This window comes from Chiloscyllium punctatum, chromosome 36 (assembly GCF_047496795.1).
Source record: "Chiloscyllium punctatum isolate Juve2018m chromosome 36, sChiPun1.3, whole genome shotgun sequence".
Classification (NCBI taxonomy): Eukaryota; Metazoa; Chordata; class Chondrichthyes; order Orectolobiformes; family Hemiscylliidae; genus Chiloscyllium; species Chiloscyllium punctatum.
Window position 1 is genome coordinate 57,431,617 of NC_092774.1, and position 72,089 is coordinate 57,503,705.

Genomic DNA, 72,089 nt, shown 5'->3' on the forward strand with positions numbered 1-72,089 from the left:
CCTGGGTGCAACAGTTATTCTACCCCTATTCATTTCCCCCAGCCTCCCCCTCCCATGACCTCACGGATGCCCAAACCGATTCCCATGGCTGTACCACGGCCCTACTTAATATTGCTGATAAATCTGCATTAATATAATTTAGAAACGGCCACAATGTCTTGTAAAGCTGATCTGCTTTGTGGTGCACCAAATTCGTGTGGTAATCTTGGGGGAGATGCTCCATCGCCAGCCTACGCCACCCCATAAAACCTAGGGGGTTTTCCAATGTCCAATTCATTAAAATATTCTTCCTTGCACAGTGGGTAAGAAGGTTACAGAGTCTCCTCCCGTGTTCCCCAGAGAGGGCAACCCCAGAAGAAGAAATGCCGGATCCAGTTTAACTTCAATCCCCAGGATGTCTTTCAGCTCCCTTACTATAGCACTCCGGTATGTCTGGATCTTGCAACATGACCAACAGCAGTGTGTGAGAGTGCTTATACTAATTTTATATTTGGGACACCCTGGTGACACTCCTCTCTTGAACCTAGCCTCTCTGGCGCCATGAGTCCTCTGTGAAATTTTCAATTGCATGTTTTGCTACATATTGTAATTTTCCTTACATTTTCCCATATGTCTTCCCGTACTTCCAACAAAATATCCTCTCCTAGCTCCCGATTCCAGAGGAGCCATGCTTGTGGGGACAATTAATGGGGGTGCCTGATCTGAAGGATGGAACGCAGTTCCCTTCACTTTCCCCAAGGCACATCACTTCTCTAAATGATACAAAGTACGAACTGGAAGAGCACCCATACACTGGAATACACTTTTCTCCATGTATGACCTGTAAAGTTGAGCCAGGAGCATTGACTTGCTCTGTACGTAATCCCTTATCTGAAAGTACTGGAAAAGGTTCCTATTATACAATCCATATTTCTGACCTAGCTGGCTAAACGACATCAAGACCTCCCCCTCGAATAATTCTCCCAGACAAGAGATTCCCTTACTCTCCCATGACTTAAAGCCGGAGTCCATTGCCCCAGGTTTAAATCCTTGGGCTCGCACCAATGAAGTAAATGGCAAGGTCTTAAGCCAATTGCCCTCATTATGCCTCATTGTCCTCCGGGCTTTCATTGTATTTAAAATGATTGGACTCTTACGCTGCTCGGTCATGGATTTCATCTTATCCATGAATAATAGATTGACTAGGGGACATCTCGACTGAGAGGCTTAAGCGTCAAGTCAAGTTGACCCTGTATTCCCCCGTGCCCAGTAACCCACATATGCCAAGAAAGCACTTACTTGATATCTCTTCATGTCTGAAAGATCCTTCCCACCCCCTCACCCTGGGAGAGCTGCAATTTAGTAAACTTAATTAGGACACCAAATAAAAGAACCTAGCCAACCATTGAGCCTCCGTAATACTCATCTGGGTAGCAACAACAATGGGGTTCAACAGGCAAGGAAGAACATGCATTTTAATCAGGGCTATTTGGCCTAACCATGATAACTGTAATCCCTCGCACTCCTGCAAATCCTGTTTTATCCTCCCCAGTAATTGTACACAGTTAGCTTTATACAGCTGGTGGAAGGCAGGAGTAATAAACATTCCCAAATAGAAAAAATCCTTTTGAAAACCATTTAAACAGGAACTGCATTCCATCCTTCAGATCAGGCGCCTCCACTAATCCCCCTACCGGCACAGCTTCTGATTTTGTAAATTGATCCTGTAGTCCGGAAAACTACCAAATAAATTAATTGTTTGAATCAATCGAGGACCGGACTCCTCCTGATTGGCAAAGAACAAAAGGACTTCATCAGCATATAGGGTGATCATATTCTCCCCCATTCCCACTCCTGGCCCCAGTATTTCAGGATCCCTCCTGATAGCCTCAGCTAATGGCTCAATTGCCAAGGTAAATAGCAGCGGTGAATATTAAAGTTAACTGACTTAGTGCCATTTGTGATGATTGCTGTCTTCGGATCATTATACAACACCACCACCCATCTCGCAAAGGATCCCACCAAACCAAAATGCTCGAGGACCACAAACAGGTACGGCCATTCTATCAAATGCCTTTTCTGCGTCTAGGGAGGCCACCAAACCCGGGACCAATCTTTGCTGGCATACCTGCACTATGTTCAGTACCCTCCTGATGTTGTTGGAGGAGCTACGGCCCTTAACAAAACCCATCTGATCTTCTTTGATAATATAGGGCAACACCTTTTCCAACCTCAGGGCCAGCATCTTGGATAGAATTTTAAAATCTACATTCAACAATGAAATGGGTATGTATGAAGCACATTCTTCGGGCTCTTTTCCCTTCTTTAAAATGAAGGAGATATTAGCCTCCCTAAGAGAGGGCAGAAGACAATCGTGTATATGAATAGTAATACATCCCCAGAGGTGGTTCCACCAACACATTTATGAATTCCTTATGGGATTCACTTGGGAATCCATCTGACCCCAGTGCTTTGCTACCCTGGAGATGCTTTATTGCTTCCTGCACCTCCTGTATCTTCATAGGCACATTTAACGTGGAAACAAGTGCTGCGTTTATATTGGGGAGGGGCAGATTCTGCAAAATTCAAACAATCTTTGTTTGGCAAAGGAGACCCTTTTTTTGCCACCTGTGTGTGCAATGAGTCGAGAGCAGCTCGGAGAGCTGCAGCTTGACCAGTGAAGGCCTATTATAATATACTTCCTCAGCTATCTGCAGCCGGGTTTCCAGCATCCGTTGTTGCTCCTCCCTCTGCCTGTTTCTAGTCATAGAGATGTTCATCACGGAAACAGACCCTTCGGTCCAACTCGTCCATGCCGACCAGATATCCCAAGCCAATCTAGTCCCACCTGCCAGAACCAAGCCCATATCCCTCCAAACCCTTCCCATTCATACAACCATAATGCATTATCTGAGCTGTCACCTTTTGTTTTAAAACCTTAAGTTATCTCCAAGAAGGTGACTTCTCTGCTCAGATAATGCATGTTAATGATACGTGCAACCCATTCTAAATAGCGAAAGACTAAACAATCCAGGTTGTTCAATATATCATTTCAACGGCATGATACTGTGTAACGTTTTGTTGTAAATTCTGTATCCTATGATCTTATACTCCACAACCACCTGATGAAGGAGCAGTCCTTCCGAAAGCTAGTGCTTCCAAATAAACCTGTTGGATTGTAGCCTGGTGTTGTGTGATTTTTAACTTTCTCCAGGTTAGGGTGGATTGGCCATGATAAATTACCCATAAGCGTTCAGGGTTGTGCAGATTAGGTGCATTCGTCTGAGGTAAATGTAAAATAATAAGAGTTGGGGAATGGGTGTGGGTGGGTTAGTCTTTGGAGGGTTGGTGTAGTCTCGTTGGGCCGAGTGGCCTGTTTCCACACTGTAGCGATTCTATGAAGTTCTGCTGTAGAGCAGTGCAGACGCACTGCAGGTCAACCGGAGCAGACGCAGTGAGGGGGACAGCTGTTGACGTTGTTCCGCCCCAGACCCATTGTGACGTCACAACGCGGAAGTGGCTCTGTTGGTTTCAGAGTAAAACTCCCTGCATCTGGGCAACTCCACATTCTGGGAGGGAGAGAGATTAGATTTCAGAATCCTTACAGTGTGGAAACAGGCCCTTCGGCCCAACAAGTCCACACTGACCCTCTGAAGAATAACCTACCCAGACCCATTTCCCCCTCTCTCTAATGCACCTAACAATGTGCAATTTAACATGGCCTATTCACATGACCTGTACATCTTTGGACTGCGGGAGGAAACCGGAGCACTCGGTGGAAACCTTGGCAGACACGTGGAGAATGTGCAAATTCCACACAGACAGGGATGGAAGAATAGAGATTGGGAAAGGGGAAGGGTAGATATCTTGTTTGTTTTTATTTTTAAAATTCACTTGATTCCCACAAATAAATGGAACAGGTACAAGTACAGCACACGCAGTATTCCTCATTGCAACTTCAAGGTTTTGCGTCCTCTTCTTCTGCGTTGGTTCCAGCACATTTGGCTTCCTTGTCCTCTCCCAACTCCCACCCTGAGCCGTTGGTGGTTCGATTGTTTATAAAATCAAGAGAGACATGGATATGGTAAATAGACAAAGTCACTTCTCTGGGAGTACAGAACTAGAGAGTAATAGGTTTAGGGTGAGGTGGGGGTGGAGGGGGTGTGTGTCTAGAGATTTAAAAGGAACCTAAGGGGCAATTCATGCAGAACATGGTACGTGTAAGGAGAGAGCTACCAAAGGAAGTAGTGGATGCTGGTATAATTATGATATACCCATTCAGATGTCCTTTAAATGTATGAATAGGAAGGGTTTAGAGGGATAAGGGCCAAATGCTGGCAAATGAGACTAAATTCGTTGAGGATATCTGGTCGGCATAGACCACTTGGACCAAAGGACCTGTTTCTGTGCTGTATATCTAAATGACTCTGGTTTGCCAAGTCAGTATGTTCAGTTTCTCTCTGGTGTCATTGCCTTGATGTCTCATTCCAAACTTCACCCGCACCCACATGGGGGCACATTAACCAGTTTGTGTTTGGTTGTTTGTCAAGAAGTTACATTGCAGGATAATCCTGAATTTACACACTATATTTTTGCTTCCCAAAATCAGACCTGCTCACTCTCGGCAGTTTCCCAATGTCATGGAAGATATTAAATTTCAGATGGAGGTGTCCAAAATTCAGAGAGATGTCAGTTGTGACTGTTTTGCTGTTCAGTCCCTGTCAGATCCTGAATCAGCACCTTCAGGAGAATTAGTTAGAATGGAGTGAGCTGGCAGCAAACACAGCAATGAACATTGGAGACTCTGAGCCAGCTGAAACTTGCTCAGTGTGAAGTACATTCCACATTGCTGCAAGAATTGCAAGCAGCAAAGCCTTTCCAGAACATCTGCTTGTCATTCTGTCCCCGGGGGGCTGATGTTTGTCTCATCCCCAGGAACTGGACTATCTCCACTGGCGGATAATTAAACCATTTTATTTCTACTTGCACGTTGTTCTGGGGGTAGGGTTGGGAGAGGGTAAGAGTCCATTCGCTCTTCTGCTCTCTCTCCCTCTTTCTCTCTCTCTCTCTCTCTCTCTCTGAAACTCTTGGGGTGAGCAGTGTCAGTTACATTCATGCAGGGAATATGAACAACTCTCTCCACTGGCATATAATTCAACCATTTTGTTTTGACACTTTTCTCTGACACACGAGCGGCCCGTGATAAGCATTGCCCTCCTCAACATCGGATACAGGGAACAGGAGAAGACCACGCGTGTGAAACAGGGAATTCTCATCCATTGTTTCAGGTTGCACAAATAGGAAAATATTGTTTCTGACGGAAGCTTACAATCCTGGTGGCTTTTGTGAGAAATGCCAAGAGGTTTTTGGACATTGTCAGAGTTTGGTTGCCAACTGAGGTTTCCAGGGTCAGAGCCACACAACAGGTGGCAGGATGGAGAAGGGAATGTGGACTTGGGTTACATCCCTATGATAGAGTCATAGAGCTCGACAACACAGAAACAGACCTTTCAATTCCAACATGTCCATGCCGATCAGATATCCCAAATTGGTCAGGCCGCTTGTGGAATACTGTGTTCAGTTCGGGTCTCCCTGATTTAGGAAGGGTTTTAAACTTAAAACGACTCAGAAAAGATTCACAAGGATCTTGTCAGGGTTGGAGTGTTTGAGTTATGGAGAGAGGCGGAATGGGCTGGGGCTGCTTTTCTGGAGTATCAGGGGCTGAAGGGTGACCTAATAGAGGTTTATAAAATCATGAGTCTCATGGGTAGGGTAATTAGACAAGGTATTTTCCCAGAGTGGGGTGTCCAAAACTGTCCAAGGGCAGAAGTTTCAGGTGAGAGGGAAAAGATTTAAAAGGGGCATAAAGAGGTAACCTTTTCACACAGAGGGTGGTGTGTGCTGCCAGTGGATTTGCTAAATGCTAGTAAAATTACTACACTTAAAAGACGTCTGGATGGGAACATTAATTGGAAGGGTTTAGAGGGATATGGGTCAAATGCTGACAAATGGGACTAGGTTTGTCCAGGATAGCTGCTGGGCATGAATGTGTTGGACTGAATGTGTTGGACTATTTCCGTGCTGTACATCTTTGTGACTCTCCGTCCAATGCTCACTTACTGTCCCCTTCAATAACAGTATAATTGGAAGTATATTGACATATCTAAAACACAATATCACAACAAATAATTATCATCTAATCTTAGAGAACCACGAATAGTGCATTAAATGCTTCAGTAACACCAGACAGATCTGTGTCCCTTTTTACGTTCCAATACTGATAAGTGCCATGAGGATCTGAAAGCCTGGAGAGAGAGAATGTGAAATTCCTACCCTTGGATTCACAGCCTCGGCCTCCAGTTGCTACAAGTGAACAATGGTTTTTCGCCCCCCCCCCCCACCCCGCCACCTTTCTTTCCCTCCCAGGATGAGGAATGGGAAGGGAGAAACGTTGTTTTTCTCCCCGATGTCGCGCAGAGTTACGGAGTTTCACTCTGAAACTGATAGGGCTGCTTCTGCGTTGTGACGTCCATAATCATGGCAGAGACTTCTTGGAGGAGCCAATCAGAGCCGCAGTGTTGAGAGTGTGGTCCTGATAAAGCACAGCAGGTCAGGCAGCATCTGAGGAGCAGGAGAATTGGCGTTTCAGGAATGAGGCTTGTGAGCCAAGTGGGTAGAGAAATAAATGAGAGGAGGGTGGAGATGGGGGTGGGTGGGGGAAGGTGGCTGAGAGTGTGACAGGTAGCGAAGGTGGGGTAATGGCGATAGGTCAGAGAGGTGTTTGGAGCGGATAAGTGGGAAGGAAGATGGACAGGTCATGAGGGCGGTGCTGAGTTAGAAGGTTGGGTCTGGGATAAGGTGGGGGAGGGCAAATGAAGAAACAGGTGAAATCCACACCAATCCTGTCTGGTTGGAGGGTCCCAAGGTGGAAGATGAGGCGTTCTTCCTCCAGGCATCGGGTGGTTAGGTTTTGACGATTGAGGTGTCCCAGGACCTGCATGTCCTTTGGGAAATGGGAGGAGGAGTTAAAGCATTCAGGCACTGGGCAGTGGGGTTGCTTTGTGCATCTGTCCTGAAGATGTTCTCTGAAGTGTTCTGCAAGTAGTTGTCCTGTCTCCCCAAGGTAGTGGAGACCGCATCAGCAGCAAGGGATACAGTAAATGATGTGGGGGGAAGTGCAGGTGAATCTATGATGGACGTAGAAGGCTCCTTTAGGGCATTGGACAGAAGCAAGAGGGGAGCTGTGGGCGCAGGTTTTCCAATTCTTGCAGTGGTGAGGGAAGGTGCCAAGATTGGAGAGTGGGTTGGGTTGGGAAGCGGATTGGATGCGCTTGGAGGCCATCATCGACCATATTGGAGTGGAAATTGTGGTCTTTGAAGAAAGAGGCCATCTGGTGTGTTCTGTGGTGGAACTGGTCCTCCTGGGAGCAGATGTGGTGGAGGCAGAAGAATTGGGAATCAGGGATAGCGTTTTTACACGAGGCAGGGTGGGAGAAGCTGTAGTCCAGGTAGCTGTGGGAGTCGGTGGGTTTGCAGAAGATGTCCGTGTTGCATCGGTCACTGTTAGAGGGAGAGGTCCAGGAAAGGGAGGGAAGTGGCTGAAATGGTCCAGGTGAACTAAAGGTCAAGGTGTAATGTGTTGGTGAAATTGATGAAGAGTTCAACCTCTTCGTGGGAGCACAAGGTGGCACCGATACAGCCATCAATGTAACGGAGGAAAAGGTGGGGAATGGCCCCGGTGTAGCTGCGGAAGACTGACTTTTCTATGTACCTGATGAAGAGACAGGCATAGCTGGTGCCCACGCCTGTGCCCATGGCTACCCCTGTGGTCTGGCAGAAGTGGGAGGATTCAAAGGAGAAATTATTGAGGGTGAGAACCAGTTCAGCCAAATGAATGAGTGTGTCATTGGAGGGGTACCAGTGGGGACCACAGGAGAGGAAGAAATTTGAAGGCCTTGGAGCCGCAGTGCCAGCCAGTGATTTCCATGTGTTTTAAACTGCCTGTCTCGCATTGGTCAACTGCCCTTGCATGTGCCTGGAGATTGACCAATTGGAATTCCTGGAGAACCGGAAGGCTGATAGGTCTTCCTGTCAATCAGAACCCCCTATGTCTGATTGCATTAATTTGTGTAATGCTTCCCCACAGAGAATAATGGATTCTGGCCCATGGAATGTCTTCAAGGCTGAATTGAACATAATTTTGAGTGACAGGTATTTGAAAGGTTATAGACAGCAGGCAGGAAATGGAGTTAAGGCCACAGCAGCACAGACATGATCTTGTGGAATTGCAGAACAAGCTCCATGAGCTGAATGGCCCACTCCTGGCCCAGTCTCTTACAGCCTATGTCCAGGACGGGAGAAGGCGAGCATAGATCTGTCAGTCAACATTTGTCAGCATTTTTAGGAGAACGGGAATGAGGGTGATAATAGCTACAGCAGAGTAAGTTTGGAGGGAGACTGTAGCATTAAGATTCACATTTTTGAGGGAAGGAGAAAAGAAAGAATGTTCCACAGAAACCAGAATTGTCTGTTGTGAATTTCTATACTGTCTAGACAGCAATGTCTTCTGTAATCTCCTTTTACAGGATACGAGAAAGGGAGGATTTACAGCCAGAAATCTCAAAACAAGATCTGATAGAGACAATCAATTCATTGACACGGGATTATCATCAACCTTTGAATCTAGAAGATTTTTTTTAAATTCTCTCCTTTCCTGTCTGCTTCACAAGGTTTCAAACATCAGTGAGACTGAGGTGTGCATATCTGAGTGAGAGTGTTCCAATGAACTGACTGTGGGATGAGCTTTAAGCGGGTACACAGCCTGAAATAGCAACACCCCATTCGCAGCAGCAATAGATGGAACACGTTCCGTACATGAGTGGTCTTTCAACCGATTGTCAAAGCTGGAGAGAGACAAGGATTCCCACATCATGGTGAAATCGTGGGAGCAAAGCAATATCTTCGCCCTTTCCATTCCTCATCCTGGGAGGGAGAGAGAGAGGGAGGAAACACTATTCACTTGGAGCAACTGAAGTGAATCGAGGGGGGGAGCAGATTCTGCAAAGGTGTCAGACGCTCTCTGTTCTTCTTAACGGTATATTAATTTTTTTTCACCTCAGTTTGACACGTTTATTTAAACACAATTTGCATTGTGGAAAAAGATCGCTTCCTTCCTCGTGTTCAGAATTAAAAGGGTAGTTAATTGTGGGACAGAGCAGAATCTAAGGGATTGGCACGTTGATATAAAATGTGGACCTATGTTGCTTCATATGGTGTATATCTGATATTATTCGCTGTTATAAAAGCTTTGTGGCTATTATTTTTCACATTTTAATCTAGCACTGAAGTTATATTCTGTATTTCTTGTCATCTTTTTTATTGAATAGGACAGCAGAAAGTCATTCAGCAACTTTACTGGTTTGTTTTTCTCAAGGAGCCTTGATATTTCATTTTCATTGTCCTTGATTCAGCTCCATTTCCAGCGCCTTTGTAGGCAGCTTGTTCCAGGTTATTGTCACCGAAATGAAGATTTCCTCCATAAACACTTAAGGCTATCTGGCTGCATGAGGGTTTTCGGGTTTCTGTGTCCTGGATAATATGCTATCAGGCATCTGATAAACTGCAAGAATTGTCACCTATGTTATGTTCATTTTACAGTACTGTCTGTGATCACGTATTTTGTGAATTTATTTTTGCAGGAAGACATGTCGAAAGAAATCTGAAAGCAAATTATACATCAACTTCTGACAGAGCCAATTGATTCATTGGGACTTGAATATCAGCAACCGGTCCAATTGAGAAGAAATGTTTGCTTTTCGCTGCTTGAGAGATTTTGGACACTTTGTCAGGAAGAATACGGAGACACCCGAGTGAGGGAGATTCAGTGCACAGACTGTGAAAAGTGCTTGAAACCAGTTACTCAGTTTGGGGAATCAAAGTCTCACCCCTCACGGTGGAGAGAAACTGTGTACCCATTTTGTTGGTAATTTCAAACCCAAAGCGACACAAGGAAAGCTCTCCCCATGGGGAAACTGTGGAAATGTGGGGACTGTGGGAAAGGGTTCCCTTCCCCGTCAGTGCTGGAGACTCATTGAAGCATTCACACAGAAACGACGCCATTCTCCTGCTCTGTGTGTGTGGGAAGGGATTCAGTTGGTTGTGCAACCAGCTGATGCACTGGCATGTTCACACCGGGGAGAAGCCATTCACTTGCTCCAAGTACAGGAATACATTCGTCAATTCTCCTGGCCTGCTGAAACATTCTTGGGTCCTCACTGGGGAGAGGCCGTTCACCTACTGTCACTGCAGGTAGGGTTCATGAGTTCATCCACCTTGCAGACATGCCAGTGGGTCCACACTGGGATAGGCTGTTCTCCTGCCCTGAGTGCAGGAAGGGATTTGGTTGTTTGGACAACTTCCGAAGGCAGTAGTGAGTTCATGTGCCATCACTGGGATTGAAGGAGCAATGATCAAGTGGTATTGTCAACTGACTTACCGACTCAATTCTGGGAGCTCCCGGGTTTGAATCCCGCCATGGCAGGTTGGAAATTAGTCAGAAATTTGGAGTTCAGAATCTAATGATAAAACGATTTCCAGGGGGAAAACATCCTCATCTGATTCAGTCATGGTTTTTTTAGGGAAGGAAATTGCTGTTGTGGGAAAGGATTCACTCAGTCGTCCCAGATGCATCCTTTCCCCGGTCTGGCCTCCACATGACTCCAGACTCTCTGCAATATGGTAGACTTTAAACCTCTGTCCCCACCCCTGCCCCTGGAAAATGAGTGGGGAGAAATTTACTTGGATGCAGTATATGGGTTGAAATTGCTGAGTGAGGCATTACTTCCTCTGGATTAAGACTGTACCAAGGATTCAGTTACAAAAGGACACCTCAGTGCTTACCAATAGTAAAGCAACTGGGGTGGCAGGGGAGGTCAGGGGTGTGTGTGTGTGTGCTTTGAGCTTCAGCTGTTGAAGAAAAGGAAAGCTACTTTTTGTAATTTTTTTGCTGGGGAGATCATGAAGCTGTAACAAAGTTGGGTCGCAATAAAGGTTGCCTAAATTCGGACTCAGACATTGAAAGATTTAAAATCGAACAGGCTTCTGTTTTAAAGCTGCTCATTCAGCTCCCAGCACTAAGTTGCCAAAGTCTTGAATCAGAAGAAGTAGTGAATCAGTAGCAAGTATCGTTAGAAACTGTTAAGATCTCTGCAGGTACTGCATCGTTTCATCAACATCGTAATGTTTACTGGCACCAGCAGGAAGTGTTGTGGCTGTGTTCATGAGAAACAATGTTAAAAATCACATAACACCAGAATATAGTCCAACAGGTTCATTTGGAAGCACTAGCTTTCGAACCGCTGCTCCTTCTTCTGGTAGCTGTGGAGCAGGATCATACGACACAGAATTTATAGCAAAAGATCAGTGTCATGCAACTGAAATGATATATTGAACAAACCAAGATTGCTGTTAAGTCTTACATCTTTTAGAATGGGTTGCAGGTTTCAGTTCATTAATATGTAAATCCTAGAACTTCTTTTAAGTCAGATCCTCGAGATAACTTAAGGTAATTAGGATAGTGAAGAAGGCATTTGGTATGCTTTCCTTTATTGGTCAGAGTATTGAGTACAGGAGTTGGGAGGTCATGTTGCAGCTGTTCAGGAGATTGGTTTGGCCACTGTTGGTACATTGCGTGCAATTCTGGTCTCCTTCCTATCGGAAAGATGTTGTGAAACTTGAAAGAGTTCATAACAGATTTACAAGGATGTTGCCAGGGTTGGAGGATTTGAGCTATAGGGCGAGGCTGAACAGGCTGGGGCTATTTTGCCTGGAGCGTTGGAGGCTGAGGTGTGACCTTATAGACGTTTACAAAACTATGAGGGGCATGGATAGGATAAATAGACAAAGTATTTTTCCTGGGATCGGGGAGTCCATAACTAGAGGGCATTCCTTTTGGGTGAGAGGGAAAGATATAAAAGAGACCTAAGGGGCAACTTTTTCACACAGAGGGTGATACGTGTATGGAATGAGCTGCCAGGGGATGTGGTGGAGGCTGGTACAATTGTAACATTTAAGAGGCATTTGGATGGGTATATGAATAGGAAGGGTTTGGAGGGATATGGGCTGGGTGTTAGGAAGTGGGATTAGATTGGGTTGGGATGTCTGGTCAGCGTAGACAGATTGGACTGTAGGGTCTGTTTCCATGCTTTACATCTCTATGACTCTATTTTATAAAAAGAAGTGATAGCTCAGACAATGCATGGAAGGTGTGAGGTTCAAGTCTGTCAGTATCCCAATCTTGAGTCAGACTGGTTCTATTTCCAAAGTAGGAATTTACAAAATATTCCATGCATTGACTGCCTGCAGATTGTGCACTTTTTGAGCAAAGTACAATGTATTTGCAAATAAAATTCCGCAAATTCACCCTATTTACTTACGTGCATGTGTGTGTGTATGAGTGTGTGTGTGTGTGTGTGTGAGAGAGAGAGAGACTGTATAGTGTAGTGGAGTCACATGTAGTGCGACATCAACCCAACGTCCATTTGAAACCATCCTCATGGCTATTGATACCCAAGTTTGGAATCCAAGTTGAACTGAGCCTCTGCTCGGCCACCAGAAATGATTAAGCAGTTACACAACACACGTTGGAGAGTGTAAGGTGGGACTTGTCTTTTGAGTTGCAGAAGGTGGGAGGCTCTGGATGCTGTGATTCAGGGCAAACACATGCTGGTGGACATTCGGCTCAGAGAGAGGGAGCTGAAAGCCAGGCTGCAGACCTTTGATGAAAAAGATAACCAGACATTTTATTCCAGGAGTTGGTCATTCATCTCTGGACAGACCCTTCTGATTGAGTCAGTGGACAGGGTCAGGAGGTGTGAGTGTGGATCAGGCAGGTAAAGGGGATCTGAGAGAGGGCTGCAAGGGAGTGGAGGAGCGAACTGGCTGGGTGCTGGGAGTACGAACAACATTGGGGAGGTGGTGGTAAGGGACAGAATAGTGCCATGGATTGTCTCCGGTCTCCGCAGTTGGTAGCAGGAGGCCAGATGACATCGGTGTATATATGGTGCCAGAATTCGGGAACCAATGTGCTCAGAGCTGAAGATGTGGGAAAGGGAGGTTACAGCAGGTGTGGTCCACAAATGTCAGGAGAGAGCCTCTGCTGAGGGTGCGTGAAAAGTTAGAAGCTAACTCTGGACGGCACAGTGGCTCAGTGGGTAGTACCGCTGCCTCACAGTGCCAGGGATCCATGTTTGATTCCATCCTTGGGCAACTGTCTGTTTGGACTTTAGCACATCCTCCTCCTTGTGTCTGTGTAGGTTACCTGCGAGTGCTCTGGTTTCCTCCCACAGTCCAAAGATCTGCAGTTTAGGGTGGATTGGCCATGCTTAAGTGTGCAATTAAAATGGGTTAGCCATGAGGACCAGCAGGGCTGTAGGGTCAGCAGATGGGTCTGAATGGGATGCTATTTGGAATGTCAGTGTGAATTTGATGGGCCGAATTGCCTGTCAGAATTATGATTTTACTGCTTTCGCCACGTATATATTGAGAAATGATTGACACAAGTCTGCTGTGGGAGGAGTGGGTTCCAGTTCGTGAGATATCAACACCAGTCCTGGGGAAGGTGGGATTTGGGCAGTTTCTCCCTCCCACCCTCTTACCCATTTCCAATCTCTCCCCATCCATTCTCTCTCAACCCCCACCCTTCTGCCCTGCATTCTCTTCCTCCCCACCTCTGCCCACCAGTGTTTCCCTTTTGCCTCACCGTCAGTCCCCACAATCTTCTCCATTCCCATCACCCTCTGTTCCCCCCCAGTGTTCTCATCCCCCCACTCTCTGTCCCCATGTCAATTATCTCTCTCACCCCCTGACACTCTGCCCCTCCGTCCATTCTCTCTCCTTCTCTTCCACCCACTCCCTGTACTTGCAGATGCCTCAAACCCGCTTCGATCGTTGTATCAAACCCTTCTAGGAAGAGAGAAAGAGAATGGATGTTGATGACTCTACCTGGTAGACACAGCTGCACGAGAAATGACTGATCTTTAAAATTGAGAATAGCTAAACTGATATATTCAGAAATATCATGGAAGCATGTTCAACTTTATCGAAAAGCTGCAGACATCTTTCTGAAACTTGCATTCAAATATGTCCAGTTAGTTCACAGTTGAGGACAGGGTGTAAGTTGTGGATGTTCTATTCCTTCTCTTGTGAAATTGAATCTGACTATGCAGAAATAGCACCATAAGGTTGTACAGTATGGAAACAAACCCGTCGGTCCATGCTGACCAGGTATCCTAAATTAATCTTGGCCCAGATACCCATCCAAATGTCTTTTAAATTTTGTAATTGTATCAGCCTCCACCACTTCTTCTGGCAGCTAATTCAATGCATGTACCACCCTTTGCGTGAAAAATTTGCCCCTTAGGTCCTTTTTATATCTTTCCCCTCTCACCCAAAATGAATGCCCTCTAGTTCTGGACTCTCCCACCCAGGGAAAAGACCTTGTGTATTTAACATATCAATGCCCCTCATGATTTTATAAATCTCTATAGGTTTTATAAACCCTCAGCTTCCAACGCTGTATGAAAAACAACCCCAGCCACTTCAGCCTCTCCCTGCAGCTGAACCCCTCCAACCATCGCAACTTATTTATAAATCGTTTTGGAACCCTTCTAAGTTTCACTACATCATTGCTACTCATGATTAATAGGCTGTGAACAATCTATCTTGTTCAGGGCATAAGAGGGGGCATTAACTTTCAAACTGTTTTTTTCTGATCCTGAGGTCCCTTTAAAATCTTTTCCCTCTCAACCGAAATCTATGCCCTCGAGCTTGGGATTCCCCTACCCTGGGGAAAAGATATTCAAAAGTTGAGGAGTCACACAAAATGCAAACGTAATAAAATGTCGAGCTACAGGTTAAAAAAAAATGTGGCTTCAGCCTTTTTTTAAACTGCAGTTGACATTTGACATTCGGGTACAAAATCTTGTCAGCATCGCCACAGACCACACTGCGCATACTCCTCGGTGTCAGTAAGTACTGCGCATGATCAGCGGTGTTCACAAGAACTGCGCATGCTCCACGCTGTCCGCAATTACGGTTAGCGACCTTCTTTTGATGGACCAATGGGGAGCTCGGGATGAGCGGAAGGAGCCTGGTTCTTTTGTCAATCAGAGCCTTGCTATTGTCTGAATACGGAAGTTCGACCATGAGCTTCTGAAGCTGCTACTGCTGTTGTTCCTCTCTGAATAAAGATTGAGCTTCATCCTAGACTGCAACTTCCTTCATTTGTCCAACATCTGTGAGTACGGCACTTTCTTTTCTCACCCCCTTTTCCATTTTTTTTCATTCTGGGGTTCAATTTTTGTTTTGCAGCAATTGAAAGGAAAGGGAGTGAATCCCGGCGAAGGGAGAGACTCTGGAAAAGTTGGTCCAAGATTGTGTCTCAGTTAGCAAACACATGGCAAATGTAGTAGCACAATTTGCTGTTTTAAAAAAAAGCAGAAAGGAGACGCATTCCTTAAATAGTGATATATTGGGATGTGAAGAAAGTGAGGACTGCATATGCTGGAGATCAGAGTCGAAAAGTGTAGGGATGGAAAAGCGAAGCAGGAGATTCGACATTTCAGGCACGAGCCCTTCATCAGGAATGATGCGTTGATGTACAAACAGGCCTCAGGGTCCTTCTATATCAGCAAGCAATGAGCAAGGCAAGTGGTACATTAGCAAGAGGAATTGAGTTCAGAGGTGGCGATGTCTTCCTGCAGTTGGGGATGAAGGGGGGTGGGGTCATTGAATATATTCAAGGCTGAGTTCATTTGAATTTTCGACAACAAGGAAGTGGATGGTTATTTGGGGAAGCAAGAAAATGGGTTTAAGACCAGTATAGAACAGTTAGACAATCAGACAGTGTAAAAACAGACTGTTCTGTCCAACTAGTCCATGCTGACTATGTTCTCAAACTCAACTAGTTGCACCTGCCAGTGTTTGGCCCATATCCCTCTGAACCATTCCTATTCATGTGCTGATCCAAATGCTTTTTAACCCTTTTAACTGGACTACATCCACCACTTGAACTGAATTTAATCTATTCGTTGTCACATGTACTGAGGCACAGTGAAAAGCGTTGTCTTGTGATCAAAAAGGCAGATCACATAGTTAAGTAGCATAATAAATAATAGGTAAACAGCGGCAAAAACAAAAACATAAGTTCAGGCAAATCCTGAGAGTTTGAGAGTCCATTCAGCGTTCTAACAATAGGGTAGAAACTGTTACAAAATTGGCTGGTGCGTGTGTTCAGGCTTCTGTCCCTTCTCCCTGATGGTAGAGGTTGTAGACAAACATTGCCAGAGTGGGATGGATCTTTAAGAATGCTGGGCGGCTTCCCTTGACAGCAGGCCTGGTAGATGGATTCTCTCGATGGGAGGTTGGCCTTTGTGATTGTCCGGGCTGAGTTCACCACTTTTTGTAACCGTCTCCAATTGTAAGTGGTCCAGTTGCCATACCAGATAGTGATACATACAAGACAGCTTGTTGTGGATGACCACTCCCAGGAGCTTGACACCCTCCTCTCATTCCACCTCTGTGCTGTTAATGGGTATGGGGGCATGAGTCAAAAGTCAATAACGAGTTTCTTGGTTTTGATAGCATTGAGATCTAGTTTGTTTTCAGTGCATCATTTTACCAGGTCTTCCACCTCCCTTCTGCAGTCTGTTTTGTTGCCATCTGAGATTTGACAGACTATGGTGACGCCAGTGAACTTGTAAATGGCATTAGTCTTGTATTTGGTGACGTGGCCATGGGTATATAGTGAGTACAGTAGAGGGCTTAGTATGCACCCCTGGAGGGCTCCAGTGTTGAGTGTTAGTGAGGATCAAATATTGTCCGCAGTCTTCACTGATTGTGACCGGTGGGTCAGGAAACTGAAGATCCAGTTGCAGAGAGTGGGGCTTCGTCCGAGATCACGAAGTTTAGTAATCAGTCTCGAGGGGATAATAGTGTTGAAGGCTGAACTGTAGTCAAGTAGGATTCTTACGTAGCTGTTCTTGGTGTCAAGATGTTGTAGGGAGGAGGGAAGGGCAAATGATATGGCATTTGACATGGATCCCAATTTTCCGATAGGCAAACTGGAGTGGGGCAAGAGTAGTGGGAAGGCTGGAGTTGATTAATGCCATGACCAGCTTTTCAAAGCAATTCATGACCACCGAAGTTAGGGCAACTGGGCGGTAGTCATTGAGACGTGTTGCATGAGTCTTCTGAGGCACAGGGATGATGTTGGCCCTCTTGAAACAGGCAGGGACAATGGCCTGCTGCAGGAAGAGGTTGAAGATATCCGAGAAAACCTCTGCCAGTTGATCTGCACATGCTCTGAGTGCATGGCCTGGTCCTACGTCTGATCCCATCGCTTTCCTTGGATTCACACGAAGGAAAACTGATCTGACCTCTGGACTTTCTCTGGACATTCATTCCACACACAAACTACTCTTTTTTAAAACAAGGGTGCTTCTGATGTCTTTTTAAAATCTTTCTCCTCTCACCTTAAAAATTTTCTCCCTAATCTTGAACCTCACATCTGAGTGAAAGGACATCTCTATCCTTCATGATTTTATAGTCCTCTGTAAGGTCACCTCTCAGTATCCTATGCTCCAGTGAATAAAAAAATCCCAGTTTATCCACCTAGATGTAGGTAGATTAATATCCAGTCATGATCTGTTGAATGCTGGTGCAGGCTTGAAAGACCAAATGGCCTACTCCTGCTCCCAAGTTTCTCTCACTGTACAGTCTTCACAATCAGTGAAGACTGCGGACAATATTTGATCCTCACTAACACTCAACACTGGAGCCCTCCAGGGGTGCATACTCAGCCCTCTACTGTACTATAGGACACAGGAGCAGAAATTAGGCCAATCAGTCCACTGGGTCTGGTCCACCATTCAATCATGGCTGATAAGTTTCTCAACCCCATTCTCCAGGTTTCTCCCCTTGATACTCAAGAACCTATCTGGTTCAGTCTTAAATATACTCAGAGACTTGGCTACCGCAGCTTTCTGTGGCAGTAAATTTCATAGATTCGCCACTGTCTGGCTGAAGAAGTTTCTCCTTATCTTGGTTTGAAAAGATTTTTCGTTTACTCGAAGGCTGTGCCCTCGAGTCCTCATCTCTCCTACCACTGGAAACATCTCCCCCAACATGCACTCTGTCCAAGCCATTCAGCATTCTTATGTTTCAATTAAATCCCCCTTGAGTGTAGGCCTGTAAATCAGCATGAACCAGACTTTTCAGGATGAGGCAGAGCAGGGATTAGGTTCAGTAAAATGAGAAGGAAAGGAGAGTGTGTGGGATGGAGATTTTCAGCTTTTAGGGAATAAGGGAGGAAAGAGAGTTTTCTATAAATTATAATCGAACGGACGGGATAACGGACCGAGGATTCGCAGATGGAGTTTACTTTAGCCGAACGTGAGGTGTTTCATTTTAGGAAAGCAATCCAAGACTTAACCAGTTAATAGGGAATGTTGCTAGTGAGGGTGAGAATAGGTGGACAGGGCAGATGAATGTGTGGCTGAGGAACTGGTGCATGGGAGAAAGGGTCCAAAAATGTGAGTATTGGAATCTCTTCTGGGGTAGAAAAGACCTGTACAAGAAGGATGGATCGCACCCAAATTGTAAGGGGACTAATATATTGCTGGGAGATTTGTGAGAGCTCCTCAGGAGGATTTAAACTAGTAAGGTGGGGGTGGGTGGGGGGCAGGGATTGCTGGGACCCAGAGAAATAGTGAGGAAAGAGATCAATCTGTGACTGGTCCAGATGGGAAAGGGATTGAGTCAAACAATCAGAGCAGGAAGTAACAAAGCAGAGAACAAGGTAGGACTGGTAAATTTAAACTGCATTTATTTCAATTGCAAGAGGCCGAACAGGGAAGGCAGATGATGGTTAGGAACTTGGGGGACTGAGATATCATGGCAGTTACAGAAACATAGCTCAAGGATGGAAAGGACTGGCAGCTTAATGTTCCAGAACACACATGGTATTGGAAGGGTAGAAAGGGGGGGGGGGGGGGCAGGAGAGGAGGGAGAGTGGCTTTTTTTGAGAAGGGAAATATTACTGTGCTTAGGGAGGATATTCCTGGGAATACATGCAGGAAGCTTATTTGGTTGGAACTGAGAAATAAGAAAACGGATGATCACCTTATTGGGATTTTATTACAGACTCCCTAATAATCAGAGGGAAATTGAGAAAAAAATTGAGGAGATTTCAGTTATCTGTAATAATAATAGGGTGTTTATGGTCAGGGATTTTAACTTTCCAAACATAGACTGGGACTGCCATAGTGTTAAGGGTTTAGATGAAGAGGAATTTAAATGTGAACAAGAAAATTTTCTGATTCAGTAAATGGATGTTCTGACTAGTGAAGGTACAAAACGTGACCTACTCTTGGGAAATAAGGCAGGGCAGGTGACTGAGCTGTCAGTGGAGGATCACTTTGGGGCCAGTGACCATAATTCTATGAGCTATAAAAGAATGATGATAAATTATAGACCAGCTCTAAATTGGAGGATGGCTAACTTGGTATTAGACACGATCTCTCAAAAGCTAACTGGGAGCAGATGTTCGCAGGTAAGGGGATGGCTAGAAAATGGGAAACCTTCAAAAATAAGAAACTGAGAGTCCAGAGACAGTATATTCCTGTTAGGGTGAAAGGGGAAAAACTAAGTAAAAACAAGGACTGCAGATGCTGGAAACCAGATTCTAGATTAGATGAAGGGCTTTTGCGAAAACATCGATTTTCCTGCTCCTCGGATGCTGCCTGAACTGCTGTATTTTTCCAGCAGCACTCTAATCTAGAACCTAGGGTGAAAGGGGAGGTTGGTATGTGTAGTGAATGCTGAATGACTCGAGGGATTGAGCTTTTGGCTCAGCAAAGGAAGGAAGCATATGACAAGTATAGACAGGAGAGATCGAGTGAATCCTGACAGTACAAAGGCAGTTGGAGTATACTTAAGAGTAAACTAAGGAGGGCAAAAAGGGACCATGAGATAGCTTTGACAAGTAGAGTTAAGGAGAATCCAAAGGGTTTTTATAAATACATTAAGGAGAAAAGGGTAACTAGGGAGAGAACAGGGCACCTCAAAGATCAGCAAGACAGCCTATGTGTGGAGCTGCAGGAGTTGGGGTAGATAATAAACAAGTATTTTGCATCAGTGTTGACTGTAGGGAAGGACATGGAAGAAATAGAATGTGTGGAAACAGATGATGATATCTTGAAAAATGTAAAAATGTCCATACTACAAAGGAGGTGGTGCTGGATGTCTTGAAATGCATGCAAGTGGATAAATCTCCAGGATTTGATCAGGTGTACCCTAGAGCTCTGTGAGAATCTAGAGAAGTGATTGTTGGGTCCCTTGCTGAGATATTTGTATCATTGATAGTCACAAGTGAGGTGATGAAAGACTGGAGGTTGTCTAACGTGGTACCAATATTTAAGAAAGATTGCAAGGAAAAGCCAGGGAACTATCAACCCAGTGAGCCTGACATTGCCGGAGGGCAAGTTGTTGGAGGTAATCCTGAGGGACGGGATTTACATGTATTTGGAAAGGCAAAGACTGATTAGGGATAGTCAGCATGGCTTTGTGCGTGAGAAATCATGTCTCACGTACTTGTTTGAGATTTTTGAAGAAGTAACAAGGGATTGACGAGGGCAGAGCAGTTGACATGATCTACATGGACTTCAGAAAGGCATTTAACACGGTTCCTCATGACAGACTGGTTAGCAAGGTTAGATCTCGAGAAATACAGGGAGAACTAGCCATTTGGATACAGATCTGGCTTGAAGGTAGAAGACAGAGGGTGGTGGTGAAGGGTTGATTTTCAGACTGGAGGCCTGTGACCAGTGTTGTACCACAAGGATTGGTGCTGGTTCCACTACTTTTCATCATTTATATGAATGATTTGGATGTGAGCAGAAGAGGTATACTAGTAAGTTTGTAGATAAAACCAAAATTGGAGGTGTAGTGTACAGCAAGTAAGGTTACCTCAGATCACAACGGGATCTTGATCCGATGGGCCAATGGGCTAAGGAATGACAGATGGAGTTTCATTTAGATAAATGAGAGGTACTACAGTTTGGAAAAGCAAATCAGTTAAGGTCCGAGGGAGTGTTGCTGATCAAAGAGACCTTGGAGTGCAGGTTCATAGCTCCTTGACAGTAGAGTCGTAGGTAGATAGAACAATGAGGGAGGCATTTGGTATGCCTTCCCTTATCGGTCAGAGCATTGGGTGGTAAAGTTGAGAGGTCACGTTGCAGCTGTATAGGACACTGGTTAGGCCACTTTCGGAATATTATGTGCAATCCTGGTCTTCATCCTATCAGGAGGATGCTGTGAAACTTGAAAGGGTTCAGAAAAGATTTACAAGAATGTTGCCATGTTTGGAGAATTTTAGCTATCTGGAGAGGCAGAATAGACTCGGGCTGTTTTACCGGAGCGTAAGTGTCTTTTGAGGGGGTGGTGGTGTCCTTCCACACGTGTATTCTATCCATAATCCTCATGATTTTATAAACAGACAAGTTCTTTTCCCTGGGTTGTGGAGTCCAGAATTAGAGGGCATCGGTTTAGAGTGAGAGGGGAAAGATTTTAAAAGGGACCTCAGGGGCAAGTGTTTCCTGCAGAGGGTGGTGCATGTATGGGATGTAGGTGATGGAGGATGGTACAATTACTGCATTTAAAAGGCATCTGGATGGGTCTATGAATAGGAAGGGTTTAGAGCAATAGTGGCCAAGTCCTGGCAAAATGGGACGAGATTAGATTAGGATAACTGGTCGGCATGGACGAGTTGGACTAAAGGGTCTGTTTCCATGCTGTACACCTCTACGACTTTACTTCAGGACTTTGAAACTGTTCATGAAAACCACTTCAGTAATCTGCCCAGTTTTAAGACTACAATATACAGGAGCAGAATGAAGCCATTTGGCCCCTGAGTCTGCTCCACCAGTCGATCATGGCCGATATGTTTCTCAAACCCATTCTGTTGCCTTCTCCTCATAACCCTTGATCCCCTTATTTATTAAAGACCTATCTATCCTGTCTTAAATACCCTCAATGACTTGGCCTCCACAGCGCTCTGCAGCAATGAGTCCACAGATTCACCACCCTCTGGCTGAAGAAATTCGTCCTCCACTCAGTTCTGAAGGGCATTCCTTCACCCTGAGCCTCTCATTCCAGGGAAATGACTCCTGAGATTCGTCTTCTCTGTATCCAGCAAGATTTTATAAATCTCTAAGAAGACCTGAAATGTTAGCTTGCTCTCTCTATGTGGACGCTGCCTGACCAGCTGTGATCTCCAGCATTTGTCGTTTTCAGGACGGATTCCAGCATCTGTCGCAATGCGCTCCTAAATGTTGGCTACCTCTTCCCAGATCCTTTGAGACTCGACCTTACTCAACAATCCACTGTGCGGTGCAGTCAATAAAGTTCCACATTGCATCTCTTTCAGCACACATGGGCAGCACGTGGCTCACTGGTTAGCACTGCTGCCTCAGCACCAGGGATAAGGATTTGACTCCAGCTTCAGGTGACTGTGTCTGTGTGGAGTTTGCACATTGTCCTTCCCCTCCCCCCCGCCTGGTGGCTGTGTGGGTTTCATCCAGGTGCTCCGGTTTCCTCCCACAGTCCAAATATGTGCAGGTTAGGGTGAATTGGCCATGCTAAATTGCCCCATAGTATTCAGAGATGTGTGGGTTAGGTATATTAGTCGGAGGTAAATGGAGAGTGATAGGAGTATGGAAATGGGTGTGGGTGGGTTACTCTTCGGAGTGTTGGTATGTACTTGTTGGGCCAAATGGCCTCATTCTGCACTGTAGGGATTCTAAGTGGCAACCCCCAGCTCTTTGCATTTCCCGGAGGGGAAGTGGGGACGGGCTGGAAGTTCAGTGAACGTGAAGCGAAAATTAAACGTAGTGCTTGGCTTGAGCTCAAGCTGAGTGACTTGGTGTCGGTACTGGAAAAGGAAGGTATGGTGTCTCAGTGGTTAGCGATGCTGCCTCACGGCACCAGGGCCCCAGGTACAATTCCAGCCTCGGGGCCGTTGTCTGTGTGGATATTGCACATTCTCCAACTGGTGTTTGCAGCGGATTTCTTCCAGTGCACCTGTTTCTTCTCACTATCCAAAGATGTGCAGGTTTGGGTGAATTAGCCATGTTAAATTGTCCATAGTGTCCAGGATGTGCAGGTTAGATGCATTAATCAGGTGTAAATGTAGAGCAATCGGAGCAGGGTAAATGGTGCTTTCAATTTCATGGAATTACAAAAGAAAAGAATGTTCCGCATAAAGTAGAATTGCTTGTTCTGAATTTCTACCCTGACTGACAGTGATGGCTTTCATAATCATTTTTTTCCAGTGCATTTGAAGATCTGAAGACTGAAGTTTCAAATTCAATAGTTGAAGGGCTTATGCCCGAAACAGCAACTCTCCTGCTCCTTGGATGCTGCCTGACCTGCTGTGTATTTCCAGCACCACACATTTTGACAGACTCTCCAGCGTCTGTAGTCCTCATTTTCACGTCAATGACAGACAATCAATCAATCCATTGGGACTGTAACGATCTTCGAATATGATTCTGTGAGAAGGAGCAAAACTCTTTGCTTTCTGTTTCAGTCCGCTTTCAGCATCAGTGAGAGACGCTTCTGTGGCAGTGCATTGAGTATGCAGCCTGTAACAATTATACAGCCTGGAAAGAGCCTGCCCTGTGTGTGGGAAGGTCTTCAGCAGTTCCTCCTCCCGGCTGACACATCAGCGGGTCCACACTGAAGAGAGGCCGTTCTCCTGCTCAGTGTGCAGGAAAGGCTTTGCGGTCTCCTCCAACCTCATGGCCCACCAGCTGGTCCACACGGGGGAGAGGCCCTTCAGCTGTCCCGAGTGCGGGAAGGCTTTCAGCAATTCCTCCCACCAGCTGAGGCACGAGCAGGTTCACACCGGGGAGAAGCCATTCTCCTGCCCAGAGAGCGAGAAACGCTTTAACTGCTCCTCCAACCTACTGACCCACCAGTGGGTCCACACGGGAGTGTAGCCGTTCTACTGCCCTGAGTGCAGGAAGGGCTTCAGCAATTCCTCAAACTTGCTGACCTACCGGTGGGTCCACACAGGGGAGAGGCCATTCAGCTGCCCTGAGTGCGGCAAGAGGTTCACATTTTCCAGCAACTTGCGAAGACACCAGCGGGGGCACCAGTGCTCCCAACAATCAGATACTGCCAGTGACGCTACTGTGGACGAAACCTTGTGCCCCACTCTGACAATGGGTGCAGTGGGAAAGTTGGTGGGCTTTTAAAAACGTTTTCTGGACTGCACACCGCCTTGCACCCCCAAGTGCAATCCTAAAGTGGTTTGGGGCGACGTGGTGGCTCATAGAGGCTCACAGCTGCCTCATAGAGCCATGGACCCGGGTTTGATTCTACTGTTTGATTCTCCCTTGTCTGCATGGATTTGCTCCGGTTGTTCCGGTTTTGCTCCCACAATACAAAGATGCACAAGTTAGGGTGAGTTAGCCTAGCTCAATTATCCATAGTGTTCAGGGATGTGTAAGTGTGGTGCAGTAGTCAGGGGTAAATGTAGACTCGTCAAGAGTGTGGTGCTGGAAAATCATAGCAGGTCAGGCAGCATCTGAGGCGCAGGAGAATCGATGTTTTGGGCAGAAGTCCTTCATCAGGAATGATGCCTGAAACGTTGATTCTCCTGGTCTTCGGATGCTGCCTGATCTGCTGTGCTTTTCCAGCACCACACACTCGACTCTGAACTCCAACATCTGCAGTCCTCACTTTCTCCAACTAAATGTAAAGTAATAGGGTTAAGAGAATGGGTCTGGGTGGGTAACTCTGCGGAGGGTTGGTGTTGCCTTGTTGGGCCAAAGGGCCTGTTTACATTGTGTAGGGATTCTGTAGCCATTTGTTAGAAACAAAAAAAATTGAGGTTGCTGGAATCCAAAGTCGGCAAGCAGGAGGCTGGGAGAATGCAGCAAGCCAGGTAGCATTAAGAGGTGAAGTTAGCGTTTCGGGTATTAACCCTCCTTCAGGACTGAAGAAGGGTTCTTCCCAAAACATTGACTTCTGTATGAGAAACAATTTACCAGGATGTTGCCGGGGGTTGGAGAGTTTGAGCTGCAGGGAGAGGTTATTTGGCTGGGTGAGAGATTTAAACCGGACGTAAGGGGCAATGTTTTCACGCAGAGGGTAGTGCGTGTATGGAATGAGTTTCCAGAGAAAGTGGAGGCTGGTTCAATTATACCACTTAGAAGGCATCTGGTTTCCAACATGAACAGGAAGGGTTTAGAAAGATAATGGACCAAATACTGACACATGGGACCAAATTAATTTAGGATGTCTTGTCAGCATCGATGAGTTGGACCAAAGGGTCTGTTTCCGTGCAGTATATCTCTATGTCTACCGGTCCTGATGTAAATTTTAAAATGGAGTCCAAGTAACTTTGAAAATTTCAGTCTTGTTGAACTCACCTCTTGAAAGGTTTCAAATGAATCCCTCCAAGTGATACTGTTTAAAAATGCCGTGTTGGACAAAATATCCCATTACGTTCAACACAAACCCACAGATGAAGACATCAGAAGTCACACAACACCAGCTTACAGACCAACAGGTTTATTTGAAATTACAAGCTTTAGGAGCATTGCTCCTTCTTCAATGCTGCTGCTTCATCACTTCACCGACAAAGGAGCAGTGCTCTGAAATCTCGTGAGTTCAAATAAACCTGTTGGACTCTAACCTGGTGCCAATTGACTTCTGCCCTTGTCCAGCTCAATCCAACACCAGCACTTCCACATCAGAGTTGACTATTGAGATCAGATTTTATTCAGTGTGATTAAGTGAGATGCTCATCTGAAAACTCAAAACTGTTGGAGCGACAAAGAGACACGAGTCAGTGCTACAGCATGGAGACAGGCCCATCGGCCCAAACTGGTCCATGCCGACCAAAATATCCATCAACAGTAACCCCATTTCCTTGCACTTGGCCACTATCCTTCTAAGTCTTTCCTCTCCATATATTTGACCAAATGTATTTTAAATGTTCTGAATGTACCTTCCTCAACCACTTCCACTGGCAGCTCATTCCATACACAAACCACACTCTGAAAAAATATGTGGGGCAAAAATTTTACAATCTCTCCACTCTCCCCGTACAAATGTGCCCCCACTCACCAGACAAATGTGTCCCCAGTCGTGAAATTCCCCCATACTTGGGAAGAGACAACAATCCTTAACCCTATCTACAACCCTCTCGGTTTTATAAACTTCGCCTGTCATCCTCCTCTGCTCCAGGGGGAAAACATCCCAGCCTTAATTCTAATTTGTTAATAATGGCGCAGTGATAATTTCAGCTGTGTGTGTGTCAAGGATCTCTCATTTCTAAGCCAATGCAGTGCCTCTTAAGTTTACCTGACCTTAAAACGAATGGTATCCCATTCATTTAAAATATCTATGGTTTCTGTTCAAAGTCAGTCCTCATTGGAAAATAGCCAATAGTGTCTTAAATCCCATAGGCTGCTTCTGACCAGGTTTGTATGCTCTGTTTTGAGATGTAGGAGTAAAACTTCACAGTAAAAGATTAATGCAGCCTTTATTCATGACTCATTATTAAACACACTTTCTCCATTTACAGCTGTAATTGAGAGGCTCCTCTGAATTAGTCGACCTGTTCGTAACAAGTTGTGAAACGTGAAAGGGTTCTGAAAAAACTTACAAAGATACTGCCAGGGTTGATGGGTTTGAGCTGCTGCAAGAGGCTGAAATAGATTGGTGCTATTTTCCCTGGAGGCTCAGAGGCTGAGGGGTGACCTTACAGACGGTTTTGCGGTAGAAGCGTTTTAGAAAAAAATATCTCAACCCTTTGTTGCCTTTGCCAATATCTGTTGGCCATTAGTGAAGTCCCTGAGCCCAAAGGGATCAGACCCTCTGCCTTTTACAACCCCTGTTGGGGAAAAAATCAAGAAAGTTCGTACAGCTAGCAGGCCGAGATAATGACTTTTCAATTTAGACAATTAATTTAAATCAGGTCCTTTGGCTACCAAAATCTATTAAATCTAAACCTGACAACAGAGGACCAATCCTATTGTAAAAACTCAATATAGCATCAAGAGTATAAAAGAAGGGGACAGCTGGACAGAGCCCCAGTGCTAACTCCCCATTGCTAGAGCGAAGAGTCCTCAGCACTAGAGAGAGAGACATCAGCTCTGACAGTCATCTGTGAATGAGACAGCATCATTTACAAAAAAAAAACAGAAGAGCAGGAATTGGAGGAGGCATTCCTGAGAAAAGATTCAATAGAAGGATGCATATAATATTCTGGAAGACATGTAACCTGGCTGCAATCTGAGAGACAAAATTCGATTTCTTGTTGTATCAGTGGGTCTTTTATTTAATGGAACAGCATATGACAAGAATCCTGTTTCATGTTAGAATTGTCAGTAGTTCGAAGGGATTTATTCGGTTTGTTAATAGATTAGTTCAGTTGTTCACCACTCAAGTTGGATACGTAAATTGTTTGTTGTTGATTTTAAAGTGTCAGGGATTTATTTTTGTTTTTAAGACGAGAGAAGATGACACCACTTTTCACACTAATTTTATAGATTATAGGGCAATGCGTTCCTCTTTTGATGCTTCGGTTTGAGATCTCAGAGAGGGGAGGGGATTCAGCATTCGCTGTAACAGTATTGACGTGCCATCCTGCTGAATGCAAAGGAGTCATTATTAATCCGAGCCTCTCGCTCTGGTTGTGGGTGAATCGCCTTAATTTGAATACTGACTCAGAAACTGCACAGACAACCAACTGTTGAAACAATGATTTACACTTTATTGTAGGCAGCAACCAAAATATAAAACTCCTCAAGTAAGCAAGTTCAGCCTCTCTCTCCCCCCGCCCCCACACCCCCTCCATCTTGGCTATCACCCAAGTGTTGGCAGAATTTAACATTGTTTCCAAAAACAGTGCCCATCTCTGGAACTTTATGGTGGTTTGATGCAGTGTTGTTCTTCCAAGTACTGCTGCTAAATCATTCTGGAGTTGAATTCTGGTGGAGTTCCCTCACTTTCAGATTTCTGGTGTAATGTTTCTTTAGATTCTAACCACCACCTCCCCACCCTACTGGAGACCTCAGGTCTGTAGCTTACCTTCTTATCCTTGAGGGTTTTCCACCTGTTTGAAACAGCCTGTCCTGCAATTAACCCCTTTACGCCAAGGCGTTCCTTCTACAGGCAGAATTAATTGTGCTTCTGTCACACAGTTATTAAACACCATTATCTCATCTGTCCAAAGGAACAGCTCATTGTTTTGCCTCCTCCTTCCCAGCGATGGTTAATGTATGTTATTTATTAACTCCCTTATAGTAGTTTCTCATTGGCCCTTTCGTTTCTTGGTCCAGAAAGAGTTATTGCTGACTCATGAAGTTATCAAAGTTCTGGAGTTTACAGGACCCCACCACATTCCTCTCTGCCTCCTCCAGGAATAACGATTGCTCCTGAGATACTCGCAGATCCTGACATTCCTTGGTATCCCCAAATACAATCCATTTGTCAGGAAATCACTGGTGCTACCCTGACACCAGATAGTCACTGTTGGAGCAGAAGGGTTATGGGGAGAAAATGCTAAATCCGAAGTGCAAAGAGACTTGGGAGTTCAAGTCCAGGATTTTCTCAAAGTAGAGTTGCAGGTTGAGTTGCACTTTCCCCTGCAACTGCCGAATGTGTGACACCAGCCCATTTACCTATTCCCTCCTCACTATCCAAGGGCCCAAACTTACCTTCCAGGTGAAGTGGCACTTTACCTGCACTACCCACAACCCAGTCTACTGCATTTGCTGCTCATAATATGGGCTCATCTACATTGGGGAAAACGAAGCATAAACTGGGTGACTGCTACACAGAACATCTACGTTCTGCCCGAAAAAAGACCCTGAGCTTCCAGTTGCCTGGCAATTCCACACCCCATCCTGTTCCCTGGCCAACATCTCTGTCTCAGGTTTGCTGTAGTGTTCCAGCGAAGCTCAGCACCAGCAGAACAAAGAGCACCGAATATTACACTTGGGGACCATACATCCCTCCGGTCCCAATATCGAATTCAATAATTCTAGGGCTGAACTCTATAGTATCCTCGCCCCTTCCACACACACCAAGCCTTGTTATCACATAGTCTGTCATTCGACAATACTTAGCCACGAACAGTCTCCATTAACCCTCCCACGCAGACCGTCATCAACTCCTTTTTCTGTCCAACAGTTCTTCCTTCTCTTTGGGCTCCGTCCTGATCTCCGCCTTCCGTCCCCAAATATAAAGCGACATTTTCCCAATCACCATCTGTTCTGTGGAAGGGTCACCGGCAACTCCTGTTTTTTGTTTCTGATATACAGCATCCGCAGTTCTTTCAGATTTTTATTGAGAGAGAGTTGGAAATTGTTTCGAGAGACAGAAAGAGAAGGGGGAGAAACAGAACAGACATGAACGTAAAATCATTGTAGTGCAATCACTTCCCTTAAGCATTAATAGAGGCCCGCTGACGTCAATGAGCTTCTGGCGCAACGGTAGCGCGTCTGACTCCAGATTAGAAGGTTGTGTGTTCAAATCGCACCAGGCTCACTACAGTCAACGTCTTATATCTCAAATGAAGAAAGGAGTACGTTCACTCCGGATATCGGTTGTGTCAAATTTTCTTTGCGGAAACTTTCGATCTCACGTGAATCTTTGCTGTTAGTTTGATTTGTGAACACTGTGTCGGGGAGGTGGTGTGCCCATTGTTTGGGTAAATGCTCAGCTCCCCGCAATGTGAGAAGTAAAACACAAACTGTTCATCACGGGATCTAAACATAGCCCGATCATTCAGTTGGTGACCGCGCAGTGTGAATAACATTATACTGATATTTTTACAACATAACCTAGAGATTGCCATCCTGGTTTCAGTCACATCATACTGCCACGTAATGCTGTTATGGCCTCAGTAAACTATAATAACGTGAAGATCGCTGGGATGATTTTCTACATCCAACTGCAATATAAACACAGATCATTGTTTCCAATTTTGATGGAACAAAAGACATCGTATCGGTGGATAATTACAGTTAGTGCAAACACAGCTAGCCATCGATAAATATTAATCCTGTTCACTTCAATGGCCAAATTTCAATTCAGAAACCAAGTGCACTCGGCTGCTTGTAACATAGACAACATGACAAAATGGCTCATAGGAGGAGAAATGGGGCATTGAGGAGGAGTGAAATGTTTGCTTTTGGTCACCTCCACAATTGTTAGAAAAACAGGTTGAAAGGATTCTTAAAAGGTGTCTGAAGGAGTGGTGAGGGATAACACTTCAGACAGCGCAAAGGGGAAGACCACTTTCTAGTGGAAGAAAAAGACATTCCTTATTTCTGAAAGAACTGGGAAACAGAAGAGGGAATGAAATCTGACTTGGGAGCTATTTCCTATTTGTTGATGTTGCTTCATCACAGTCTTGGTTTAGAGCATAAGCTCTTCATCAGGAATAAAGGGTGGCCCAAGGGGGCTGAGAGATAAATGGGAAGGAAGTGAGGCTGGAGGTAGGCAGCTGGGAGTGCAATGTGTAGATGGAGGTAGGGATTGATGGTGATAGGTCAGAGATGAGGGTGAAGTAAATAGGTGAGAAGCAAGGTGGACAGGTATGACAGGTCAAGAGGTTGGTGTCGAATTGGAAGGTTGGATCTGGGACAAGGTGGGGGAGAGGAAATAAGGAAACTGATGAAATCTGCATTGATACCATGTAGTTGGAGGGTCCTAAAGCAGAAGTTGAGGTGTTTTTCCTACAAGTGTCGGGTAGCAAGAGTTTGGCAGTGGAGGAGGCCCAGGACTTGCATGTCCTTGGTGGAATGGGAGGGCGAGTTAAAGTGTTCAGCCACAGGGCGGTGTGTCGGTTAGATTTAGACTCCAAGAGTTGTTCCCTGAAATATTTGGTTAGTTGGCATCCACTTTCCCCAATGTGGATGAGACCATATTGCGAGCAATGGACATAATCTTATAAATAGATTGCATAAGTCTTAGCCTACCAGAATTATTTTCTTTTATTAAAGAAAGTTTTTATTCAATTGGATGACTGCATGAAATGGTTTGTTGGTCACATTTGAATCATCACTCCCAAATGAGACGATACCATGAATATCAGTGAACTGCTCTTTTTGTTAAAAACCACAAGTTCTTGATTTATTTTCACAACTTACTGGTATTCACACCTGCACATTCAATGTCAAACTCTGACATCAGAAATTAAATTACAGCATTAATTTTGACTTGAAATATTCGAACAAACAAATTAATAGCACACAGTGAATAGCAAGTCTGATTAATCTGAAATTAAGTTTGACCAAAAAAACAATAAAATCAAGATGGGAGATAAGAAATGGGGGAAGGGCAGAAGGCAAGAAATGCAGCATCATAGAAAGTGCTCCCCCAGAAAGTGCATTTTACCAACTACCACTGCTAAATATAAACACTCTGATATGATCCTTCGGTTTTAATGTAAACCATAGCCCCATACAGTAGGTACCATTTAAATGAGTTAAAAATACAAGCATTGAGCAAATCCAGCTTCCAGCCTTACCACCCCCCCCCCCGCCCCCCCATCTCTTCTTGGAGCGTGGACCTTCCTCCAGCGCCGGGGGGTTGTTGAACTCCTGGTCTCCAGCGGCCACGCCTCCATTGAAGAAGCTTTGGGAAGCAGATGCAAAGGCAAGATGCAGAACAGAGAACCTTTGTATATGAAAGCAGCTTACAGAGACATTGAGCAATAGAGTCAAATGGTTTTTACCCATCGTCCTCTGGGTTATCTACCCAGCACACTCACACAGCAATTCTCTACTTCTGTGCTCCCAGCAGCTGGATCGTGGATCAGTTTAAAGTAGGTCCTATATCTCTGATTACATCGGTGCACAAGGCAATGGAGAAAGGTTTCAGCACACTGGCCTTCATCAGTTAGGGAACTGAGTATAGATGTTGCAAGTTATGTTGTTGATGAGGCTGCACCTGGAATATTGTGATCAGTTTTGGTCCCCTTGGTCCCCTCTGACTTCTGACTTCTTCAACTCTGGGTTTGTGTTGAACTTGATGGGATCTTTGTCCAACTCAGCATGTTTAAACAGTATCGCTCAGAGGGATTCATCTGAAACTTTTCAGGAGGTGAGATCAACAAGATTGAACTATTCAAAGTTACTTGGACTCTATTTTAAACTTACATCAGGACCAGTAGTCAGAGACACGTACAGCATGGAAACAGACCCTTCAGTCCAACTTGTCCATGTTGACCTGATATCCTAAATTAATCTAGTCCCATTTGACAGCACCTGACCGATATACTCTGGCAGCTCATTTCATATATATACCACCCTCTGATTGAAGAAGTTGTCCCTTTAATATATTTCGCCTCTCACCCTAAACCTGTGCCCTCTAGTTCTGGACTCCCCCACCCCAAGGAAAGGACATTGTCTCTTACTCTTTCCATGCCCCTCATGATTGTATAACCGCTATTAGGTCACTTCTCTGCCTCCGATGCTCCAGTGAAAACTGCCCCACGCTATTCAGCCTCTCCCTGTAGCTCAAACCCTCCAACCCCCAGCAACATTCCCGTAAATTGTTTCTCATGGAGAAGTCAACGTTTCAGTCATGAAGAAGGGTTAATACCCAAAACGCTGACTACTCCACATCCTGGTGCTGCCTGGCTTGCTGTATTCTCCCAACCTCCAACTTGCCAACTTCGGGTTGCAAAATGTAGTGGCTCAGTGGTTACCACTGCAGCCTCACAGCGCCAGGGACCCAGGTTTGATTTCAGCCTTGGGTGGCTGGCTGTGAGGAATTTGCACTTTCTCCCAATGTCTGAGTGAGTTTTCTCTGGGTGATCCTGTTTTCTTCCATAAACCAAAGATGTGCAGGTCATGTGGATGGGCCATGCTGAATTGCCCATAGAGTTAGGTACATTAGTCAGAGGGAAATGGGTCTGGATGGGTTACACTTCGGAGGGTCGGTGTGGACTTGTTCGGACGAATGGCCTGTTTCAGCAGTGTAGCTAATCTCATCCAATACTTTTGTTACTAACGAATGGCAGAGTAGGCCGAATGGCCTAACCTCTTCTCCGATGGTCTTGTGGTCTTAGGTTTCTCTGGATCATTTCATTGGCAATGTGCAGTCCCGGGCTCAATGAGCAGCAGTGTCCACTGAAGGCAAAGCTCATAGGATCATAGAACTCCCACAATGTGGAAACAGGTCCTTCAGCCGAACACATCTGCACTGATCTTCCGAAGACAAACCCACTCAGATCCATTTTCCTACCCTCCATAAATTGCACACAGAGCCCCAAGGGTGGAATTATTCCTGGGTTCCTGGTGCCATGAGGCAGCAGTGCTAACCTTGAGCCACTATGAGGTTGTAGTTGTGGGGTGTGGGGGAGGCAATTGCAGTCCAGCAGAAGACTAAAACATCCCACCTACTCTCCCACTGCACCCACTGTCAGAACTGGCAGGAGGTTCAGTCCTGGGAGGTGACCGAAGGCAGCATCACTGGTAGGATCTGATTGCTGGGAGCGCTGGTGCCCCCGCTGGTGCTTCCGCAAGTTGTAGGAAAACATGAACCTCTTCCCACACTCGGTCCAGCTGGAGGGCATCTCCCAGGTGTGGGCACATTGGTGCTTCAGTCGGGCGGAGGAATTGCTGAAGGCCTTCCCGCACTGAGGGCAGTAGAATGGCCTCCCCCCCCCTCCGGCACTGTCCCCCCCCCCCCAAACATCCCCGTGTGGTCCAGCTGGTGATTCAGCAGTGTGGAGGATCAGGTAAAGACCTTCCCACATTCGGGGCAGGAGAACGGTTTCTCCCCGGTGTGGATGGACTGGTGCCTCAGCAGGGCAGAGGAATTGCTAAAGGCTTCCTGCAATTAGGACCTCTCCATCATGTGGACACACCAATGGGCCAGTACGTCGGAAGAAAGAGCAATGCCCCTCCTGCACTCGGGGCACAAGAACGGCCTCTCAGTGTGGCCCCACTGGTGACTCAGCAGGTGGGAAGACCTGCTGAAGGCCATCTCACACTTGGGGCCGGAGAACAGCCTTCCCCAGTGTGGACAGACTGGTCCGTCAGCAGGGCAGAGGAATCACTGAAGACCTTCTGTGGACCCATTGGTGCTTCAGAACCCTTTCAAATTTCACAATATCCTTCTGATAGGAGGGAGACCAGAATTGTACACAATATTCTAAAAGTGGTCTCACCAATGTCCTGTACAGCCACAACATAACTTCCCAACTCCAATACTCAGTCAGAGGATTGGGAAAGCTTTCAAATCCCACAAAAAACAAACAGGAAAGAATGGAGGTTAAAACCGAATTTTTGAGAGCAAGCTTGGAAGCATCATTGAGAAATCGGCGGAATGGGTTTATTGGGGACGCGTTCTCCTTAAATACACGATATACGTATTTCTCTTGTTCTCTGTAGTTTCTCTGTGCTGCAGTGTGTAGTGGCTCGTTGAAATAATGTCCTGATGCAGCTTCGTTTGTGGGTGTTGGGATGATTGCTTCTGTGGTTAAGTATTTGGTTTGTGTGTGTTGTTTTTCTGTAGATGCTAGTTTGAAGTTCCCCATTGACTCTTCGCTCTACTGTGACATCTAAGAATGGCAGTTTATTGTTGTTCTCCTCTTTTTCAAACCAGGAGCCCCCCTCAGGCCATAGTCTCACCACTTGGAACACCAATATACAGACGAGTCAAAGGCCTCCACTGAGGACTAAAACACCAAGTCGAAGATTCATGCCACTCCATTTACTCCATCCAAGAATTCCCGAACACCAAAGGTGGAAGAGGATGGAATAATGTTGTTCTTTGACATAACAGCCCTGTTCACATCAACTAACATCAACGTGACCAAAGAAAACTGAAGATACTACTCGAAGAACGAAAGAAAAAAACACAGCACCAACTTCATCAGCAAAGATCGCACTGTCAACCTCGTGGAACTGTGCCTTACCACCCACTTTATATTCAATAACAAGCCCTGCAAACAAATCAACGAAATACCCATGAAACACTTCTGTCATCAAAAAATGAAACAAATTAGAGGAAACCTACAACACCATCAACAATCTCCTTACTGGCATAAAATTCCCAAAAGAGGAGAACAACAACAAAGTTCCATTTCTCGATGTCACAGTAGACCGAACAATCGATGATAAATACAAAACAGCCTCTATAGGAAAACAGCACACGTGAACCAAGTACTTAGCTGCAGAAGTAATCATCCCTACACCGACAAACAAATCTGAACGAGGGCACTATTTCAACGAACCACGACACACTGCAGCACCCAGTGACTATGAAGACCAATAAGTGACTGTACAGCGCATTTAAGGAGAATGGGCAGCCAAAACAACACACGACAAATGGCTTCCCTGACCGGGAATTGAACCCGGGCCGCAGCGGTAAAAGCGCGGAATCCTAACCACTAGACCACCAGGGAGATATTGGTGAATTTTGACAGCTCTACTGAAAATTGATTCCCTGCCCAGAAATCGAACCCGGGTCACGGTCGTTCGAAGGCTTCCACCAAAGTTGTTTCTTGTATCCATTGCTCCCGATGCGGTCTCCTCTACATTGGGGAGACTGGAGCCTCCTCGCAGAGTCAAGTCACAGCGTTTGAGGGAAAATCTCCAGGACACCAGCAATAATCAAACCCGTCGCCCTGTGGCCCAACATTTCAACCTTCCCTCCCACTCTGCCGGGGACATGCAGGACCTGGGCCTCCTCCATCGCCGCTCCCTTCCCACCCGATGCCTGGAGGAAGAACGCCCCACCGTCTGCCTCGGATACATTCAACCCCTGGACATCAATGTGGACTGCACCAGTTTCCTTATTTCCCCTCCCCCCCACCTTACCTCAGTTCCAACCTTCCAACTGAGCGCTGTCCTCAGGACCTGTCCTACCTGCCAATCTCCCTTCCCACCGATCCGCTCTACCCTCCTCTCTGACCTGTCACCTCCATCCCCACCCCCATTCACCTATTGTACTCTTTGCTGCCTTCGTCCCAGCACCCCCCAATTTATCTCGCCACCCCTGGAAGCGTCCTGCCTCTATTCCCGATGAAGGGATTTTGCCCAAAACGTCGATTTTCCTGCTCCTCGGTAGCTGTCTGACCCGCTGTGCTTTTCCAGCACCACTCTGATCTAAACTCTGGTTTCCAGCCTCTGCAGTCCACACTTTTGCTTACCCAATAAACCCAGTGTGCCGATTTCACATCAACAAACTGACACAGGTAGACACAACGTCTACAGAAACCCGAGCACATTACTTTACATTAAAGACATCTGGGAAATGATGTCCAGACAACGCAACCCTCTCAGCATCATGGTAGCCCACAAACCTACCAACACACTTAAACAGCGGCTAATGAACCTGAAATACCCGATGCAAACAACCAGCAAACGAATGTAATTTACAAAATACCATACAAGGAAATATATACATGAACTCTGCTGCACAGTTCTCTGTGGCAAGAAATGCTGGGATGAGATAAGGAAGATTGTTTTCAGCCAAAACGAATCGGCACTGACTGGACAGCCATTTAAAATCAACGCTGTCAGCCAAGGATGGAAGATCGGAAGGGATGAACAGTTTTCTTATTTCCTGAAGATTTACAAAGCTGAGACTGGGTTTTGGTGTTTGTTGCCTTTCCACTCCCAAGAGCCGCAGTGGTTGGGGCGGTGAGTTGGGGAAAGTGAAATGTGCCCGTGAGCAGCGTGTGGGGCTATTTCAGCTTCCTCTCCCCTGACAGCGCTGTGACTTGACTCTGATGTTCTCAGGGACATTTACTGACGCGAGACAGTGAAAAGAGTCTCGTTCCTGCAGATCAGGAATTCAAACCATATGCCGGCTTCAGGACAATGAGAAAGATTAATTGGGGTGTGTGAAGAAGCTGTGAGCTGCATTTCAAACAGGTAGGTGGAGTCAGATGCGTCATCCATTGCGCCCCTGGCAGTGTGCGGATCTGGCGCCGCCATGCTGCAGAGTTCTGACGTTAACACGGACATGCGCAGCAATGGGAACATTCACAAGAGGAACAGCCAAAGATAATCACCGTCACTGCTTCCCTTCCATAGTCCCAACTTTGTGAAGCCCTATCTTTCACTGGCAAATAAAATACCTTTGTCCTCAGGTGCCTGCTTAATTTCGATCATGACTTCACGCCCCACACTGTTCTAGTCTCATTTCCAAACTCTTGGCTCATCGCCTCAATAGCAGCTCTGTGGGTATCTGCGTGTTCCACCCTGACAGGCAGTGGGCTACAGATTCCCGACCAGTCCCAATGTGATTGAAATACTTCAACCCCTCCACTGATTTGCATCTTTAAAAAAAAACCGTGGAGCAATCTCCCTTTTCTTTTTGACGACATTTCTCAACTGTAGTCGGCAGGGTTCACACCTGCGTGGGGAAACCGCAATGGATTTCATGTCCATCGCATTGACCACTCGGCCCACGAATAAAGAACCAGACAGACAGCTTCATTTCCCAGGTGCCTCTGCCTGTGGAGCTGAGAAAGAGTGAATCATTGCAGAGTTTGTTTGAATCCAATCACTTCACAGGTTTCGAAAGGGTTAAATATCTGCAAATGGCGAGTCTGCGTGTTTCATCCCGAAAGATGAAATGGACGTTCAGTTAAAAACAAAAACAGAAATTGCAGGAGCAATTCATCAGGTCAGGCAGCATCTGTGGAAGGAAAATCAGAGACAACATTTCAGAACTCTTTTTTTGTCTCATCCAGGTACAGCCAAACCTGCTGAGTTTCTCCAGCAGTTCCTCTTTCTGTCTCGGATTCTCAGCATCCGCAGTCCTTTACGTTAGAAATTCAATCAATTCAGAAACCCCTTTGTGCTGCCTCAGTGGAATAGATTTCCGTTTGTGAAACATTTTCCTGAAACCATTAAAAACGTGCACTTTCACAGCCAAGAAAGCGGTCGAAGCGAGAACAAGAAACACTCCATCCCTGGGTGGTTTCGAACCACCAACCGTTTAGCTCACAGCTGAGCGCGCTGACCAATTGTGCCACAGAGACAGGTCCCAGGAGCGCTTGCACAGTGTCTTTGATGAACCTACTAATCAATTCATAATTCAACCCGCCCCGCCCAAAATTACCATTATCTTCTATCAGTTTTACTTTTCCATCATAAAGCCTTGGACATTCATTATGGAGACATGGGGACAGCCTGATCCCACCATCTGCAGGCACATCCATGTCACGAGGAACGAGCTCTCCGACACCGGGGCCATCACCCTCCAAGCCTTTCAGTGTTTTGCCTCTTCCCGAATTTTCTCATTGGCCCCGAGCCGAGAAGGCATTTGAATTCCTGATGTGCAGAGAACTTTTTCAATGTCTCAGGTCAGTTCATGTCCCGAGAATATCAGAGTCAATCAGCCTCTTAAACAAGGGGACGGTGTCTGGACTGTCTCTGCTCAGTCATTCAGTTCATCCTTCATTCTCCTCTAATTCCACTTCCCAAAGAGTTTCGAAAGATTCACAAAGCTGGAGACTGGGATTTCTGCTTTACTTCCTGAACATTTTTCCATCTGCTCACTGACAATATTTTGCCAAAACCTCTTCCCATTGTAACACATGCATCATGTCCAGGGATGAGGAATTTACATTATGTGGAGACATTTCCCAAGTTTGGGAATGTTCTCTTTGGATCAAAGAAGGTTAACTGGAGATTTCCAGGGGCTGTTGTCAATGATGGGAGAAGACGTGGTGGGAATGGGCAGATTAATGATTAGAAGAACCTATTGCCGCTGACTAGGATCAGTTTCCAGAGGAAAGAGGTTGAAGTTCCTTAATGGAACTTTTTAACGGACACGCGCAGCAATGGGAATATGCACAAGAGGAACAGCCAAAGCTAATCACCGTCACTGCTTCCCTTCCATAGTCCCAACTTTGTGAAGCAGTGTCTTTCACTGGCAAATAAAACACATTAATCCTCAGGTGCCTGCTTAACTTCGATCACGACTTCACGCCCCTCATTGTTCTAGTCTCATTTCCAAACTCTTGGCTCAGAGCCTTAAAAGCAGCTCTGTGGTTATCTGCTTGTTCTACCCTGACAGGCAGTGGGTTGCAGATTCCCGACCAGTCCCAAAGTGATTGAAATATTTCAACCCCTCCACTGATTTGCATCTTAAGAAAACCGTGGAGCAATCTCTCTTTCTTTTTGACGACGTTTCTCAACTGTACTCGGAAGGGTTCACACCTGCGTGGGGGAACCGCAATGGATTTCATGCCCATCGCATTCACCACTCGGTCCACCAAAACAGAACCACACTGACAGCTTCATTTCCCAGGTCTCTCTGCCTGTGGAGCTGAGAAAGTATGAATCATTCTAGAGTTTGTTTGAATCCAATCACTTCACAGGTTTCGAAAGGGTTAAATATCTGCAAATGGCGAGTCTGAGTGTTTCATCCCGAAAGTTAAAATGGACGTTCAGTTAAAAACAAAACCAGAAATTGCAGGAGCAACTCAGCAGGTCAGGCAGCATCTGTGGAAAGAGAATCTGAGACGACATTTCAGAACTCTTTTTTTCTCATCCAACGACAGCCAAACCTGCTGAGTTTCTCCAGCAGTTTCTCTTTCTGTCTCGGATTCTCAGAATCCGTAGTCCTTTACGTTAGACATTCAATCAATTCAGAAACCTGTTTGTACTTCCTCAGTGGAGAAGATTTCCTTTTGGGAAACATGTTCCTGACACCATTAAAAACGCGCACCGTCGCAGCCAAGCGAGAACAACAAACCCGTCCCAGGGGGGTCTGGAACCACCAACTTTGCAGATAACGTCCGAACGGGCTAATTAATGGCGATGCAGAGACAAGCAAACACGCAGCTTGCACAGTCTCTTAGAAGAGGATATTAATCAATTCATAACTGAGCCTCCCGTGCCCAGAATTATCATTGTCCCCTGTAGTTTTACTTTTGTCTCATAAAGCCTGGGCCATTCATTGTGAAGACATGGGGACAGTCTGATCCCACCATCTGCAGGGATATCCATGTCAAGAGGAACGAGCTCCCCTGCACCGGGGCCATCACCCTCTAAGCCTTTCAGTGTTTTGCCTCTTCCCGAATTTTCTCATTGGCCCCGAGCCGAGAAGGGGTTTGAATTCCTGATGTGCAGAGAATTCTTTCAATGTCTCAGATCAGTTCATGTCCCGAGAATATCAGTCAATCTCCCGGCCTCTTAAACAAGGGGACAGTGTCTGGACTGTCTCTGCTCAGTCCGTCAGTTCATCCTTCATTCTCCTCTAATTCCACTTCCCAGAGTTTCGAAAGATTCACAAAGCTGGAGACTGGGATTTGTGTTTTACTTCCTGAACATTTTTCCACCTGCTAACTGACAATATTTTCCCAAAACCTCTTCCCCATTGTAACACTTGCATCATGTCCAGGGATGAGGAATTTCCATTTTGTGGAGACATTCCCAAGTTTGGGATTGTTCGCTTTGGAGGAAAGAAGGTTAAGTGGAGATTTTCAGGGGCTGTTGGCAATGATGGGAGAAGACGTGGTGTGAATGGGCAGGTTAATGATCAGAAGAACCTCTTGCCACTGACTCGGGTCAGTTACCAGAGGACAGGGATTAAAGTTCTTTAATGGAAGGCAGCATTTGTGCAGAACAAACACAGCGAATACTGCAGAAAGCCAACGGGTCGAGCAGCAACTGTGGAAAGGTAAACAGAGCTGACGTTTTCAGTGTGTTACGGTTTTGGTTCAGAACTCGAGTTTCCTGCATGGCAATAAATTCTCAGACCTGAGAAAATGTTGCTTTATTGAAAAGGGTTTTGTGAAGCTTGAGCGATATTGCAACCAACAGGTAGTTATTTAAAATCGCCAGCGAAGAAAGCACATTCAGCAGGATTCCAACCTGGGCGGGGGAATCCCAAAGAATGTCTAAGGTGGCAACATAAATGTTCGGCCACAACTAGAGGCCCCAAGTTGTGGTCTAAATTTCTCATGGAATGGGTCCAACAGGAAAGGTGAGTATTGGGCTTGTCATGGCCGCGTCATAACCCCAATGCTTCCTGTTCTCCTGGATTTGATCAGAACAGAGGAGGCTGATGGGGAATTTACCTGAACTGCACACATTGATGAGAGATAGAGCGGGTGGAAAAGATCAATTTCCATGTTAACAGAGATTAATAATCAGAGCCAAAAATAAGGAGCCACTTCAAGAAATTTGGGGTTCATTCAGGAAAGCTAAAGTAGAATTGTTCACAGAAAATTGTGATGAAAGTCTCTCGAATTATTTTGATGAGACGTGTTGATGATGCTAATACAATCGATAGGATGAACGTAGATTGGTAAATGTATTTGGTAACAGTTCTGTTCTAGCCCTGTGAGCGAAACCTGGATCTGAAGGAGTATAAGGGATATTAACAACATCGATCTGAAATTGGTTCCGTGACAAGAAACAGAGCCATCATTAACAGTTGGCTTTTGAACTGTAGGAGGTTTCCAGTGAAATTAGCTTGAGGCTTGAGATATGCAAGATCAAGCTAATTTAGGTAAAACACGGAAATGCTGTTCTCATTAGCAGAGAGTGAAAGGATTACGAGACACAAATTAAACATCTTCAGCAAGTGATACAGGGGACTGGGAAGATAAGTATCATAAACTGTGAAAAACAAAGTTCTGGAGTACAATACATACATTCAAAGATCGAAAACCTCCAGGTCCTGATTAATCAAGTGTCACTCTCAGATTGTATTGTGGGGCTTTTCTGCAAAACATCCACTTGCAAAGTTCTCCTAAAAGAGTGACAATCCTCATTCCTGTCAGCCCAGGATAGAAAATCCGAAGTAATGAACACATTTCTTATTTTCTGAAGATTCACAAAGCTGAGACTGGATTTTGGTGTTTGTTTCCTTTCCACTCCCAGGAGCCGCAGTGGTTGGGGTGGTGAGTTGGAGAAAGTGAAATGTGTCCATGAGAAGCCTATGGGGCTATTTCAGCTTACCCTCCTCTGACAGCGGTGTGACTTTACTCCGATATTCTCAGGGACATTTACTAACGCGAAAGAGTGAAAAGAGTCTCGTTCCTGCAGATCAGGAATTCAAACCGTATGCCGGCTTCAGGACAATGAGAAAGATTAATTGGGGTGTGTGAAGAAGCTGTGAGCTGCATTTCAAACAGGTAGGTGGAGTCAGATGCGTCATCCATTGCGCCCCGGCCCTGTGCGTACCTGACGCCACCATGCTGCAGAGTTCTGACGTGAACACGGACATGGGCAGCAATGGGAACATTCACAATGTGAACAACCAAAGATAATCACCGTCACTGATTCCCTTCCATAGTCCCAACTTTGTGAAGCAGTGTCTTTCACTGGCAAATGAAACACATTAATCCTCAGTTGCCTGCTTCATTTCGATCACATTTCAAGCCCCTCACTGTTCTAGTCTCATTTCCAAACTCTTGGCTCATCGCCTCAAAGGTAGCTCTGTGGGTATCTGTTCCACTCTGACAGGCAGTGGGTTGCAGATCCCTACCAGTCCCAATGTGAGTGAAATATTTCAACCCCCTCCACTGATTTGAATCTTAAAGAAGAAACCGGGGAACAGTCTCCCTTTCTTTTTGACCACATTTCTCATTTTGTACTCGGAAGGGTTCACACCTGCGTGGGGAAACCGCAATGGATTTCATGTCCATCGCATTAACCACTCGACCCACCAATACAGAACCACACTGACAACTTCATTTCTCAGGTCTCTCTGCCTGTGGAGCTGAGAAAGAGTGGATTATTGCTGGGTTTGTTTGAATCCAATCACTTCACAGGTTTCGAAAGGGTTAAATATCTGCACATGGCGAGTCTGGTTGTTTCATCCCGAAAGATGAAATGAACTTTCAGTTAAAAACAAAACCAGAAATTGCAGGAGCAACTCAGCAGGTCAGGCACTATCGGTGGAAAGAGAATCAGAGACAATATTTCAGAACTCTGTTTTCTCCCACAGGTACTGCCACACCTGCTGAGTTTCTCCAGCAGTTCCTCTTTCTGTCTCAGATTCTCAGCATCAGCAGTCCTTCACATTACAAATTCAGCCTTATGTGCAGGAATAAGAATCCTTTCAATTTCCCAAAAAAATGGCAGAGATTTCAAGGCATTTGGAAAAAAAGTAAAAGTGACATTAGGAAGAACATGCTCGCACAGGGTGTGGTTCGGATACGTAAATCCCTGTCTGACCGTGACAAAGAGGCAGATTCACGAACACAAAAGGGAATCCGGTTGTCATGTTCAAAGTAACAATGTGGAGATTTACAGGGAGAAGGTAAGAGAATGATACGAATAGAGACTCTCATTTACTTGCTGTGCAGAACCAGCAGAGCTAAGGTGGGCCTCCAAATGCGCTGTGACACGTGTTGTGATACAGAGTGAACTCACAGTTCGACCAACGGAAGGTGGGTATTTAGAAAAAGTTTATATTTACACAGTCTCCTCACGTCAGCGCAACAGCAAAATAGTTTAATTATCCGCCAGTGGAGAGAGCCCTGTTCCTGGGGATGGGACAAACAGCTAGCTCAGGGATATCAGTCCACATTGCTCTCTTTGCCGCCACTTCAGAGGGAGAACATTGGAGGGCCAAAGGAGTGTAGGACGGCGACTAACTTAATGGAGACTGTTCCTGGTTCACAATAAGTGGTGTGTAACAGCAGACTATGTGATAACAAGGTCTCGTGTGGGTGTGGTCGGGGTCAAAGGCATGTGGGAGTTCGGATCCAAACAATATTGAACTCGATGCTGAAGACTGGATGGTTATAGGATCTCCAAGTTTAAAATGAGGCGTTGGTCTTCCATCTGGAGCTTAGCTTTCATGGAACACTGTTGCATGCCTGACACAGAGAACCTTAGCCGGGGAACAGGGTGGCGTGTGAAAGTGACAGGCAACCAGATGCTCAAGGCCTTTTTTTGCAGAACCAAAATGTTCTGCGAAGCAGTCACCCAGTTTATGCTTCATGCTACTTTGGGGAAACCACACTGTGAGCAACGAATGCAGTAGACTAGGTTGTTGCAAATGTGCAGGTAAATGGGCAGGTGTTACACATTCGGCGGTTGCAGCGGATAGTGCCTTGGGACAATGGGAGGTGGGTGTGGGGTGTTGCGAGTGAAGGAAGAGTGGACCCGAGGTGTAAGCCCTGCCGACTTACCTCCTCTCATATATAAATTCGTGAAGTTAGAAGAACATTCCATAGAATGATTCAGTACCACGTGACTCACGAACTAATTTGAATTCATGTACCGGGGCGAGCATCATTATTGTGTCACAGCAGCTGCAGGCCATCAGTGGGGGCTCTCCCTATGATGTCACAGTAAGGCTGGAAGCCCCCGGGACAGTTTATCAAAGAAACCTCCCTGTGGTTCAGGGCAACCCTGCATCGGGAAGCTTTGGGATGGACAACCACTATCAGTTAACATGGGGAACACATCTCCACATTACGCAGCCTCGAGGCAAACTTCCCTTCCTTCTACTTAAAGTTCAAAAGCCCTCAGACCGAAATTCGCCAGGTCAGTTTGGAAGAATTTCTTCCAGGTGTTCGCTAAGTATATCTATGAGCACTTTGTAAAGTTTGAACATTGCGAGTGTTGAAATTTTGTGCTTTTGAGCGAAATCACAGTTCGAAAAAATAGAATGTGGGAATTTAGACAGAGTTTATATTTGCACGACGGCGATATGTCTGCGGGTGCATGATGGGAGCATCACCCAGAAGGGAAACCATCTCTCCTATTCAGTCAATGGCGTCTTTAGCAGCTTTCCCGCATAACGGCGCTTTGTTCTGCACCTCGCCTTCTCATCTCTTTCCCAAAAAAACTTCGACATAAATATTTCACATTGATACACAGGCCCAGTATGCACAATTGAGATGACACCCTCGTGGAGGTCTGAGTGGTCTTCTGTTGTTCTCTGTACCCTATGTTGAGGAGGGCAATGCTTGTCACGGGTCACTCCGGTGTCAGAGAAAGGTTTATAAACAAAACAGTTTAATTTTCTGCTAGTAGAGAGGGCCCGGTTCCTGGGTCCGGTACAAATGGCAGCAGGGAGACAGAATGAGAAGCAGTTGTTCTGGAAACTCTTCGCCACTTGCAATTCTCAGAGCAATGTCAAGTGTATTTCACACTGAGCAATACTCAGCTGGTTAAAGAGGTGGAGCAGGGCTGCTTGTGTGATCTCGGTGTGGCTCGTTGGTCTCGGGGTATGATTCTCGCGTTGGGTCTTCTACTACAAAGACTTGCGCGAAATCCCGGACGAGCCCAGATTTTCTGGCTTGTGCAAGAGTGCCCGGTTAACTTTCTCAAAAAGCACATTCGCTAAAGTCGGGGCTTTTGCCCGAAACGTTAATTTTACTACTCCTCGGATGCTGCCTGAACTGCTATTTTTTTCCAGCACCAATAATCCAGAATCTGGTTTCCAGCATCTGCAGTCATTGACTTTACCTGCTGAGAGTACGAATTGGGCAGAAAGCAAGGAAGTGAAATGATGGAATATTGCGTTGACGTGAGCGGTGCCGTGTTTAAGGAATGTCAGCAATGAAACAATATTGGAAAATTAGGACAGCTCTCCTCGGAGAACAGAAGTTTGAATTCTGGCCTGATTGAAGTTTTCCAAGTCATGCGAAGTCTTGACAGAGAAAGTAATGTAGTCAAAATGCTCCCACGCCTGAAAGGGTTGGCAGAGTATTAAACTCATGAGGAAAATAACAAAAAGTGACATTAGGAAGAATGCTTTCGTACAGGGAGTAGTTGGTGTCAGTAAATCCCGAACTGACACTGACAAAGAGGCAGATTCATTAGACGCAAACGGGAATTCGGTGGTCATGTTTAAAGTAACAATGTGTAGAATTACATGGAGAAGGCAAGAGACACATGTTTACTTACTGTGTCGAACCAGCAGAGCGAGGTGGCCCGCATGGCCTCCGTCTGCGTTGTGTAACATGTTGTGATTCAGAATGAAATCACAGTTCAACCAACAGAATGTGGGAGTTTAGAAAACAAGTTTATATTCACACAGCCTCCATACGTCTGCGCAACAGCATATGATACGACAGCGGTGGAGATCTTCGACATCAGTCTCGAAGGGACCTGTGGATAGCACTCGGCGCGTGGGTGCAGAGTGGCGCAGCAGTAGTGTGCTGGGGTAGCCATGGGCACACGTATGGGCCCAAGCTATGCCTGTCTCTTTGTTAGCTACGTAGAACAGTTGATCTTCCATAATTCCACCGACACCACTGTCCACTTCTTCCTCCCCTACATTGATGACTACATTGGCGCCACCTCCTGCTCCCGTGAGGAGGTTGAGCAATTCAACAACTTCATGAACACATTCCACACTGTCCTTAAATTTACCTGGACCATCTCTGACACCTCCCTCCCCTTCCTGGACCTCTCCATCTCCATTAATGACGACCGACTTGACACTGACATTATTTACAAACCCACTGACTCCCACAGCTACCTGGATTACACCTCTTCCCACCCTACCTCTTGCAAAAATGCCAGCCCGTACTCCCAATTCCTCCGCCTCCACCGGATCAGCTCCCAGGAGGACCAGTTCCACCACAGAACACACCAGATGGCCTCCTTCTTTAGAGACCGCAATTTCCCTTCCCACGTGGTTACAGGTGCCCTGCAACGCATCTCGTCCACCTCCCGCATCTCCGCCCTCAGACCCCCACCCCTCCAAACGTAACAAGGACAGAACGCCCCTGGTGCTCACCTACCACCCTACCAACCTTCGCATAAACCAACTCATCCACCGACATTTCCGCCACCTCCAGACCCCACCACCAGGGATATATTTCGCTCCCCACCCCTTTCTGCCTTCGGCAAAGACCTTTCCCTCCGTGACCACGACCCCCTACAACCCACCCTCCCATCCTGGCACTTTCCCCTGCCACCGCAGGAACTGTAAAACCTGCGCCCACACCTCCTCCCTCACCTCTATCCAAGGCCCTAAAGGAGCCTTCCACATCCATCAACATTTTATCTGCACATCCACTATTATCATTTATTGCATCCGTTGCTCCCGATGCAGTCTCCTCTACATTGGGGAGACTGGGCGCCTCCTAGCAGAGCACTTTAGGAAACATCTCCGGGACACCTGCACCAATCAACCACACTGCCCCGTGGCCCAACATTTCAATTCCCCCTCCCACTCTACCGAGGACATGGAGGTCCTGGGCCTCCTTCACCGCCGCTCCCTCACCACCAGACGCCTGGAGGAAGAACGCCTCATCTTCCACCTCAGAACACTTCAACCCCGGGGCACCAATGTAGATTTCACCAGTTTCCTCATTTCACCTTCCCCACCTCACCCTAGTTCTAAACTTCCAGCTCAGCACTGTCCCCATGACTTGTCCGGAATGGTCCGACCTGCCTATCTCCTTTTCCACCTATCCACTCCACCCTCTCCTCCCTGACCTATCACCTTCATCTCCTCCACCACTCACCCATTGTACTCGATGCTACTTTCTCCCCACCCCACCCTCCTCTCGCTTATCTCTCCACGCTTCAGGCTCACTGCCTTTATTCCTGATGAAGGGCTTTTGCCCGAAACGTCGATTTCGAAGCTCCTTGGATACTGCCTGAACTGCTGTGCTCTTCCAGCACCACTAATCCAGAATCCGAGGACCATTGTTATAAGACATGACAGCCCTACTTGAGTTATTTGGATATAGATTTGTCAGTTATCTTAACTAGGGTATTTGTTTAACCAAGATGGTTAGGTTTGTCACCCTGGGCCCTGGAGGAGGTCTCCTGAGTTAATACGGCCATATATACAATGCTCCCGTTCCTTTATTTGGGATCATTGCTCCGAGCATAGCTGTTCTGTATTCTTGTGTTTTTTTAGCTCTATTATTTATATATATTTTTATTGGTGTTGCTTTGCACAGTGTTCGGGTTTGTTTTGTATTATAGGGTAGGTTAGTAGTTAATGGACAGTAGTTGTATTGTGATTTGTGTTTTTATCTTTTTATTATACTGATATTAATAAATATACTTACAATATAAAGGGGTACAGGCAAGGTCGTAAAGCTTCAGGGATCAGACTCCCGTGAGCGGCCTCTCTCACCCACTAATACAATATCTTGTTGAATGCAGTTGGATATCTCTTACTTTTACTTTGGTTTAGACCTTTATCTCGCCCGGATCCAATACCATGACCGGCTTCTCGAACCTTCATCCAGCTCCGGGGGGTTGTTGAGCTCCTGGGCACCGGCCGCCGCCGAAGAAGCCGCGGGCACCGGCTCTCTCTCCTCCACCGCCCACATTTTTAATTTGTTTTCTCGTTCACCCGGTAACCGTCACCTCCCCCTTCCCGGGCCCCGGAAATTATACAAAAATAAACAATAAACCCCACCGGGGACTGTCTCCTTTTCTTCACAACTTTTGTTTGAAAAGTTCCGACTCTAATTTGAAATGTATTTTAAAGGTATTTTCTGAGGTAAACGATGCCTGTCTGCCCCCCTCCCTCCGTCAGAAACCGCCCGCTGAGTCGATGAGAAAACTGCAGCCTCGCGTCGCCATCTTTGTTTTTCTTCTTCTTTTCGTCTCCTCCTTCTGTGACGCGCGTCATCCGCGCTCCCTCCAATCAGACGCACCGTATTCCACCTGACCAATGGCGACCGGGTGTGCGGACAGTACTGGTCCTACCCCCGGAATGTCGCGCTCCGATTAGTCCGCACGGACCTCAGGCTTTGGGATTGGTGGAGAGGTTCGCAGGCCCTTCACTGTCCTCGCCCCTTTACTGCAAAGGTCTCGAGGAGCACAGAATGAGCGTCCCATGTTCAGGAGGAAGGTGTTCTCACTCATTCATTCAACAAGAGAATGGCTCAATTTAATATAATGGGCTCGGAGGGAACAATGGTCGTGTCCTATGTTGAGGAGGAAGGTGTTTCCATTCATTTACCAGACAGGCTTTTTTATGGTGCAGTGGTAGTGTCCCTACCTCTGAGCCCTGAGTCCCAGGTTGAAATCCCATTGCTCCAGTATGTGTAATAACATCCTCAATCAAATTTTTTTTTGTCATAAGTCACACAACGCCAAATTATAGTTCAACAGGTTTATTTAAAACTCACAAGCTCTAGGAGCGTAGCCCATTCATCAAGTGAAGTCGTGGAAAAGTATGGAGAGAGAATTCTGCCTACTCCTATTCCTATTTCTGATCCTAATACATGCAAGTTGTGTGTTTTCCAAACATTAATTTTTGTCCATTGTTTAAAAACAAATATTTCAGGATGGTCAGTTCTTTCTCAATTGAGTACATTGTGCCCCAGAACAATTTGTATGGCACTGTTAATATCATAAACCCTCTCATGAGATATCACAGGAGCAATTCATAAAAAAAAGTCACTGAATCACTCAAGTAGAGAAAGAACCCTGCAGATATTGGGAATCTAAACGTTATCGATGTGAAATGTTAATAAAAGTAGGGGAACACCCCAATAAGGGAAATCAGCTGACTTACATAATTACAATCACGACAATACCCAGTACTACTCTTCAACACGCGGCGTAACATCGAACAATTCTTCCGCCACCTTTGCCTCCGCGCCTTCTTCTTCAACCAGGATTCCCGCCCACCCTCTGACTACCCCTTCTCCCGCCTCCAACGCCTCCAACGCACCCCATCCACCTGGACACCCCGTGCTGGCCTCTTATCTGCCCTCGATCACTTCATAGCCAATTGCCGCCGCGACATTAACCGCCTCAACTTCTCAACCCCTCTCACCCACTCCAACCTCTCACCCTCGGAACGTGCAGCCCTCCACCCCGACCTCAAATTCACCTGGACCGTCTCAGACTCCTCCCTCCGCTTCCTAGACCTTTCTATTTCTATCCACCTAACCTGCACATCTTTGGACTGTGGAAGGAAACCCATGCAGACAGGGAGAACATGCAAACTCCACACAGACACTCACCTGTGGTTGGAATTGAACCTAGGTCCCTAATGCAGTGAGGTAGCAATGCCAAGCACTGTGCCACCCCAATATGATATTAAATTTGAACAAATGCTCTAAGCTGCAAATTTGTCCATGTGAAGAACTTACTGCAAATGATTCGAAGCAAGATCCATATGAATTGTGTTTTGGGAGAGATCCAGAACTTATTTCGTTTATGATTGAAAATCTTCGACCTTTGGAATGGTCTGCAAGAGAGAGTGTTGTAGTCAGATTCAATTATGGCATTCAAAAGAGAGTTGGATAATGAAACTGAAATGGAAAGTAATCAGTGTTCGGTGAAGAGTATTGGGCGACTGAATCAACATGGACATCTACTATAAACTGACCAACTCCCACAGCTACCTAGACTACACCTCCTCCCACCCTGCCCCCTGTAAAAACGCCATCCCATATTCCCAATTCCTTCGTCTCCGCCGCATCTGCTCCCAGGAGGACCAGTTCCAATGCCGTACAACCCAGATGGCCTTCTTCTTCAAAGACCGCAATTTCCCCCCAGATGTGATCGACGATGCCTTCCACCGCATCTCCTCCACTTCCCGCTCCTCTGCCCTTGGGCCCCGCCCCTCAAACCGCCACCAGGACAGAACCCCACTGGTCCTCACCTACCACCCCACCAACCTCCATGTCCAGCGTATCATCCGCCGTCATTTCCGCCACCTCCAAACGGACCCCACCACCAGGGATATTTATCCCTCCCCTCCCCTATCAGTGTTCCGAAAAGACCACTCCCTCCGTGACTCCCTCGTCAGGTCCACACCTCCCACCAACCCAACCTCCACTCCCGGCATCTTCCCCTGCAACCGCAAGAAATGCAAAACCTGCGCCCACACCTCCCCCTCACTTCCCTCCACGGCCCCAAGGGATCCTTCCATATCCGCCACAGATTCACCTGCACCTCCACACACCTCATTGATTGCATCTGCTGCACCCGATGTGGCCTCCTCTATATTGGGGAGACAGGCCACCTACTTGCGGAACGTTTCAGAGAACACCTCTGAAATACCTGGACCAACCAACCCAACCAACCCGTGGCTCAACACTTCAACTCCCCCTCCCACTCCACCAAGGATATGCAGGTCCTCGGACTCCTCCATCGCCAGACCACAGCAACACGACGGTTGAAGGAAGGATGCCTCACCTTCTGCCTAGGAAACCTCCAACCACAAGGGATAAACTCAGATTTCTCCAGTTTCCTCATTTCCCCTCCCCCACCTTGTCTCAGTCAAATCCCTCGAACTCAGCACTGCTTTCCTAACCTGCAATCTTCTTTCTGACCTCTCCGCCCCCACCCCCACTCCGGCCTATCACCCTCACCTTGGCCTCTTTCTACCTATCGCATTTCCAACGCCCCTCCCCCAAGTCCCTCCTCCCTACCTTTTATCTTAGCCTGCTGGACACACTTTCCTCATTCCTGAAGAAGGGCTCATGCCCGAAACGTCGATTCTCCTGCTCCTGGGATGCTGCCTAACCTGCTGCGCTTTTCCAGCAACACATTTTTCAGCTGAGAAACTTATCAGTCATGATTAAATTGTATGAGCAGACCAATGGGCTGAATGGCCTGATTTCTACTCCTATCTCTTATGGTGTCTTACTGTCCTGGACACAATGTGAGAGAATTGGGTGTAGTATTAGGCTATTCTGTCTTTTAAGCTTGCACCAACATTGAACAGATCATAACTGGATACGAATATACCTGTGTCTAGATGGATAGGCTGGAATCTTTTTCACCGGAGCATAGGAGGTTGAGAGTTGACCTGAAATTGAAAAAATCATGGGGGCTATAGATGAAGTGAATTACGGGTGTCCTTTCCTTAGAGCAGGGCTTTCAAGATTAGGAAGCAACCTTTGAAGGTGAATGTAGAAAGATTTTAAAAAGACATGAGGCACACTATTTTTTTTCTCCACAAATACTGGTTTGTGTGTGGAATGAATGTCCAGAGGAAGCGTGGGATGCTGGCACAGTAACAATGTTTAAATTTGGATAAGGACATGAATGGGAAAGGTTCTGAGGTGTTATGGTCTAGTCTAGACCACTCAAAACATTCTTAAGCAGGTAGCCCAGACCGTAAGTTTGCTATTTGTTTCGGTAAGTTCACAGTGAAAATTACCCAGAGTAAGTTAGCTAGGTTGACTACTAGGTTTTAAAAAAGAAGTGTATTCACAAGATTGTGGAAGGAAACACAAAGAACAGAATAGAGAATACCCACAGAACTCAGTCTATCGAAACTGGACTTAAATATGCTGTTCCAAATGTACGCAACAGTCCCAATAAACAAACCTCTTAAACAGAGAGTAAAACTGAAACAGAAGCTGACAGGTCAGAGTTAGAAAGATAGAACGAGAGAGGGTTTAACAGCTTTTCTCCACACAGTCCACTGCTGAACTAAATCAAACAAGATTTCAGCTTTCACAACTGACCCCTCCCCTTTTATTATGCACGTCACTTCAAAAACATAAAAGCTTTGACATAAAGTCTTATCTGTTTACATAAAAACAAAAAGGCCTCCCAATAAACATTTAATCTCTGTACTAAACCAGTCGTTTTGGAGCCCGGGACTGTTTTACAACCCCTCTGAAAGAAGCCAAGGACATAGTATCCTTGAGAAGAAGGTCCAGCTTTTAGAAAAAAGGACCAGCTTTGTGTCAGAGGGATATGAGCCAAACACTGGCAAGTGGGATTGGTTAAGTATGATAACATAGCATTGGGCTAGTTGGTCTGAAGTGTTTATTTCTGTACTGTATGACTCTGTAACTGTTCTATACTGGTCTCAAAACCATTTTTTTGCTTTCCCCCATAACCATCCACTTCTTTATTGTTCAAAACTCAGATGAACTCAGGCTTGAATATATTCAATGACCACCCCCCACCGCCCAAAACTGCAGGAGACATCCCCATTTTTTAACTCCTCTTGCTAATGTACCGCCTTGCTCGTGAGTTGCAGGACCTGTCTGACAACTGGCATTGACTGGTCTAGAAGGACAGTGAGGTCCATTTGTACATCCACACATCATTCCTTATGAAAAGTTCGCGCCCATAACGTTGGTTTTTCTGCTCCTCGAATGCTGCTTGACCTGTTGTGTTTTCCAGCGACACACTTGACGCTGATCTCCAGAATCTGCAGTCCTCACTTCCTCCACATCCCAGTCTATTAACATTTAAACCATGCACCTCCTTCCTGCTTATTTTTTTCCAAAGCAAAATCTATAACTTTACATTGTGGTACTGCATTTGCCATGCGTTTGCCAATTGAAACACAGCCCTGGACCAACTTTTCCAGAGTCTGTCTCCTCCCTGGATTCACTCCCTTTCCCTTCAGTTCGTGCAAGACAGCAACTGAAACCCAGAATGAAAAATAAATGGAAAAGTGGGTGAGAAAAGAGGATGCCGTACGCACAGATGTTGGACAGAGTAAAGATGTGGCAGTCTGGGACGAAGTTCAATCTTCTTCAGAGAGAGAGGAGCAACAGCAGGTGCAGAAGCTCATGGCCCAACTTCCGCATACAGACAAAGGGGTCTCTCTGATTGGCAGGAGGACCAAGCTTCTGCCGGTCCTCCAGGTCTCACCATTGGTCCTCCACAAGAAAGTCAGGGGCCGTTTCCGCGGACAGCGACGAGCATGCTCAGTGCTTTTGCTGACACCGCAGCACATGCGCAGTGCTAGCTGACACCACGAAGCATGTGAAATACGCTCTGGGAGAGGCTGGTGTTACTGACAGGTTTTAATCGTACAAATGTCAATAGGAGAAAAAAGCTGGAGCCATAATTTTATTTTTCCCTGTGACTCGACATTTTATTCCTATTGAAATTTGTCTTACTGCTCAACTTTATATGTCTATTCCCCACGGTAGAGGAAGTCCAAAGCTAGAGACGAAGGAAATGTAAGAATTGTATGATAAATGGCAGAACTCATAGCAGCACTGGCATGCAGAAGGATTTGGGCATATTGATCCGTGGAAGTGGTAAAGCAGGTCGGTACGGTGGTCAAGAAGAAACACAGCACGCTTCCTTGAGTGTAAGAGTTGGCGAGTTATGTTACAGGTATTTATTCTGGCCACATTCGGAATACTACGTTCAGTTCTGGTCTCCACACTACCGGAAGGATGTGGGTGCTCTGGCAGAGGGAACAGACAAGGTTCACCAGGACATTGCCTGGTCTGAAGGGCTCTAGTTATGAGGAGAAGTGGCATAAACCTGATTTTTGTTTTTCTCTGGGAAGACAGAGGCTGAGGGGAGAACTCGTAAAAATGATGAGACACAGATTGGCTGGACTGGGGTGGCAGGGTAGCTCAGTGGTTTGCACTGATGCCACACAGTGCCAGAGACCCGAGTTCGATTTCCGTCGCGGTTGACTGTGTGGAGTTTGCACATTCTTCCTGCACGCCACCTCTCGTGTCTGCAAGGGCTTCCTCCTACATTCCAAAAATGTGGAGGTTAGGGTGGATTAGCCATGCTCAATTACCCATAGTGTCCAGGGATAGGCAGGTTAAGTTGGATTGTCTGTGTGTAAATTGGCCCAGTGTTGAGGGATGTGTACGTAGGTGCATTAGTTAGGGATAAATATAGAGTAATAGGGGTCGGGGAATGAGTCCCTGTGGGTTAATCTTTGGAGGGTCGGTGTTGACTTGTTGGGCTGAATCGTCTGTATTCACCCTGGAGTGATTCTCTGATCGTCAGAGGCCTTTTTCCCTCCAGGGTGAAAAGGTCAACTAAAATAGGGCACAACTTCGAGACGAGAAGGGGACTTTCAATGTTGTGAAACGTGAAAGGATTGAGAAAAGATTCACAAGGATGTTGCCAGGGTAAGAGTTTTAAACCACCGGGAGAGGCTGAATAGGATGGGGCTGTTTTCCCAGGAGCATCGCAGGCTGAGTGATTTTTTTCAAAGAGGTTTATAAAAACTTGACGGGCGTGGATGGGGTGAATAGACAAGGTCTTTTCCCTGGGATGGGGGAGTGCCGAACACGTGGGCATAGGTTGAGGGCGAGAGGGGAAACATTTAAAAGGGACCTTGCAGTCAACCTTTTCATGCAGAGCGTTGTGCATGCATGGAATGAGCTGCCAGAGGAAGTGGTGGAGGATGGTTGCGGCATCTGGATGGGTATATGAATAGGAAGGATTTAGTGGGATATGGCCCAAGTGCTGGCAAATGGGACAAGATGAATTTTGCATATCCGATCGGCATGGACAATTTAGATTGAAGGGTCTGTTTTTGTGCTTTACGTCTCCGACTCTATGGCTGGTGAAAAATATTGGCATTCGTCGAAACATTTATGCAACAGAAAATTATAAGCGGTTAAAGATAAGCCTCACGTCATTTATCCACGAATCCGAGTGTAGTATGGATGTATTTCCAGTAATAGAGTTAGTATTACATGGAAGGAGCCCAAAAACATGGCTTCTTTTATAAAAATTCACACTTGATGCTTAAATCCGAGTCTTCTGGGAATCTAAGACAACCGTGCGTTAATGTAAGGCAGATAAGTCTGGGGTATACGGTACATATTTGATGGAATGCTTATGGCTCTAAAAGCCTGATTTGCAGTTGGTTCTGGGCTCGTCATCTTTAACCGCAGCATATTGTATATCTTCAGCAAGAACGTCAATAGTGCACGATAGATGTCCATTCAACAACTTGAGTGAACTCTTCATGGAGTATGAAATCCACCACATTACCCTGCTGTATACATTTACATACAGATCAGCACAAAGATCTTGGGTATTAAGAGAGGAAAGAATGTTCCACAGAAACGAGAATTGTGTGTTTTGATTTTCTATTGTGGACTGACTGCGATGACCTTTGCAATCTCTTTCTACAGGAATATTACAAGAGAAGAATTTGGAGGCAGAAATCTCAGACCAAACATCACATCGAAGTCCGACAGTCGCTTGATTCACCAGGACTTGGATATTGATGGCCTCGACAACAAGGAGGAGGCGGTCTGTCTGCTGAGTTAGGTTTAAAACGTCAATGTAACTGGAAACTAGAGTCACACATACCCACACACCAGAGTAGTGACTGGAACATGAAAAATGGCTTCCCTGACCAGGAAGCGAACCCGGGCCGCGGCGGTGAAAGCGCCGAATCCTAACCACTAGACCACCAGGGAGACATGAGTCTATGTTGGTATCTCTGCTGGAAATTGTTTCGTTGCCCGCGTCGTAAGAAGACTTCCACCGGTATAGCCCCCAATATAATTTTATGTATCCATTGCTCCCGATGCGATCACTCCAACATTGGGGAGACTGGAGAGTCAAGTTCACATCTCTGGGGCACCCGCAACTATCAACCCCATCGCCCTGTGCCCCAACATTTCAACTCCCCCTCCCACTCGGCCGAGGACATGCAGGTCCTGGGCCTCCTTTGTCGCCGCTGCTTCCCCACCCGACGCCTGGAGGAAGAACACCTCATCTTCCGCCTCGGAACACCTCAACCCCAGGGCATCAATGTGGACTTCACCAGTTTCCTCATTTCCCCTCCCCCACCTTACCTCAGTTCCAACCTTCGAGCTCAGCACTGATCTCATGATCTGTCCTCCTTGCCAAGCTCCCTTCCCACCTATCAGCAAAACACTCCTCTCTGACCTGTCACCTCCATCCCCACCACCATTCACATATTTTACTCTTTGCTACCTTCACCCCAGCATACCCCCACCCCCAATTTATCTCTCCACTCTGGAGGCGTCCTGCCTCTATTCCTGATGAAGGGCTTTTGCCCGAAACGTCGATTTTTCTGCTCCTCGGGAGATGCTTGACCTGCTGTGCTTTTCTCGCACCACTCTGATCTAAACTCTGGCTTCCAGCATCTCCAGTCCTCACTTTTGCCTACCCAATAAACCCAGTGTGCCGATTTCACATCAACAAACTGACACAAGCAGACACAACGTGTGCAGAAACCCTAGCCACATTACTTTACATTGAAGACATCTGAAATGATGTCCAGACAACTCAAACCCCTCAGCATCATGGTGGCCCACAAACCTACCAACACACTTGAACAGCGGCTAATGAACCTGAAATACCCGATACAAACAACCAGCAAACGAATGTTATTTACAAAATACCATACAAGGAAATATATACATGAACTCTGCCGCACAGTTCTCTGTGGCAAGAAATGCTGGGATGAGATAAGGAAGATACTTTCAGCCAAAAAAAATCGACACTGACTGGACAGCCATGTACAATCACCCCTATAAGCCCAGGATGGAAGATCCGAAGGGATGAACAGTTTCCTTATTTTCGGAAGATTCACAAATATGAGACTGGGTTTTGGTGTTTGTTCCTTTCCACTCCCAAGAGCCGCAGTGGTTGGGGCGGTGAGTTGGGGAAAGTGAAATGTGCCCGTGAGCAGCATGTGGATTTCTTTCAGCTTCCTCTCCTCTGACAGCGCTGTGACTTGACTCTGATGTTCTCAGGGACATTTACTGACGCGAGACAGTGAAAAGAGTCTCGTTCCTGCAGATCGGGAATTCAAACCGTATGCCGGCTTCAGGAAAATGAGAAAGATTAATTGGGATGTGTGAAGAAGCTGTGAGCTGCATTTCAAACAGGTATGTGGAGTCAGATGCGTCATCCATTGCATCCCTGGCCCTGTGCGTACCTGACGCCACAATGCTGCAGAGTTCTGTCGTTAACACGGACATGCGCAGCAATGGGAACATTCACAATGTGAACAGCCAAAGGTAATCATCGTCACTGCTTCCCTTCCATAGTCCCAACTTTGTGAAGCAGTATCTTTCACTGGCAAATAAAACATATTAATCCTCAGGTGCCTGCTTCATTTCGATCACGACTTCACGCCCCTCACTGTTGTAGTCTCATTTCCAAATACTTGACTCATCGCTTCAAAAGCAGCTCTGTGGGTGTCTGCTTGTACCACGCTGACAGGCAGTGGGTTGCAGATTCCAGACCAGTCCCAATGTGAGTGAAACATCTATCACCCTCCATTGATTTGAATCTTAAAGAAAAAACCGGGGAACAGTCTCCCTTTCGTTTTGACGACATTTCTCATTTTGTAGTCGGCAGGGTTCACACCTGCGTGGGGAAACTGCAATAGATTTAAAGTCCGTCGCATTAACCACTCGGCCCACGAATAAAGAAACACACTGACAGCTTCATTTCCCAGGTCTCTCTGCCTGTGGAGCTGAGAAAGAGTGAAATATTGCTGGGTTTGTTTGAATCCAATCACTTCACAGGGTTCGAAAGGGTTAAATATCTGCACATGCCTAGTCTGGTTGTTTCATCCCGAAAGATGAAATGAACTTTCAGGTAAAAACAAAAACAGAAATTGCAGGAGCAACTCAGCAGGTCGAACACCATCGGTGGAAAGAGAATCAGAGACAGTATTCCAGAACTCTGTTTTCTCCCACAGGCACTGCCAAACCTGCTGAGATTCTCCAGCAGTTCCTCTTTCTGTCTCAGATTCTCAGCATCCGCAGTCCTTTATGTTAGAAATTAAATCAATTCAGCCTCATGTGCGGAAAAAAGAATCCTTTCAATTGCCCAAACACTTGGCAGAGATTTCAAGGCATTTGGAAAACGAGTAAAAGTGACATTAGGAAGAACATTTTCGCACAGGGAGTGGTTCTGATCCGTAAATCTCTGCCTGACCGTGACAAATAGGCAGAATCAAGAACACAAAAGGGAATTCGGTGGTCATGTTCAAAGTAAAAATGTGTAGATTTGCAGGGAGAAGGAAAGAGAATGATACGAATAGAGACTCTTATTTACTTGCTGTGTAGAACCAGCAGAGCTAAGGTGGGCCTCCAAATGCGCTGTGACACGTGTTGTGATTCAGAGTGAACTCACAGTTCGACCAACGCAAGGTGGGATTTTTAGAAAAGTTTATATTTACACAGCAAAATGGTTTAATTATCCGCCAGTGGATAGAGCCCTGTTCCTGGAGATGGGACAAACAGCTGGCTCAGGGATATCAGTCCACATTGCTCTCTTTACCACTAGTTCAGAGGGAGAACATTGGTGGGCGAAAGGAGTGAATAACGATCTGTGTCGGAGGGTGACTAACTGTTAATAGAGACTGTTCCTGGCTAACAATAAGTCGTGTGTAACAGCAGACTATGTGATAACAAGGCCTCGTGTGGGTGAGGTAGGGGTCAAGGGCATGGGACAATTCGGGTCGAAACAATATTGAACTCGATGTTGAAGACTGGAGGGCTATAGGATCTCCAAGTGGAAAATGAGGCGTTGGTCTTCCATCTGGAGCTGAGCTTTGATGGAACACTGCTGCATGCCTGAGACAGCGATGTTGGACAGGGAACAGGGTGGCGTGTTAAAGTGACAGGCACCAGAATCGCAAGGCCTTTTTTTGCGGGCAGAACTGAGATGTTCTATGAAACAGTCACCCAGTTTATGCTTCATGCTACGTTGGGGAAACCACACGGTGAGCAGCGAATGCAGTAGACTAGTTTGTGGCAAATGTGCAGGTAAAGGGCTGCTTTACCTGGAAGGTATGTTCGAGCCCTTGGATATTCAGGAGGGAGCAGGTAAATGGGCAGGTGTTACACATTCGGCGGTTCCAGCGGAACGTGCCTTGGGGCAATGGGAGGTGGGTGTGGGGTGTTGATAGTGAAGGAAGAGTGGACCCGAGGTGTAAGCCCTGCCCATTTACCTCCTCTCATATATAAATCCGTGAAGTTGAAAGAACTTTCCATGGAATGATTCAGTACCACGTGACTCATGGACTAATTTGTATTCATGTTCCGGGGCCAGCATCATTGTTGTGTCACAGCAGCTGCAGGCCATCACTGGGGTCTCTCCCTATGACATCATAGCGCGGCTGGAAGCCCCGGGACAGTTTATCAAAGAAACCTCCATGTGGGTCAGGGCAACCCTGCATCGGGAAGCACTGAGATGGCCAACCACTATCTGTTGACATGTGGAACACATCTCCACATTACACAGCCTCGAGGCAAATTTCCCATCCTTTTACTTAAAGTTCAAGAGCACTCAAACCGAAATTCCCCAGGTAAGTTTGGAAGAATTTCTTCCAGGTGTTCGCTAAATATATCTGTGAGCACTTCGTTAAAGTTTGAACGTTGCGAATGTTGAAATTTTGTGCTTTTGAGCGAAATCACAGTTCGAAAAAACAGAATGTGGGAATTTAGACAGAGTTTATATTTGCACGACGGCGATATGTCTGCGGGTGCGTGATGGGAGCATCACCCAGAGGGTAAACCATCTCTCCTCATCAATCAATGTCATCTTTAGCAGCTTTCCCGTATAACGGCGCTCTGTTCTGTACCTCGCCTTCTCATCTCTTTCCCAAAACACTTCGACATAAATATTTCACATTGATATACTGGCCCAATGTGCACAGTTGAGATGCCACCCTCGTGGAAGTCTGAGTGGTCTTCTGTTGTTCTCTGTATCTTATGTTGAGGAGGGCAATGCTTGTCACTGGTCACTCCGGTGTTAGAGAAAAGTTTGGAAACAAAACGGTTTAACTTTCTGCCAGGAGAGACAGCCCGGTTCCTGGGGCCGGGAGAAACAGCAGCAGGGAGACAGAATGAGAAGCAGCTGTTCTGGAAACTCTGCCGCGTGCAATTCTCAGAGCAATGTCAAATGCATTTCACACTGAGCAAGACTCAGCTGGTTGAAGAGGTAGAGTAGGTGTCTGTGGGTGGTGTTGGTGTTGCTGCTTGGTATCTGGGTATGATTCTTGATGTGGGTCTTGTACTGCGTAGGCTTGCAAGAAATCCAGCGTTCAAATCTCGGACGAGCCCGCATTTGTGCAAGAGTGCCCAGTTAATTTTCTCAAAAAGCACCTTCGCTAAACTCGGTTGGGCTGCTTGGAGTACAAACTGAGCAGAAAGCAAGGGAGTGAAATGATGGAATATTGCGTTGACGTCAGTGGTGCCGTGTTTAAGGAATGTCAGCGATGAGGGTAGATTGGAAAATTGGGACAGCTCTCCTCGGAGAACAGAAATTTGAAATCTGGCCTGATTGAAGCTTTCCAAGTCATGCGGGATCCAGACAGAGAAAGTAACGCAGTTAAAATGCTCCCACGCCTGAAAGGATCAGTAATGATTCGGCAGAGTTTTAAAGTAATGAGGAAAAGAACTAAAAGTGACATTCGGAAGGGTGTGGTTCGGGTCAGCAAATCCCTATCTGACATTGACAAACAGGCAGATTCAATAGCTGCATAGTGGAATTCGGTGGTCATGCTTAAAGTAACAATATGCAGAATTACACGGAGAAGGCAAGCGAATGATATGAAGAGAGACCCACGTTTACTTACTGGGTCGAACCAGCAGAGCGAAGGTGGGCCGCATGGCGTCCGTCTGTGCTGTGACACATGCTGTGATTCAGAATGAAATCACAGTTCGAACAACAGAATGTGGGAGTTTAGAAAACAAGTTTATATTTACACAGCCTCCATACGTCTATGGAACAGCATATTACACGACAGCAGTGGAGATCTTTGACATCAGTCTCGAACGTGCATGCCACATGCCAGACAAAAGGCTGAAGGGACCTGTGGAAAACGGGATCGTGCTGGGAGTAACCCAGCGGTCGATGGATTGAAACCATCCTCTGCTGTTGCTCGATGTCTCCTTGAGCAGCTTCCTTTTGTAATGGTGCTGTGCTCTCTTCTGTATCTTGCCTTTGCACCTACTTCCTGAGTGTCTGAATGCCCTACATCAAACCGATACACTCGCGAACCTCACACGGTTCAAGTAACATGCTTTGTGGAGGTCTGAGTGGTCTATTCTTAGTCGGTTTCCGATGAACTGATTCGCAAAACCACTTCTCTGCGATGCCAATGAGCTGATAAAGTTGAAACACATGCCTTGCGGTTTCATCCATTCCCTGCAGTAATTCACCACGCCGGGTCGGACGTGAATGACAAGACGATCAGCATTTCAGAAACTGTATCACCACTCAGATACAGTTCCTTACTATTAGGACAGATATCACCGATTGTGAATCACCTCAAAGAGAGACAAGTGACAGATAGTCGCCGTGACTCGATGGGCTGAACGCCTCTGTCAGCGGGAGAATGCTGCTACGCGTTTATGCCATCCCAATGCCTGTCTCTGGGACAGACAGACTGAGGGAGCAATAACGTTCATTTTAAACCATCCCTTCCGTTTTGGGCCACCTGCAGTCCCTCAGCTCAGGGCCGTGGGGATGACTCTCAGTGAGTGAAGGTTTCACACGGATTCTCTTCATCTGGGACTCTTGGGGCTCAGATGTAAACTGCTGCGCGGTCGCAGCAAAGAAAGCGATGCCCACTTTGCAATAGACTTTCCGTAAGATTGCTGCGTGAAGACGATTTCTGAACACCAAGCAGGCTGCACAACAATGTGAATTTACCTGGGCGAAGAGTCCTCGGTGTTCATGTCCCTCTGTCCCACCAGCACAGCATTTTTCTATCTCTCCGATTACAGACCTTTGGAGCAAGTTCACAATCGAAGCTCACTTCACACGCATTAGTGTAACTGATACCTCTCACCGCAAGGGATTGAGTGATAGAGAGCAGAAGAGCGAATGGACTCTTCCCTCCACCTCCTCCCCCCCCCCCCCCCCCCCCCCGCTCCCAGAACAGCTTGCAAGTAGGAACAAATTGGTTTCATTATCCACCAGTGGAGAGAGCCCAGTTGCTGGGGATGAGACAAACATCAGCACCCCGGGACAGAATGACAAGCAGATGTTCTAGAAACTGCTGCTTGCAATTCTTGGAGCAACGTGGAATGTATTTCACACTGAGCAAGTTCAGCTGGCTCAGAGTCTCCAATGTACATTACTCTCTGAGTTTATATTTGCACATCGGCGACATGTCTGCACAACAGCACATGACACTTCAGCAGGGAAGATCTTTTGACGTCATTCTCGAACATGCAAGTCACACGCCAGATGAAAAGCTGAATAATTCTCTGGAAAAGCTACCGTGCAGGAGAATGGCACAGCGGGTGCATGCTGGGATCATAACTCAGAAGCGAAACCATTTTCGCCTATTCACTCAATGTCGTCTTTAGCAGCTTTCCCGTATAACGGCGCTCTGTTCTGTTCTTTGCCTTGTCATCTGCTTCCCAAAACTTCGGGTATCTGATTTAAATATGTCACATCGATACACAAGTCAAATGTATACAGTTGCGCTTGCACACTTCTGGAGCTCTGAGTTGTCTTGTCCAGTTTTCTGTCGGTGTGTTCTGAACTCAAGTTTTAAACCTCTTCTCTCAGATGGCAATGAACCGGTGAAGTTGTAACACGTGACTTGCTGGTTTGGTCCATTCCTGCAGTAAAGAAACCAACGCCCGTGAAAGAAAAGACTTTCTGCAGGATTGCTGTGTCAAGACAAATTCTGAACACCAAGCAGGCTGCACAAAAATGCAGTCATACCAATTTACCTGAGGGAAGAGTCTCCGGTGTCCATTTCTCTCTGTCCCGACAGCACAGCATCTTTCTTTCTCTCCGTTAACAAGACCTTTGGATCAAGTTCAAATTTGCCCATTTCCTTCGCATGACTGTAACTGACTTATCCTGCCTCACGTAACAGTGAGAGAGAGCAGAAGAGTGAATGGGCTCTGCCTTCCACCAGCACAGCTTGTAAGTAGAAACGAAATGGTTCAATTATCCACCAGTGGAGAGAGCCGGGTCCCTGGAGACGGGGCAAACAGCTGCGTCCTGGGAGAAGGGAGACATATTGAGAAGCAGATGTTCTTGAAACTCTTTGCTGCTTGTATTTCTGGGAGCAATGTACAATGTATTTCGTACTGAACAAGTGTCAGCTGCTTCAGGAGCTGGGCGCGCGCATGATGTTTGGCTCGTTGGTCTCGGGGTGTGATGCTAGCTTTGGGTTTTCTACCTTATACAGGCGAGTGGGAGGTGCCGGGCTCCAATCCCAGGCAAACCCTCATTTCTTAAATTGACCTGAGCAAAAATGCCAGGTTAGTTTTCTCAAAACGCCGCTTCGTTAAATCAGATCAGACTGCGTGAATTAGGTATGGGACAGAGGTACCATTGCAGAGAACACGGCGAAGGGAAACACTTGCTCAAAGTGAGAACAAGCATTGCAGATTTTTCGCCCGCGCAATCCGAGTCTGAATGAATCCTCCACCTGTATTACGCTCAATTCTGAGGGTGATATTTCAGGAAGCGGGGAAGTGAAGTGATTGCAGACGGCACTGAACAGATCGAAGTGAATGTTACCGTGTATGAGGAATGTCAGCAATGAAGGGAGATTGGAAAGTTGGGGCAGTTGACCTTGGTGAACAGAGGGCTGAAAGCTGGTCTGATTGAAGTTTTCCACATCATGAGGGATTTAGACAGAGGAAATAAAGCAGTGAAAATGCTCCCATGCCTGAAAGGATCGAGAACGATTTGGCAGAGATTGAAAGTCATCAGGAAAATTAGTAAAAGTGACATTAGGTAGAGCGTTTTCGCACAGGGAGTGGGGTCAGTAAGTCGCTGTCTGACAGTGACAAATAGGCAGATTCAATGGACACAAAAGGGAATTCGGTGGGCATGTTCAATGTAACAATGTGCAGATTTACAGGGAGAAGGCGACAGAATTAGACACTTATTTACATATTGTGTTGAACCAGCAGAGCTAAGGTGGGCTGCATGGCCTCAGTCTGCGCTGTCACACATTTTGTGATTCTGAGTGAAATCGGAGATGGAACAAGAAAACGTAGGAAATTTGACAACGGATATATTCTGCCCAACAGGATACTCCATCACAGCAATGAAGGTGTTTTGACATCATTCTCGAAGGTATATTCCACAATGCAGATTCAAAACCGAGTATTCCTTTGAATCACTGAGTAATTTGTTTACAGTTATTCAGTTGAGGTGAGCGGAGTTGCGCATTGGGAACCACTCCAGTTGATAGGTCGAAGCCGTTTTCTCCTGTGTGATAGTCCCACCAGCACTCCAATTTGCTGTGCTTCCAGTCAGTAGATGCAGATTACTATCCCATACTGATACACGGGCCACGATGACCCAGCTGTGGTGACAAGCTTGTGAAGGTCTGAGTGCTCTTCTCCTGTTCTCTGTCTGGTTGCTATGATCCGAATCATCAAACCTCTCTTCTCCGAGATAGGAATAAACTGGTGAAGGTGAAACACATCAGTTACGGTGTGTCCCATGTGCAGGAGGCCCTGCAGTAATTCCCCACGCTGTTTCACACAGCAGCATCCTCTCGGTGAATTACGCTTGGATAAAATACCGACTGAACCAAATCAATGTCCGCCACTGGATTTTACTGACACTGTTTATAAAATTCAGGCTCACCGTTAATGTGGGGAGAGGATGCCAGACTGTAGTTTCCGCTCCTTCTGTTGAATAAAGATATTTTTAACTGAGTAAAAACAATGACTGTAGATGCTGGAAAGCAAATACTGGATTAGTGGTGCTGGAAGAGCACAGCAGTTCAGGCAGCATCCAACGAGCAGCGAAATCGACGTTTCGGGCAAAAGCCCTTCAACAGGAATAAAGCATTCTTATTCCTGATGAAGGGCTTTTGCCCGAAACGTCGATTTCGCTGCTCGTTGGATGCTGCCTGAACTGCTGTGCTCTTCCAGCACCATTAATCCAGTATATAATTTTAACTGAGTCCAGTGAGAGGAAAGGATATGCTGTTGGTGGGAAACATTTCTATCTGAACTCGCATTCACTCTCCTGAACGATTGAAACATAAAGCTGGGAGTCTTTGGATTATGTTGTGAACACATCGATATTATGTTATTCACACCGCGCTGTCACCAACTGAACGAAGCGGCTGTCCAGAGGGAGGCGGCTGTGTTTAAACCCCGTGATGAACTGGGGGAGCTGAGCATTTACCCAAACAATGGGCACACCACCTCACTGACACAGTGTTCACAAATCAAACTGACAGCAAAGATTCACGTGTGATTGAAAGTTTCCAGAAGGAAGACTTGGCTCAACAATTATCCGAGGTGAACGTGCTCCTTTCTTGATTTGAAATGTAAGAAGCTGACATCAGTGAGATGGGCGTGATTTGAACACGCAACCTTCTGATATGGAGTCAGACGCACTACGGTGGCGCCACAAGCGCATGGACAGTATGTGCCCTCTATTCATACTTCAGGGAAATGATCGTACAACAATGATTTTAGGTCATGACGAACAACCGAGATCAAAAGTTCATGTCTGTTCTGTCTCTCCCCCCTCTCCTTCTTTCTCTCGAAACAATTTCCAACTCTACCTCAATAAAAAGCTGAAAGAACTGCGGATGCTGCATATCAGAAACAAAAAACACAGTAGCTTCCGGTGACTCTTCTATCGAACTGATGGTGATCGGGAAAACGTTGGTTTATATGCAGGAAATACCGTGGGAGGAAGGCGGATGCAGTAAATGACAGATCAAGACAGAGCCCAAAGCGAGGGAAGAACTGTTGGACAGAAAAGGGAGTTGATAACGATCCGCGTGGGAAGGTGAATGGAGACTGTTCGTGGCTAAGAATAGGAAGTGTATAATGACAGACTATGTGATAACAAGGCTTGGTGTGTTTGGAAGGGACGAGGATACTATAGATTTCAGGCCCTAGAATTATTGTATTCGATGTTGGGACCGGAGGATGTATGGTCCCCAAGTGTAATATTCGGTGCACTTCGTTCTGCTGGTGCTGAGCTTCGATGGAACACCATAGCAAACCTGAGACAGAGATATTGGCCAGGGAACAGGGTAGGTTGTGGAATTGGCAGGCAACTGGAAGCTCAGGGTCTTTATTGCGGGCAGAACGTAGATGTTCTCTGCAGGAGTCACCCAGTTTACGCTTCATTTTCCCCAATGTGGATGAGACCACATTGTGAGCAGCAAATGCAGTAGACTGGGTTGTGGGAAGTGCAGGAAGAGTGCCCTTTCACCTGGAAGGTAAGTTTGGGCCCTTGGATGGTGAGGAGGGAATAGGTAAATGGGCTGGTGTCACACATTCGGCAGTTGCAAGGGAAAGTGCCGTTGGACTGTTGGTGTGGGAATGGGGGTAGGGTTGATGTAAATGAAGGAAGAGTGGACCCAAGGTATACTCCTCCCCATTTACGTATCCGCCAAATAGAGGAATTTGCAAAGAGTGTTCAAGGAAATTTTTTAATTCACAATGAGGATGTACATACTGGCGAGGGTGCAAAACCTAAGGGCCAGGAACCATAATTCAATTAACATTAGAATAGAGATTGGAAATAATATATCAGATCTAAATGTTGAAGTTCTAAAATTGAGGAAGACTCAGGTATTAGGCACGATCTTTCAAAACCTGATTGGGGACAGATGTTCGCAGGTTAAAGGACTGCTGGAAAACGGGATGCCTTCAAATATGAGATAACAAGAGTCCAGACACAGTATATTCCTGTTAGGGTGAAAGGAAAGGCTGGTAGGTGTAGGGAATGCTGGATGGCAAGAGAATTTGAGATTTGGTTAAGATAAAGAAGGATGCATATATCAGGGGTGAACAGAGAGATCGAATGAATCCTGAGAGTATAAAGGCAGTACGAGCATACGTAAGAGGGAAATCATGAGGGTAAAAAGGGGACATGAGATAGCTTTGGCAAATAGCGTTAAGGAAAACACAAAGGGTTTTTATAAATACATTAAGGACAAAAGGATAACAAGTGAGAGAATAGGGCCCTCAAAGATCAGCAAGGCGGCCTTTGTGTGGAGCTGCAGTAGATGGGGGGCGGGGGGGGGGGGGTGTGTGATTCTGAACGGATATTGTGCATCAGTGTTTACAGTGGAGAAGGGCATGGAAGATGTAAAATGTGAGAAGTAGATGGTGAAATGTTGAAAAAATGCCCATACTACAGATGAGAAATTGCTGGATAATTAGAAATGCATAAACGTGGATAAATCCTAAGGACTTGATCAGGAGTACCCTAGAACTCTGTGGGAAACTGGGCAAGTTATTGGTGGGACTTTCACTGAGATATTTGTATTATCAATAGTCACAGGTGAGGTGCCGGAAAGCTCGAGGGTGGCTAATGTGCTGCCACTATTTAAGAAAGGTGGTAAGGAAAAGTCAGGGAACTCGAGACCCGTGAGCCTCACATCCTTGATGGGCAAGTTTTTGGAGAGAATCCTGAGAGATAGGACTTACATTTATTTGGAAAGGCAAGAATTGATAGGGGATAGTCAGCATGGCTTTATGCTTGGGAAATCATGTCTCACGAATTTGATTGAGTTTTTTGAAGAAGTACAAAATGGATTGATGAGGGCAGAGCGATGGATGTGATCTATATGAACTTCAGGAAGGCATTCATCAAGGTTCCTCATGGTAGACTGGTGAGCAAGGTTTAATCTCATGGCATGCAGGGACAACTAGCCATTTGGATGCAGAACAGGCTAGAAGGCAGAAGACAGAGGATGGTGATGGAGGGTTGCTTTTCAGACTGAAGGCCTTTGACCAATGGTGTATCACAAGGATCGATGCTTGGTCTGCTACTTTTTGTCATTTATATAAATGATTTGTATGTAAACGGAGGAGGTACAGTTAGTAAGTTTGTAGATGACACCAAAATTGGAGGTGTAGTGGACAGCAAAGAAGGTTACCTCAGATTACAACGGGACCTTGATCAGATGGGCCAAAGGGCTGAGGAGTGGCAGATGCAGGTTAATGTAGATAAATATGAGGTGCTGCATTTTGGAAAAACAAATCAGAGCAGGACTTTTACAATTAATGGTAAGTTCCTTGGAAGTGTTGCTGTGCAAAGAGACCTTGGAGTTCAGGTAGAAAGTTCCTTAAAAGTAGAGACGCAGGCAGATTGGATAGTAAACAAGGCGTTTGGTGTGCTTTCCTTTGCTGGTCAGAGCATCGAGGATAGATGTTGGGAGCTCATGTTGCCACTGTACAGAACATTGGTCAGTCCACGTTTGGAATATTGCATGTAATTTTGATCTGCTTCCTATCGGAAAGATGTTGTGAAACTAGAAACGGTGCAGAAAAGATTTACAAGGATTTTGCCAATGTTGGAGGGTTGAACTATCGGGCGAGGCTGAATGGACTGTTTTCTCTGGACCGTCAGAGGCTAAGGGGTGACCTTATTGAGGTGTATAAAATCATGAGGGATATGGATAGAGCAAATAGACAAGTTAGTTTCGTTGGGATGGGGGAGTCCAGAACTACAGGGCATAGTTTTAGGGAGGGGAGGGGAAAGATATGGAAGGAACTTTAGGGGCAAACTTTTCACGCAGAGGGTGATGCATGTACGGCATGAGCTGCTGGAGTAAGTGATGGAGGCTGTATAATTACAGCATTAAAAATGCATCTGGATGTGTATATGAACAGGAAGGTTTTATGGGGACTTGGGTCAAGTGCTGGCAAATGGGACTAGATTAGTTTGGGATATCTGGGCTGCATGGACGAGTTGGACCGAAGGGTCTGTTTCCGTGCTGTCCATCTGTGTCACTCTGTGAGACTCCATGGGATTCTCTAGGAGAAAGTGAGGACTGAAGATGCTGGAGATCAGAGCTGAAAATGTGTTGCTGGAAAAGCGAAGCAGGTCAGGCAGCATCCAAGGAGCAGGAGAATCGACGTTTCCAGCATGAGCCCTTCTTCAGGAATTTTAAACTATAAACTATAAACATTCCCTTAGTTAAATATTGTGAAGTGTGAAGCCATTGTTTTAGTCCCCAAGTTCGACCTGAGCGCCCCCACCCTCCTCCATCCCAGTAACTCTGTTGACAGCCTTCATGTCACTTTAAAAGTAGGATCGATAGATTCGTGATCAGTCGGGGGATGAACAGTTACAGGAAAAGGGCAGGAAAGTGAATGTGGGGAATGTCAGATCAGCCACAATCCTACTGAATGGAGAAGCAGGCTCAAGGGGTTGAATGGCATTTTCCAATTCCTATTTCTTATGGTTCCCGAGCCCTTCACAAGGTGTGTGTGTGTGTGTGTGTGTGTGTGTGTGTGTGTGTGTGTGTGTGTGTGTGTGTGTGTGTGTGTGTGTGTATCCGTGTGTGTGTGTCGGGGGGTGGGGGGGGGCGCGCACGCACGTGCATACATGCATGCAGGGTTCATGAATGGTAAATTTCCTGACCTAAAAAGGACAGTTTCTGGAGAAACTCAACAGTTCCGGTAGCATCTATGAAGATACAACAGTGTTACTGCTTTGAGTCCAGTGGTCCTTCAAAACTTGGCTGGATTTAAAACATTCACTGTTTTCTCCCCACAGATGCTGCCAGACCTGTTGCGTTTCCTCAGTAATTTTGCCTTTTGTTGCTGATCTCCAACATCTGCAATTCAGTATTTTAGTGAATAACTGTTTCCTGGTTGCTAGGACAGAGAGAAACTTTCACCTCCACATCTCTTTATTAGTTGAACATAAATTCCACCAGCAACCATGATGGGATTTGAATTTGTGTTCTCAGAAGACCTAGATCTCTAGGTTGCTCAGCCATTATCACGAGATCCCAATCTTCCCTTCAATGACAATTTTCTCCTAACTATTTTACATTATTCATTCACGGGATGTCGCATTTTGTCTCCCACTATTGTTCTGGTAAACATCAACTTCACTTTCCCGCTGTTTCCCCATAATCCTCAATTCCCTTTCTGATTTTAAAAAAATCTTAGTTTTGAAATGCACTTAACAATCCAGCTCAACAGCTGTCCTAAACATACCATCCCTTATTTGCAGGTTATTCCCTCTGGTTCTAAACTCACCCACAAGGGTAAACTTTCCCACATCGAGCCTGTGACGTCTCCTCAGAATCTTGTTTGTGACAATAAGGTTACCTCGAAATCTTCTAACTTTTATTAACCACAGGCCGAACGAATTCATTTCTCCTCATAAGGCATTATTTTCATCCCTGATAGCATCCTGGTCAACCTTCTCTGGACGGCCTCCAATGCCGGTATATCTTACCTTAGCTAAAAGGCCCAAAACTCTTCCCAGTGTTTAGTTGTGGCCTGATTGGTGTCTGATTTAGGTTCACTATAACATCCCTACTTTTATACTCCATTTAAAAACCAACATCCCGTTTGCCTTCCCTATTATTCACTGAACTTGGATGAAGTGTTCATGGATGCGAGCTTGGAAATCCTCCTATTCAGCAGCTTTCACCATTTAATATTCAGCACTTTTCCTCCTGGCAAAGTGTACAACCTCATTTCCCCAGATTCTGTTCCAACTCCTGAGTTGGGAGGAAGGGAAAGTGAAAGTGACAGGGAGTATGGAGTGAAATGGAAAGATAAGCAGCAGGATAGCATGTGTGCAGGCGGATTTAAGCTTGAGGCATACTGGGAATGCAGCAAAAAGGAAGGATAACTTAGGACATCTTATGACTTCCAATATCTCTAATGATAAGAAAGTTTGCATTAAGGCACGTTACCTGAATGCTCGGAGCTTTGGTAACAAAGCAGATGAACTAATGGCACAGATCATCGTGAATGATTATGATGTGGTCGGCATCACAGAGACATGGTTACGGGGGTCAGGACTGGCAGTTAAACATCCAAGGATTTTCAATTTATGGAAAAGACAGGGAGGCGGGCAGAGGGGGCGGGGTTGCCTTGTTCGTTAAGAACAAAATTTAATCTATGGCACTAAATGACAGCGTCGGATGATGTGGAGTCTGTTTGGGTGGAATTGAGGAACTACAAAGGCAAAAAAATCATAATGGGAGTGATGTACAGCCCTCCAAACAGTGGTCAGGAACAGGGGCGCAACATGTACCAGGAAATAGAGAAGGCATGTCAGAAAGGCAAGGTCACGATGATCATGGGAGACTTCAATATGCAGGTGGACTGGAAAAAAATGTTGCCAGTGGATCCAAACAAAGGGAATTCATGGAATGCTTACCGGATGGCTTTTTGGAATAGCTTGCCATGGAGCCCACAAGGGAGCAGGCTATTCTGGACCTAGTTCTATGCAATGAACCAGACTTGATAAAAAATCTTAAAGTAAGCGAACACTTGGGAAGCAGCGATCATAATATGGTCGAGTTCAGTCTGCAGTTTGAAAGAGAGAAGGAAAAATCGGATGTAATGGTGTCACAGTTAAATAAAGGGAATTATGAGGGGATGAGAGAGGAACTGACGAAAATAGACTGGAAGCAGAGCCTGGAAGGAAGGTCGGAGAGCAAAAATGGCAGGAGGTTGTGGGTGTAATTGAGGA

General features: G+C 46.0%; 2 non-coding genes across 2 annotated transcripts; both read right to left on the reverse strand.

Moving 5' to 3' along the window:
• Positions 1–35,404: 35,404 nt before the first annotated feature.
• trnak-uuu (transfer RNA lysine (anticodon UUU)) lies at positions 35,405–35,476 on the reverse strand. Its single transcript has one exon. It is a non-coding gene; the product is annotated as a tRNA-Lys (tRNA).
• A 20,553-nt stretch (positions 35,477–56,029) lies between these two features.
• trnae-uuc (transfer RNA glutamic acid (anticodon UUC)) lies at positions 56,030–56,101 on the reverse strand. Its single transcript has one exon. It is a non-coding gene; the product is annotated as a tRNA-Glu (tRNA).
• Between the last annotated feature and the right edge of the window lie 15,988 nt (positions 56,102–72,089).